Genomic DNA, 72,089 nt, shown 5'->3' with positions numbered 1-72,089 from the left:
CGGGAGATCCGCAACAATATATTTAAATGAAGCATTTGCATTCTATAATTCGTGGAGAATGACATGTTTTTGTCGTTCATGGAACATCCCCCGAAGCATTTTCATTGTGTAAGATCTCTGATGCTTTACCGTAAATTGCAAACTGTAATCAATTTAATGAAGCGTTTGCATTCTATAATTCACGGAGTTGACTTGTTTACACATCTGGTGGGATATCCCGCGAAGCTCGCTTATAGTGCGGCTAAAATTCGCGTCCGTGAAAGCCATGGAAATGCAAATCACACAGCAGTGAATGTACGGTACTGTACTGTATAAGCAGGTCATGCTCGCGGCTCGTATCGTATAAGATGTTTTTTGCGTACGTATGTCCAGCTGCTTTATGGCCAGTGAAAGATGGGTTTTATAAATGTGTCAAGAAAGCGGCTCGTGAATTTTTTTGTGCCCCTAAAAACTGGAAATTCGCAGAACATGGCCGCGAATAGAAAAAAAACCGCGAATTCGCGGGACATTTTTCCGAGAATAGAGAAACATGTCGCATTTTATCAACCGTGAATACGCGGATTTCGTGAATAGCAGAACTGCAAATAGGGGGGTCTGGCTGTGTATATGTATATATATATATAGGAGTCGCGGAAGGCGAGAGAACGAGGCCATTCGTAGGGTTCGAAGATGGTTTATTGTAACAGCAAGATCCAGCACACTAAAAGCGAACGGAAGTCGGCACGCTTATATAAAGCCAAAAGCCCTCTTCGGAGGGCGTGGCTCCGGCAACCGCGCGTGCGTCACGTCCGCACAACCACAAGTCCAACAGGCCCGTGCACGTGTATTATGCCCAAATAAGGTAATCACATAAGGTAACCGCCACATATATATATATATATATATATATATATATATATATATATATATATATATATATATATGTATGTATGTATATATATATATATATATATATATATGTGTGTGTGTGTGTGTGGATTGGATCACTGCGCACGCCTCACAACATGTTGCCACAGAGGCACAGGTTTGTTTTAACTGAGGATAATGACTAAGTGAGTTGCTGTGATGTCATGATTTGACAATAACCAAACACGTATAAATAGGGTGGTGTAATAGACGCTGGGTAAAACGGCAGTAAAACACAGAATTAATTTATTTATATACCTTTAAACCTTTTCAAGCTATATTTAAATTGAGTTATCTACTTGAACACAAGAACACAAATCACCTTCATCATACTTCCAATAACCTCCAGTTTTGCAGGAGTGTGTTCAGTTACCAAGTTTATTGTAGAGTGCTCGTCAAGTAGTTTCAGCACTCAAGCAAGACCTACATTTAAAACCGTGGATAGGGAATGGCTGGCTAGCTGTTTGGTATTGATTACACCCCAGTGCTTGGGCAATTAAATAGGGTGATGTAAGAGATACTCCGTCAACGGTTGAAAAATGGCAGTAAACCTCCGGAGTTAATTGATTTTTACGACATTAAAAAAAAAAAAATTCAATTGAGTTATATACTTGAATACTGTAGAACACACAATTATCGCCTTTAACCACTTTTTAAAAACCCTTCCGTTTAGCAGTACATCGAAAAATATTCATGCTCTGAGGGCAGAGTAAACATCACTATTAGGATTAATGCTGTCATGCCCTGCCCTGAGGGCAGCATAACTCTTTGAGATTCTTTATTCTGACAAATATGGCAACACCGAGCTGTGCATCTTTTTCTCAAAAATTGTTCCAAAATCGTCATTTTTTAAAGAGGAGCTGGGATAAAGTTTGTAATTGCACAAATTGCAAAATGCATGAATGCACATCTATGGCGGCGAAAAAACATCGCAGTGGGGCATTGTCAGCTCTGGACTGTCCCGTTTGACCCATCAGCTCTGTATGGTTACCATCATGCCTGTTATGCAAGGTTCACAAACAAAACGCACATGGACTGTGCTTGGAAACGCAAGGCAACACTTGAAAAAGAGAACAGACGGCAATTTGCCCAAACCCAGACAGTGATATGCCCAGACACACGCAGCCAAGCAGCTGTTGGAGTCCCACTAGGAAAAAGAGGAAAAGAGGCGGCGAGATCCGCAGGCACATGCAGCCAAACAGCTGTTGGAGTCCCACTAGGAAAAAGAGGAAAAGAGACGGCGAGATCCGCAGGCACATGCAGCCAAACAGCTGGGAGAGTCACACCAGGAAAAAGAGGAAAAGAGGCGGCGAGATCCGCAGGCACATGCAGCCAAACAGCTGGGAGATTCACACCAGGAAAAAGAGGAAAAGAGACGGCGAGATCCGCAGGCACATGCAGCCAAACAGCGGGGAGAGTCACACCAGGAAAAAGAGGAAAAGAGGCGTCGAGATCCGCAGGCACACGCAGCCAAACAGCGGTGAGAGTCACACCAGGAAAAAGGAGAGGAGACGCTCTGGTACAGAACAGAAAGTACAACGCATGTGTCTGACGTTTTTACCCCACGCACACCAAGCGGAAAGCAGGGTTAAGCAATTGGTTCATGTCTGTCCGTCTGTCTGTCTGCAAACATGAGTTTCTGATTGAGAAACAACTTATTTAAATTGGATGTTATATTTTGAACAAGAATCGGAGAAACCCTGCCCTTTTACAGCGCTTTGTCTCTGAATTTGTTCCAATTGGACATGCACAGAGAGGAGTGAGATAATCTTTTTACTTTGTTTGTCTGGCAGTCAAACAAAATTGAAAAATAATTCCAAACGGCAAACTTACTGTTTTTAAGGACGTCAGAAAGGACTCAAACACCAGGCACGAATAGCTATTGCAGCATGCCTAATAAGATGGTGTAAAAGCCGCTGCATCGACGGCGGTAAACTTCCCAAAAATTTTTTTCTTCTACATCCTTTAAAATCGATATATTGTTTCAATTGAATTACTTGAACACTGTAGTACAAAAATTGCCTTTCTGGCAGTTTAAAAAAAAAAAACCGTTTGGCAGTGGACGTACCGTACTTGGAAAAATATGCATGCCCTGAGGGCAAAGTAACAATGAGAAAATCTATGAGAATCAGCATTCGCATCATCATGCCCTGAGGGCAGAATAACTTTGTTTGAAATTCTGCATTCTGACAAATATGGCTACGTATGGTTACCATCTGTGCGGTGTGTAAGCACTGTGTGGTTACCATCATGCATGTTATGCAAGGTCCACGAACAAAACAGATGTAGATCGTGCTTGGGAACACAAAACAAGAGTGTAAAAGATTCTTCCCATGTTCTTTTTCTCAAGACTGGGCAGGGTAAGGTGTTCTATGAACTCTCTAGTTACCGATGCCACTGGAGGTGGGCAGAGTTACGTTTTCACCTCTGTCTGTTTTCCTGTTTGTCTGTTTGTGAACAGGATATCTCAAAAAGTTGTGGACGGATTTGGACGAAATTTGGTGCAGAGGTTGGGTTTGTTACAAGGACAAAATGGTTAGATTTTCGTGAGGATTCGGATCCGGATCCAGATACTACAATTTGTAAAGTGATTCTTCACCATTGAGAGATAGGACCAAAAACGATATTACATGTTGTGACAAAAAGTTGTGGATGGATTATGACTAAACTAGGTAGAGGAGTTGTTTAGGCGACAAGAACAAGACTATTAGATTTTGGTTCAGGTCCAAATCCAGATCTAGCCCATCAGTAGGATACAAAACGTAAACTGTTCAGCCTGGCGGAGGTATACGCTCTACCAAGTGTCGTTCTAGTTGTATATGTCATGAAAGGAATGAGCTGCCCTTCTACCAGCCACACTGTGTATATATGGCCTTTGTTCATTTATTACGAACTATCCAAAATTACCCGTCCCCCAGTGAGGGCGCTCTACCAAGTGTCGTTCTACTTGTATATGTCATGAAAGGAATGAGCTGCCCTTCTACCAGCCACACTGTGTATATATGGCCTTTGTTCATTTATTACGAACTAGCCAAAATTACCCGTCCCCCAGTGAGGATAAAAGCAAGCAAAAGTTCCCGTCCTCAGTGCCGGGAAAAGTTTAAGTTAATCTTTCAGTTCTTCTCCTCCTCTTCCCTTTATAAGGGGTGAGGTCCGATGGTCATCAAGCTTCTGGCCTGCCTTGATCACGATACTCCTCCACTTCCCTCTGTCCTCAGCCAACTCTCTCCACTCTCCAACCACCATTACCTTACTGATATCCCACTTCACACAATCCTCCCATCTCAACCACTGTCTACCCCTTTTCCTCCTACCTTGTTCCCTCAACCTATCTGCTCTCTTTGCCATTCTCTCTTTCCCCATCCGAACCAAATGTCCAGCCCCTCTAAGCCGGCATTTAACCAATCTCCCCGTCAACTCCTACCTCAGTTCATCCATTCTCCTTCCAATCACCCTCTTTAACCCCACAAACCTCCTGGCCCAGTTATTCCCACAAACCTGCATGCAGCCTCTGTTGTTGTCGCTGTCAGTGCCACCGTCTCCAGACCATAAAGATAGGCCGGCGTTACACAAGACATCAGAACCTTTCCTTTAAATCACTTTGAAAACTTTCAGTCTGCCATTACTCCCTCCACCCTCCTCCAAGCATTTGCACCCACATGAATCCTCCTCTGCACCTCTGCCTCTGACTTACCATCCCCGGTCACTGTTCCACCCAGATACTCAAAGCTACACTACATGACCAAAAGTATGTGGACATCGAACATATTCCAAAATCATGGGCATTAATATGGAGTTGGTCCCCCCTTTGCTGATATAACAACCTCCACTTTTCTGGGAAGGATTTCCACTAGATGTTGGAACATTGCTGTGGGGATTTGCTTCCATTCAGCCACAAGAGCATAAGTGAGGTTGGGCACTGATGTTGGGCGATTAGGCCTGGCTCGCAGTCGGCGTTCCAATTCATCCCAAAGGTGTTTGATGGGGTTGAGGTCAGGGCTCTGTGCAGTCAAGTGAAGTTCTTCCACATCGATCTCGACAAACCATTTCTGTATGGACCTCGCTTTGTGCACGGGGGCAATGTCATGCTGAAACAGCAAAGGGCCTTCCCCAAATTATTGCCACAAAGTTGGAAGCACACAATTATCTAGATTGTCATTGTATGCTGTAGCGGTAAGATTTCCCTTCACTGGAACTAAGGGGCCTAGCCCGAACCATGAAAAACAGCCCCAGACCATTATTCCTCCTCCACCAAACTTTACAGTTGGCACTATGCATTTGGGCAGGTAGCGTTCTCCTGGTATCCGCCAAACCCAGATTTGTCCGTCGGACTTCCAGATGGTGAAGCATGATTCATCAATCCAGAGAACCCGTTTACACTGTTCCAGAGTCCAATGGCGGAGAGCTTTACACCACTCCAACCAACGCTTGGCATTGCGCATGGTGATCTTGGGCTTGTGTGCGGCTGCTCGGCCATGGAAACCCATCTCATGAAGCTCCCGACGAACAGCTGTTGTGCTGATGTTGCTTCCAGACGCACTTTAGAACTTGGTAGTGACTGTTGCAATCGAGGACAGATGGTTTTTACGTGCCTCAGCACTCGGCAGTCCCGTTCTGTGAGCTTGAGTGGCCTACCACTTCGCGGCTGAGCCGTTGTTACTCCTCGACGTTTCCACTTCGCAATAATAACACTTACAGTTGACCGGGGCAGTTCCAGCAGGGCAGAAATTTCACGAACTGACTAATTGGAAAGGTGACATCCTATGATGGTGCCAAGTTTACAGTCACTGAGCTCTTCAGTACGGCCCATTCTATTGCCAATGTTTGTCTGTGGAGATTTCATGGCTGTTTGCTTGACTATATATACCTGTCAGCAATGGGTGTGGCTGGAACAGCCGAATCCACTAATTAGAAGGGGTGTCCGCATATTTTTGGTCATGTAGTGTATTTCCTTGTCTGATCTCCTTCCCCTCTAACTAACCTGAAATTCATTTATTTTCTCTGCTGCTCAACCCACATCACCTCTATCTTCTCCATGCTCATTTTCATCCCATGTTTCTCAAATGCTGACTTTCACTCCCCCTGTACTTCCTGCATCTCCTGCCCACTCTCCACCACAATAGCCAGATCATCCACATGCAATATCCTCCACAGAATACCTTTCATGTTTACCTTCCTGCTTACCAGCTCCATCACCATGATAAACATGAGTGGGCTGAGAGTGCTTCCCTGCCCCCAAAACAATGTTCACACTGAACTCCTCCAACATCCGAAGATCAACCAAAACTTTTCCCTTCATTCCTTTGTACATTCCATCCACCAACCTAACTTCTGTCTCCAGCACCCCCATCCATCTCAGTGTCACCATCACCATCTCTCTCCGGACAGCGTCGTAGGCCTTCTCCAGATCCACAAATCCCAATGCCATTTCACTTTTCACCTCCAACCTCTTCTCCACCAGCTGTCTCAATCCAAACATCCCATCTTTCTAAACCCCTGCTGCTCTTCTCCGATCTCCTTCTCCAAGATCTTCCGAATCCTCCCATCCAGAACACTCTCCATCACCTTCAGGGCATGACTAAGGAATGTAATGCCCTGGTAGTTCCCCGGATCTTGGACATCCTCCTTCCCTTCCATATCGGCATAATTAACCCTGTCTTCGATCCTCTGGAATTGACTCATCTCTCATACATACATTCAACAACTTCTTCGTCCAACTGACTCAGACTTCTCCTGCTGCAAATATCATCTCTGTACACACCCCATCAATGTCTAGCGCCCTTCCCTTTTTCACCCTCTTCAACTTCCCCTTCCATGATCTCCACCAACTCCACTTTCCCCTCCACATAACTTGGTAGCTCCAGATCGCCGTTGCTTCCTTCCCGGTTCAACAGCTGTTTGAAATATCCTTCCCACAACTTCAATACTGCACCCTTATCTGTCACTAACCTCTCACCTTCATCCTTAATCACCTCTTCCCCTCCACCCCTTCATGTGCTTACTATCCTCATCTTGTCCTGAGTCAATTTATAGATCATTTTCCTCCCACCATCCTCTTCCAACTTGTTGTACACCTTCCCTTCCATATAATTCTTCACCTTATCCACAGCTCTCCTTGCTGCTTTCTTCTTCTACCCATACAGGTGCAGAAACCCAACATCCCGCTGCCTCCCTCTATCCTTGATCTTCTCTAGCCTCTTCCAAGCCTTCTTTTCACGAACTGCCTTCACTACTTCCTCTGTCCCCCATCCATGGTTTCTATTCCTTGATGATGCACCCTTTCCTGACATCCTTCCACTCAACACTTCTGCAATTCCCTTAAATGCCTCTACTCACTTCTTCCGCTCCTTCTCCAAACCTTCCACTTCTACGCTAAGTTGCTTCACCCTCTGACCTCTGAATAATATCTGACTCCTCTCTGAGCATGTGCGATCAGGACAAATTCAAATATATAAATTATCGAAATATATCATTCGATATAAATAGGCTGTTCCTCGATCATAAACTAACAATCATAAACTGATAAGACAGACAAACGGACGGATGGACAGACGGGCATGGACCAATTGCTTAACCCCGCATCACATGCACAGGGTAACTACTCTCTGAATGGAAGATCCCTGCCTTTACTGCTGTCACAGCTCTGGTCTTCTTCACTCACAGGCTGTGGCCCCTGGTCTTGTCACTGTCTGTTCTGCTGAAAAACTCCTCGGTGCTTGTACTGTTTATACCCTTCATTTTGGTACACCGTTCCTTTCCTATTCCATCTCCAGGCGCTGCATGACGTCATCGCCGGGCACCGAAGGGGACCCGGAGATGATGCACGCCGAAAGGGAGTACTCTGTTTTCACCCCGTTTGTTTGTTTGTTTTCTTTCTTGTTTGTTTGTTTGTTTTTCTGAGCGATATCTCAGCCATCCTTTGAGCTAGGTAGCTGAACTTTGGGCACAATAGTGAGCAAGTACTTTGGCAAAAATGGTATTTTCTACTTTTGATTAATCAATTAATTGATTAAATATTTAATTATTATCAATTTATTAAGTACTTATTTATTTTCTTTCTCATCTGGGCAATATCTCAGGCACCTTTTGAGTTAGGAAGCTGATATGTGGACACGACAATGACTGACTGACTGTAAAGGCTAGTTTTGATTTATTCATTAATCAATTAATCAATTAGTTATTTAATTTTTCGTTTAATTAATTTTGAAAACTTTACAAATTCGGATGAAGCAGTAGTGGTTTAGGTATGCCATGAGTCAATCGGTGAAGAAATTATTTATTTTACCATTATTATTTATTTATTTTAATTACACAATTCATCAATCATTATTGCACACCGCTTCCTCCCAATTCCATCTCTCCATGCCTTCGGCGCCCCGGCAATGTCGCACGCTGGAGGATAAGTTATGAATTTATTTATTTGGCATGGGGGCGGTGTACTTTAAATGCTAAATCTCTACTTGTCTTCATCTCTACTGGAGCCTCTCGTCTATCGTCTCGTCGTTTATCTCATCTATTGAATCACCTCCTTAATAATGTATGAAGTCCTGTCTCCTTCAGCCACTCCTCATAGCTGAGACTAGCCAGCCCTGAAATCAATCAGGTAGCCCTACACTGAGCCCTCTCTAAGGCACCTGTATCCTTCCTCAGATGTGACCAAAACTGTGGGCAATGGTGGAAGGGAGGACTCCCTAAATTCCTTTAGTGTGTTAACACTACCTCTTGATTTATCGTTTCATCCCCTTGCAAATGCGGAGAATATTATCCACCTGACTTGACTTGTTATAACGTAAGGTAATGCTGGAATTAAAGAAACAATGCATATCTGACTGGTTTTGCAATGGAAGCATTAGGAAGTGAAATAACCTCATTGTGGCAAATTTATGAATTCACTTCCCATAAATCCAGGCGGTTTCCCCTGAGGTCATTTTGATATCATTGTTTCCAAAGCCACAACATCCTCAGTCAATACAGGTAAAAGGTAATGGCGGCATGAAAAATCATCAATGTTTCAGTGATCAGAATTAGAGCTTAAAAACATAATGTATCAGTAAATAATTTAAACTGCATGTCAAGTTGGAAATATATATATATATAATTTAACCAAGAGGAACTTTGATTTGTGAAAGGAGAACTCAAATCAAAGAGCATTAGCTTCACAATCAAAAGGTGCCAACTGACAACATGAAGACCACACTGAACGCTTTGTCATCTTGAAATTGGCTGGGTTTGTGGGAAGCGGATTGGCGGCTGGTTTTGGAAATATATTTATTTTTAGCTCACCTGAAAGGTAGTTCCGGGGAGCTTATGGGATGGCGCATCGTCAGTCCGTAAACCCTTGCAGGTTCTCCTCCAAAACTACTGATGGGATTGTAATCAAACATGGCTAAAATAATATTTGGTATGTTGCAACTCAAGTGTGTTCAAGGCATTAAAAAGTCGGGATCGAAGGGGGTCTACCTGGGGTCAAAGTGGACCCTGGTTTGACCCTCCCTCCCCTCCCCCCCCCCCCTGCCCCATCCGTATTTATTTTCTTCTCTGAAACGACACACACAATTCGGATGAAACTTGACCAGAACGTTTGTTCCCTGCATTAAAAAATCGGGGTCTAAGGCAGTCTATGGGGGTGGGGGGAGGGGGGAGGACGTTGCCCCACAAAATAGGTATTTGCTCTCTTCTCAGAAACTACACAAGCAATTCTAATGAAATTTGACCACAACCTTAATCTCCCCCTGTTGTGCCAAAGGTTGTTCACGGCATTAAAAAAAATCTTGCCCTAAAGGGGTCTACAGTGGAGTGGGAGGGGGTGCCCCCCAAAGTAGGTATTTGCTCTTTTCTTTGAAACAACACACAATTCCGATGAAACTTGACCACAACCTTCAGAAACCGTGATGTACCATTGTTTGTTCAAGGCATTATAAAAATTGGGGTCTGAAGAGGTATGGGGTGGGGGTTGCCCCCCAAAATAAGTATTTTTTGTTTGTTTAAAGTCTTATGATTACGTTAGTATGATTCTACATGCTGCCCTGTCTTCTAGCAACCATTGAAATTGGTTGAAAATACCTCTAGTCAGTGTAGCATACAGCTTTATTCTACCAGGTGAGCGCCAGGGGTATTGCCTCTACTTTTTTTATTTGCACCAGTGTAGCAGATTATCACCAGCATGGCAGATTTTCACCAGCGCGGCAGATTTATACCAGCATGGCAGATTTGCACCAGCGTGGCAGATTTGCACCAGCGTGGCAGATTTGCACCAGCGCGGCAGATTTGCACCAGAGTGGCAGATTTGCACTAGCGTGGCAGATTTGCACCAGTGTGGCAGATTTGCCCCAGCGTGGCAGATTTGCACCACCGTGGCAGATTTGCACCGGCGCGGCAGATTTGCACTAGCGTGGCAGATTTGCACCAGCGCGGCAGATTTGCACCAGCGTGGCAGATTTGCACCAGCGTGGCAGATTTGCACCAGCGCGGCAGATTTGCACCAGCGCGGCAGATTTGTACCAGCGTGGCAGATTTGCACTAGCATGGCAGATTTGCACCAGCGTGGCAGATTTGCCCCAGCGTGGCAGATTTGCACCACCGTGGCAGATTTGCACCGGCGCGGCAGATTTGCACCGGCGTGGCAGATTTGCCCCAGCGTGGCAGATTTGCACCACCGTGGCAGATTTGCACCGGCGCGGCAGATTTGCACCGGCGTGGCAGATTTGCACCGGCGCGGCAGATTTGCACCGGCGCGGCAGATTTGCACCGGCGCGGCAGATTTGCACCGGCGTGGCAGATTTGCACCGGCGCGGCAGATTTGCACCAGCGCGGCAGATTTGCACCGGCGTGGCAGATTTGCACCGGCGCGGCAGATTTGCACCGGCGCGGCAGATTTGCACCGGCGCGGCAGATTTGCACCGGCGCGGCAGATTTGCACCGGCGCGGCAGATTTGCACCGGCGCGGCAGATTTGCACCGGCGCGGCAGATTTGCACCGGCGCGGCAGATTTGCACCAGCATGGCAGATTTGCACCAGCGCGGCAGATTTGCACCAGCGCGGCAGATTTGCCCCAGCGTGGCAGATTTGCACCAGTGTGGCAGATTTGCACCAGCGTGGCAGATTTGCACCAGCGTGGCAGATTTGGAGACCAGGTAAGGACAATGAATGGTGAGGTGAGGGAGCGCACCAGGAAGAAGTACAGCAAGCTGGTCTTGTTTTCTCATCAGTAAAGAATAACAGGTATCATCAATAGTTTATGGTGGCTCACAATCAAGTGGCTATAATGGCTGTATTGCTCACGTAAATACTCACTTGTAACCATGTTGTTGTTTTTCTGTGTTCTATGGGATGTAATCGCCCCTTTTGTAGTATTTTCAGGACTCTCCTTCAATCAAGTTGTTTATTAAAGACGATACTGAAGGAGCTGTGCTCCAACTCGAATCGAAAGAATGGACGCGACAAAAAGCTGGAATTCGTCCGAGTTTCTTTATTGCATCAAATCAACTCGGGTACTCTGAAAAGCCCGTTTATCGGGCAGCATTATATAAAAGCACTCGAATATCTCATGCCGGAGCGTTTGCCCTTAAAAGGCGCGACTGGGCGTGTCCGGGAGACCTGGGCGAGTCTGGACATGCCCGGGAACGGCGAGACTGGGTGTCGCCGGACGGGCCGGGCGTGCCTGGACATGCCCGGGAACGGCGAGACTGGGTGTCGCCGGACGGGCCGGGCGAGCCCGGGAAAGGCGAGTCCGGGCATGCCCGGGAAAGGTGCGACTGAGCGTCTCCGGGCGGTCTGGGCGAGCCCGGCACAGCGATCGCTCCGTGGTTGCGTCCTCGGCAGGTGTAAGGCGATTGTGTATGTTCAGCGGCAACCGCGACACACGCCCCCCCAGAATCGACTTGCACCGGCAGGGTCAATTTAAGGGGGGTCCTGATGACCTGGCCAAAGCGACCCCTGAAGGGTCGTGGGGGGGGGGGGTCCGGTGTGGGGGTGGGTGGTCGAGCGGGAGGCACCGTGGACGGGGGGCGGCCTCGCCACGGAGGAAGGGCCAACCGAGGTGGTTGGTCGATGTCCACGTGCACCGGCTTGAGGCGGTCCACCGAAATCCGGTCCGACCTGCCGCCGACGTCGATGACGAAGGACTTGTCGTCCCGTCGCAGGACCCGGAAGGGTCCGTCGTACGGCGGCCTGAGTGGCCCCCGGTGTGCGTCATGACACACGAAAACGTACTCCGCTGTGCGAAGCGCTGGGGGGACGTACGCCTGGGGGTCACCGTGGTGGGACGTTGGCACGGGGGCAAACCGTCAGGCGGTCTCCTGGAGGTCCGAGCGCTGGCGAGCTGCGGACCAGGGACTGGTGGCGTCGGGCACGAATTCGCCCGGGACGCGTAGCAGCTGGCCGTAGACCAGCTCGGCGGTGGATGCCCGGAGGTCCTCCTTGGGGACCGTGCGGAAGCCCAAAAGGACCCACGGTAGCCGGTCGGTCCAGCCGCCGTCCTGAAGGCCGGCCATGAGCGCGGCCTTCTTGGAACGGTGGAACCGCTCACACAACCCGTTGGCTTGGGGGTGGTAGGCCATGGTACGGTGGAGCCTGACCCCCAGGTTGCGGGCGACTGCGCCCCACAGCTCGGAGGTGAACTGCGGCCCGCGGTCCGAAGAGATGTCTGCCGGTGCGCCGAAACGGGTGACCCAGGTGGCGATGAAAGCCTGCGCCACGTCGGCGGTGGTGGTGGAGACGAGGGGAACAGCCTCCGGCCACCTGGTGGTCCTGTCCACCATGGTGAGCAGGTGTGTGAAACCCCGTGATGGGGGTAGGTGGCCCACCAGGTCCATGTTGACGTGGTCGAAACACCGTTCGGGCATGGTGAAAGGTGCCAGCGGGGCCTGGGTGTGTCGGTGGACCTTGGCCTGTTGGCAGGCCATGCAGGTGCTGGTCCAATCGCGGACATCCCGTCGAAGGCCGTGCCAGACGAATCGCGCCGACACCAGCTTCTGGGAAGCTTTCCGGCCCGCTTGGGAAAGGCCGTGGAGGGAGGCGAAGATGCAGCGTTGCCAGGTAATGGGCATGATGGGGCGAGACTGGCCTTGGGAGACGTCGCAGAGCAGGACAGTGTCCACGAAGGGGACGTCGGCCAGGCGGAGGCCCGTGTCCGCCGCCCGGAGGGCTTGCACCGTGGTGTCGGTGGTCTGGTCAGCCGCCATAAGCGCGAAGTCCACGCCGAGGTGGACCGAGTTCGCGCTGGCCCGAGAAAGACAGTCGGCCACGGCGTTGTCTTTGCCGGCGACGTGCCGGATGTCCGTGGAAAACTCCGACACGGCGGAGAGGTGGCGCTGCTGGCGGGCCGACCACGGCTCCGTGACTTTGGCCATTGCGCAAACCAACGGCTTCTGGTCGACGAAAGCCGTGAAGGGTCAGCCCTCCAGGAGGTGGCGGAAATGGCGAACGGCCAGGTGTAGACCGAGGAGCTCACGGTCAAACGTGCTATATTTGAGCTTGTTCGGCCAGAGTTGCCGGCTGAAAAAAGCGAGTGGCTGCCAAACCCCGTTCACCCATTGCTCATGTACGGTGCCCACCGCGTAGTCGGAGGCATCCGTGGTGAGGGCGATGGAAGCGTTGAGCACCGGGTGAGCGAGCAGTGTTGAGTCGGTGAGGGCCGCTTTGAGCTTGTAAATGCCGCGTCCATGGCTGCGGACCAGACGACGTCGTGTTTGGCCGGCTTGCCCCGGAGGGCTTCGTAGAGGGGCCGCATGAGCTGAGCAGCGCAGGGCACGAAGCGGTGATAGAAATTCACCATGCCGAGGAACTCCTGCAGGGCCTTGATGGAGCGGGGACGCGGAAACGCGGTGATGGCCTCGACCTTGGTAGGCAGCGGCACGGCCCCGTTCTTGGTGATGTGGTGGCCCAAAAAAGCAACAGCCGTCGTGCCGAAGTGGCATTTGGCCGGGTTGACGATTAGGCCGTGCTCGCTGAGGCGCCCGAACAGTGTTCGGAGGTGGAGGAGGTGCTCGGCCCGGGACGCGCTGGCGACGAGGATGTCGTCCAGGTAGACGAAGAGGAATGGCAGGACGCGCAGCACGCCGTCCATCAAGCGCTGGAACGCCTGAGCCGCGTTCTTGAGGCCAAATGGCATTCGAAGGAATTCGAATAAGCCGAACGGCGTGATGACGGCCGTTTTTGGGACGTCGGCCGGCCTGACAGGTACCTGGTGGTATCCCCGTATCAAATCAATCTTCGAAAAAATGACCCATCCTGCCAAACGGGTGGAGAAGTCTTGAATGTGCGGGATCGGATACCTGTCGGGGGTGGTAATGTCGTTAAGGCGGCGGTAGTCGCCACATGGGCACCAGCTGCCCCCCGGCTTCGGTACGATATGTAGTGGCAAAGCCCACGCGCTATCGGAGCGCCGCACGATGCCGAGGTGTTCCAAAGCGTCGAACTCGGCTTTGGCCACGGCGAGCTTGGCTGGGTCGAGGCGGCGGGCTCTGGCGTAGACCGGCGGGCCCGTAGTTGGTATGTGGTGCTCGATACAATGTCGTACCGTGCCGGCCGAAAATGTCGTACCGTGACGGCCGAAAACGTCGGCTGCGTGAGGGCCGGGAACTCCGCGAGCAGGCGAGCAAACTCGTTCGCCGCCGGGAGGGCGCATGCTAGCTCGGTCGGCGCGGAGCTGCTCAACGTGCATGCCAGGGAGCTGAAGATCTCGGCGTTGACAAGGCGACGCCGTTTGACGTCAACCAGCAGCCCGTATGCGCAGAGGAAGTCGCCGCCCAGCAGAGCCATGGGCACGCTTGCGGTCACAAAAGTCCAATGAAAGCGCTGGCTGTCGAAGCAGAGGGTGACGTTGCGCGGGCCGAAGGTGCGGAAGGCCGATCCGTTGGCCGCCATCAAGGAGGGGCCGCCAACCGCGGACTGCCTGTCCTGATCGGAGGCGGGTATGACGCTCAGTTGGGCGCCGGTGTCACACAGAAAGCGCCGTCCGGACGCTTTGTCCCTGATAAAAAGTAAGTTGCCCGTGTGGCCGGCGCTCATGGCTGGTAATGAACGCCGGCCCGGCCATTTCCCGACGTGCCGAAAGTGCACGGGGGTCGGCATGTCCGGGCCTTTTGTCCGAACCTGGCATGGTAGTAACACCATGCCTGGTCAGGTGTAGGCCCCGGTCGTTGTGTTGGAGGCGGTCGGCGTGGCGTAGCGGCCGCCAATTGCGCCGGCAGTTCGGCCGCCGACCGTGCCGGGTGCTCGGGCGCCATGGGCGTTGCTTCGGACGGCGGCGGGCTCCAGGTCGCTGCCCCGATGCGTTGGCCTGCCGAGGAGATCTTGTCGGCTTCCCTGGCGAGGGCGCGGGGATCCGTGATCTGCGTGCTTGCAAGGGCGAGGCGTACCTGGCTAGGCAGCTGACGGAGGAACAGCTCTTGAAAAATAAAATCCGGGGTGTGCTCCCCGACAACGAGAGCATGTAATCCATTCGCTCGGATGGGCGCGTGTCGCCGAGCTTGGGCAGGTCGAGCAGGCGCCGTGCGCGTTCCGCCGATGAGAGGGTGAAAGCGTCGAGGAGGAGCTTCTTGATCGCGCCGTACTTGTCAGCGGCTGGCGGGTGCTGGAGGAGGCTGAGGGCGCGGGCCGCGGTGGCTGAGCCGAGTGCTGCTACCACATGATGGAAGCGGGTGTCGTCGGCGGTGATGCCTCGCAGGGCGAACTGGGAGTCCGTCTGGGCGAACCAAACCGCCGCGTGAGCCTCCCAGAAGGTAGGCAGTTTGAGGGCAACTGCCGTGTCCATGTCGGTAGGTCACCAATGAAGGAGCTGTGCTCCAACTCGAATCGAAAGAATGGACGCGACAAAAGCTGGAATTCGTCCGAGTTTCTTTATTGCATAAAATCAACTCGGGTACTCTGAAAAGCCCGTTTATCGGGCAGCATTATATACAAGCACTCGAATATCTCATGCCGGAGCGTTTGCCCTTAAAAGGCGTGACTGGGCGTGTCCGGGAGACCTGGGCGAGTCTGGACATGCCCGGGAACGGTGAGACTGGGTGTCGCCGGACGGGTCGGGCGTGCCTGGACATGCCCGGGAACGGCGAGACTGGGTGTCGCCCGACGGGCCGGGCGAGCCCGGGAATGGCGAGTCCGGGCATGTCCGGGAAAGGCGAGACTGAGTGTCGCCGGGCGTGCCTGGACATGCCCGGGAACGGCGAGACTGGGTGTCGCCGGACGGGCCGGGCGAGCCCGGGAAAGGCGAGTCCGGGCATGCCCGGGAAAGGCGAGACTGAGCGTCTCCGGGCGGTCTGGGCGAGCCCGGCACAGCGATCGCTCCGTGGTTGCGTCCTCGGCAGGTGTAAGGCGATTGTGTATGTTCAGCGGCAACCGCTACAATACCAAGCTCTCAAATAACAGAGCGCCATCATGACGAGCAGCAAGCAACCACCAAAGCCACTCCCCCAGACGTCACTACGCAGTACGTATTACAAATCACAACACCTTTAACTGCACCTCTACCTGGTCCCAAATCCAAGCATCTTGATGCTAGATGAGTCCCACTCTGTCTCTCACAATTCGGGAGCAAATAAGTCAAAGAGTCCACAAGTTTCACGAAAATAATATTGAGAGAAATCAGTTTCTACTCCTCCCATAGTTTGATTACAAATTTATCGGCATACCAATATGGTCGCCGGAACACTTCCGTTTGCTTCACTTTCCGAGCCTAATTGCTCGTCCAGGTATATTTTAAGCACTGATTTTAATACCTCCGTGCAAAGTAATCAATGATCCGACCACGCTGGTACGTGATCACGTGATCTTCAAAAATGAAAATTTGAAAGTATCGAATACCAAGTTGTCAAATAGTAAATACATAATAAACGATATGTCATGACAAAAATTAACAAGAAATATGGATTAAAAAAAAATACTTTGTAACAGAAAAATAATTGAAAAGCGACCGAAACACTGAATTAGCATTTAATTTATATGCACCTCAAACACATGTGGGGTGTATGCACAGGTGAAGTACTTTAAATGTGCAGCAATGAAGTGTTAATGTTGAACAAGATAAACAGGAAAAGAGAAATAGTGGCCATAAGTAAAAGCTTGTCTTCGACTGTTTCTAAACTCTGTGTCCTCAAAGACGGACGGACATCGGAAGGATCATCGGAGCCGCCCTGTGACGTCACAGGGTAAAACTGTATACGGAAGCAACATGGACGGTGAGCTTTGCCCGTCAGTTTTTGTTTTTGCGCCTTATTAGGAAGGTGTGGGTGAGAGATGGGAGGATGGTTTGGAGTGCAGGAAGCTGACGTTGATATGCATGGTAAGAAGGAAAACTGAGAGGAAAAGCGAGGCTCGTAGAGGGCGAAACGGTAAAGACAGTTGCAGTGCGGTAGTTTTTATCATTAAATGAAGTTCCGCAGACCTTTTAGGATAATGGGTACACCCATTCCGCACGGGAGCAGCAGGAAGGCTCGTGTTATTAATATTATCCTCTGATATATATTTATATGTTATATATATATATATATATATATATATTTATAATTATATGTTATATATATATATTTATATGTTATATATATATTTATATGTTATATATATATATATATTTGTTATATATGTTATATATTTATATATATTATATATTTATATGTTATATATTTATATGTTATATATTTATATATGTTATATGTTATATATATTTATATATGTTATTGTGGCGGACACAAAAGCACACTGGCGTGGTGACATCATTCCACGCACCAAGTGGGCGGTGGCCACGCCCGAGGGGTAGGCGTGGCCTCATGAGATACACCGGGCGACCAGCCCGGAGGAGTTCAGTGTTACAGTGTAGTCTTACAATAAAGACGTTTATATGTTACCGCTTGTCCGCTTCCTCCTTGCTCACAAGCATCGCGCGTAACGCCGCGCTTTACTGGTGACCCTCGACGTTGGATCTGCCGGAGCGATCCTTCCACACGCGACGCCATCGCCATGGCCGACTTCGTCAAACTTCCGGAATTTTGGGAGGCTCAGGCCGAAGTCTGGTTCGTCCAGGCCGAAGCCCAATTTCAGCTTCGGCACCTCACCGGCGATGACACGCGCTATTGCCACGTCGTCGCCTCCCTCGGGCCCGGCACGGCCGCTCGAGTTGTGTCCGTCCTTCGCCACCCACCGGACGGCCACAAGTACGAGGCACTCAAGCGGCTACTCCTAGCCACGTTCAGCCTCACGGACGACGCACGGGCCGACCGCCTCCTGGATCTCCCCGAGCTCGGTGAGACGTGCCCGTCGGTCCGAATGGACCATATGCTGTCACTGTTGGGCGACGAAGCCCCCGGTTCGCTATTCCGGGCGCTTTTCCGTCGCCAACTTCCAGCGCAGGTTCGCCTCGCGTTGGCCGGGACCGGGCTAACGGAACCCCGAGCATTGGCGGCCGAGGCGGACAAGTACTTCGCCGCTTCGGACACGCGGGCGAGCGTTGGCGTGGCTGTCACGGCCTTCGACGCGGATGTTCCACAGCATCATCCTCTACAGCACGCTGAGGTTCAGCAGCATGCTGATACGCACCTCGTGAACGCCGCCACGCCCCGCCCACCGCCGCGGCGAAAACCGCCACCGCGGGGAAACCCGTCGACTCCACCGGCCTGGCGGAGCCAGCCGCGCTCCTCCAGCTCCACCACCTGGTGCTGGTTCCACGCCAAGTTCGGCCACGAAGCTCGGCGGTGTCATCCGCCGTGCTCCTTCAACGGGTCGGGAAACGCCCGGGCCGGCGCTCAATTGTGGCGATGAGCGCCGGCCGTTCGAGCAGCCTGCTGTTCATAACGGACACCTTCTCCGGGCGCCGTTACCTGTGCGACACGGGAGCACAGGTGAGTGTCATTCCCGCCGGCACGTCAGACAAGCACGCCGCGGGTGGGGGCCCCGCGCTGCTTGCCGCGAACGGGACGCCCATCCGTACGTACGGAAAACGCTGCCTCTCTCTGCGGTTTGGAGGGCAGGTTTTCCGATGGACGTTCGTCACCGCCGACGTGCCCATGGCACTGCTTGGCGCGGACTTCCTGTGCGCTAATGGGCTCCTGGTCGACGTCAAGCGCAGACGGCTTGTCCAGGCCGAGACGTTCAGCTCGCTCGCATGTGCGTTGCCCAGCTCAACGAGCGGCTTGCCAAGCGGCTTGCCGAACGATTCGGTTCCGGCCACGTTGGTCTGTACGCTTCCGGCAGCGGACGCATTCACCCGCCTCCTCGCCGGCTTCCCGGCCCTCACGCGGCCCACCTTCTCGGCGGGGGCCGTCAAGCACGGGGTGGCCCATCACATCCCCACCGTCGGGCCACCGGTCTACGCCCGGGCACGCCGCCTCGAGCCGACGAAGCTGGCGGTGGCAAAAGCGGAGTTCGCTACCCTGGAGCGACTCGGCATCGTTCGGCGCTCAGAGAGCGCTTGGGCGTCGCCGCTGCACATCGTGCCGAAGCCCGGCGGGGGATGGCGACCGTGCGGGGACTATCGCCGTCTCAATGACGCCACGACTCCCGACCGCTACCCCGTCCCCCACATTCAGGACTTTTCCGCCCGTTTGGCGGGCAGGTCCTTCTTCTCGAAGGTGGACCTCATACGCGGCTACCATCAGGTCCCCGTCAGGCCGGAGGACGTCCCGAAGACGGCGGTCATCACGCCATTCGGACTCTTCGAGTTCCTGCGCATGCCCTTCGGTCTGAAGAATGCGGCTCAGGCGTTCCAGCGACTGATGGACAGCGTCCTGCGCGACTTGGATTTTGTCTACGTCTACCTGGACGATATCCTCGTCGCCAGCGCGTCCCGCGAAGAGCACCTACGCCACCTCCGCATGCTCTTCGAACGCCTGGGCCAGCATGGCCTGATTGTGAACCCCGCAAAGTGCCGGTTCGGCGCCGCCACAATCGATTTTCTGGGGCACCGTGTCACCAGGCACGGAGCCGTCCCCCTGCCGGCCAAGGTGGAGGCGGTGAAGGGGTTTCCGCGCCCCCGCACGATCAGAGGGCTGCAGGAGTTCCTGGGCATGGTGAACTTTTACCATCGGTTCCTGCCCCGTATCGCCCAGCTCCTGCGCCCCCTGCACGAAGCTCTCCGAGGTAAGCCGGGCAAAGGCGACGTTACCTGGACCGAGCAGATGGACACGGCGTTCACGGGCGCGAAGCTCGCCTTGGCTAACGCCACCATGCTCGCGCACCCGGCGCCCGATGCACCGATCGCCCTCACCACCGATGCCTCGGACTACGCGGTGGGCGCAGTGCACGAGCAATGGGTGCGTGGAGCTTGGCAACCGCTGGCGTTCTTTAGCCGGCAGCTTCGCCCGCCCGAACGCCGTTACAGTACCTTCGACCGCGAGTTGCTCGGACTTCACTTGGCGGTCAGGCACTTCCGCCATCTGCTCGAGGGCCGGGCGTTCACTGCCTTCGTCGACCACAAGCCGCTGATCTTCGCGATGGGCAAGGTCACCGAGCCGTGGTCGGCCCGGCAGCAGCGTCACCTCTCGGCCGTGTCCGAGTACACGACGGACATCCAGCACGTCGCGGGGAAGGACAACCCGGTGGCGGATTGCCTTTCCCGGGCCGTCGCCCACGCAGTCCACCTCGGCATCGACTATGCCCGGATGGCAGCGGACCAGGCCGCTGACCCCGACGTCCAGGCCTTGCGGACCGCCGTCACGGGCCTCCGCGTCACCGAGGTGCCGTTCGACGGCGCGGGCGCGGCCCTCTTGTGCGACGTCTCCCTCGGGCGTCCTCGCCCCATTGTGCCCGCGGGCTGGCAGCGCCAGGTGTTTGACGCCATCCACGGCCTGTCCCACCCGGGCGCGAGGGCCTCCCAAAGGCTGATCGCCGACAAGTTCGTCTGGCATGGCCTCCGGAAGGCCGTCCGCGGCTGGGCCAGGACATGCCTCGCGTGCCAGCGCGCCAAGGTGCACCGGCACACCCAGGCCCCGTTGGCCCCGTTCACGGTGCCGGAACGCCGGTTTGACCACGTCCACGTGGACCTGGTGGGACCTCTGCCCCCCTCGCGGGGTTTCACCCACGTCCTCACCATGGTGGACCGCACCACCCGGTGGCCGGAGGCCGTGCCCTTGGCGTCGACAACGGCGGCCGATGTCGCGCAGGCTTTCATCGCCACCTGGGTCGCCCGGTTCGGCGCCCCCTCAGACATCTCATCCGACCGCGGCCCCCAGTTCACCTCGGAGCTCTGGGGGGCGGTTGCGCAGGGGCTCGGGGTCCGGCTGCACCGAACCACGGCCTACCACTCCCAGGCTAACGGCCTGTGTGAGCGATTTCACCGCTCATTGAAGGCCGCGCTCCGGGCCACCCTCCGCGACGGCGGCTGGGTCGACAGGCTCCCCTGGGTCCTGCTGGGCCTCCGGACGGCGCCCAAGGAGGACCTGCGCGCATCCGCGGCGGAGTTGGTCTTCGGGCAACCGCTGCGGGTGCCGGGCGAGTTCCTCCCCGACTCCACGGCACCATGGTCCGCGGCACAGCAGCGCTCCGCTCTGCAAGAGACCGCCCAGAGGTTCGCCCCGGTGCCAACGGCATGCCACGGGCACCCACCGACGCACGTCGCCCCGGAGCTTCGCACGGCGGAGTACGTCTTCGTCCGCCACGATGCCCATCGGACACCACTGCGGCCCCCGTACGACGGGCCTTTCCGCGTGCTGGAGACCGGGGCGAAGCACTTCACCCTGGACATCGGCGGTACTCCTGACCGCGTTTCGGTAGACCGCCTCAAGCCGGCCCACCTCGATGTGGACCATCCACCGCCAGTGGCCCGACCCCCACGTCGGGGCCGCCCTCCTGCGGGCGGACCCCCAGCCCCGCCGCCACGGCGCCCCCCGGTCCTGCACCCATCCCAGGGGCAGCCAGGGGCATCCCACCTGGTATCCCTGCACCCCGGACGCCGCCGATCGCCAGGGGGCGCTTCGGCCGGGTCATTCGTCTGCCCCACAAACTGGCCCTCGAGGTGCGCGGGAATTCTGGGGGGGCGCGTGTGGCGGACACAAAAGCACACTGGCGTGGTGACATCATTCCACGCACCAAGTGGGCGGTGGCCACGCCCGAGGGGTAGGCGTGGCCTCATGAGATACACCGGGCGACCAGCCCGGAGGAGTTCAGTGTTACAGTGTAGTCTTACAATAAAGACGTTTATATGTTACCGCTTGTCCGCTTCCTCCTTGCTCACAAGCAGCGCGCGTAACGCCGCGCTTTATTATATATATATATATATATATATATGTTATATATGTTATATATATATATATATATATGTTATATATGTTATATATATGTTATATATGTTATATATATTTATATATGTTATATATGTTATATATGTTATATATATATGTTATATATGTTATATATATTTATATGTTTATATATGTATATATGTATATGTTTATATATGTTTATATATGTATATGTTTATATATGTATATGTTTATATATGTATATGTTTATATATGTATATGTTTATATATGTATATGTTTATATATGTATATGTTTATATATGATATATTTATATATGTTATATATATATATTTATATATCTTATATATATACTGCATATATACTAGTGGGGTCACCCGTGGGAATCCCACGGGCGTGTGACATTTCGACATATTGAGTTAGATGCTGCACCTGCACATTCAGTTTCACAAAATGGTTACTGGCAATTTATCAGATGCACAAATGATGTAATCTACACAATGTATTTACTTCTGATAACATGTGAATGCATGTGCGTGCACACACACACACACACACAAACACACAAACATGTATACGTACACCTACACATGTCCCACGGCACATGTATATATCCCACATCCCACATGTATATACATGTTTAAAGTGTACGTGCCCCTCCGTCCTCCCTCCTTCCTCCTCCCTCCTTCCTCCTCCCTCCCCCCTCCTCCCTCCTCCCTCCTCCCCTCTCCCCACTCCCTCCCCCCTCCTTCCCCCCTCCCTCCTCCCTCCCTCCCTCCCTCCCTCCCCCCCTCCCTCCCCTCTCCCTCCCTCCTCCCTCCCCCCGCATTAAATTTTTAAAAATGGTGTAATGAAAACAATTAATTTATTTCACATAATATGTGACCCCTCACTCCTCTCCACCCTCACGCCTCTCCAATGCCTCTCCACCCTCACGCCTCTCCAATGCCACTCCTCCTCACACTCCTCTCCAATACCTCCTCACACTCCTCTCCAATACCACCTCACACTCCTCTCCAATACCTCCTCACACTCCTCTCCAATACCTCCTCACACTCCTCTCCAATACCTCCTCACACTCCTCTCCAATACCTCCTCACACTCCTCTCCAATACCTCCTCACACTCCTCTCCAATACCTCCTCACACTCCTCTCCAATACCTCCTCACACTCCTCCAATACCTCCTCACACTCCTCTCCAATACCTCCTCGCACTCCTCTCCAATACCTCCTCGCACTCCTCTCCAATACCTCCTCGCACTCCTCTCCAATACCTCCTCGCACTCCTCTCCAATACCTCCTCGCACTCCTCTCCAATACCCCCTCACACTCCTCTCCAATCCCTCACACTCCTCTCCAATACCTCACGCTCCTCTCCAATCCCTCACGCTCCTCTCCAATCCCTCACGCTCCTCTCCAATCCCTCACACTCCTCTCCAATCCCTCACGCTCCTCTCCAATCCCTCACGCTCCTCTCCAATCCCTCACGCTCCTCTCCAATCCCTCACACTCCTCTCCAATCCCTCACACTCCTCTCCAATCCCTCACACTCCTCTCCAATCCCTCACACTCCTCTCCAATCCCTCACACTCCTCTCCAATCCCTCACACTCCTCTCCAATCCCTCACACTCCTCTCCAATCCCTCACACTCCTCTCCAATCCCTCACACTCCTCTCAAATCCCTCACACTCGTCTTCAATTCCTCATACTCCCCTCCAATCGCGCCTCACTCGCCTCTCCAATCGCGCCTCACTCTCCTCTCCAATCGCTCCTCACTCTCCTCTCCAATCGCTCCTCACTCTCCAACCCCTCGCTCCTCTCCAACACCTCCTCACACTCCTCTCGAATACCTCCTCACACTCCTATCCAATACCTCCTCACACTCCTCTCCAATACCTCCTCACACTCCTCCAACACCACCTCACACTCCAATACCTCCTCACACTCCTCTCCAATACCTCCTCACACTCCTCTCCAATACCTCCTCACACTCCTCTCCAATACCTCCTCACACTCCTCTCCAATACCTCCTCACACTCCTCTCCGCTCCAATCGGCCCTCACTCTCCACTCCAATCGGCCCTCACTCTCCAACTCCTTGCTCCTCGCTCTCCAACCCCTCGCTCCTCGCTCTCCAACCCCTCGCTCCTCACTCTCCAACCCCTCGCTCCTCACTCTCAAACCCCTAGCACCTCGCTCTCCAACCCCTCGCTCCTCTCCAACCCCTCGCTCCTCTCCAACCCCTCGCTCCTCTCCAACCCCTCGCTCCTCTCCAACCCTCCTCCTCATCGTTGTTGCAGCAGCATTCTGTGCGGTTCTCCCATCTCGTGCGGTCTCTGTGCGGTTCTTGCTACATCCTGTTCAAGTCTGCATTGACGTTCGTCGACGGACTCGTTCGCCCGTCTTATTCGTTTTCTTGCTACATCCTGTTCAAGTCTGCGTTCTTCATCGACCGTCGCATTCATTTTGGAAATGGAAGTTTCCAGGCAACGCATGAATTGTCGTGATCCTCAAGAGGAAGTGTCTCGTAATTATCAAATGACAAATGGCAAGTAAATTACATTGTGAAAATTAAAGATTTCAAATAAACCTATTTAAAGTGTATGCGCACATAACTAATATAAAAAAAACGAAGAAATATCTCTCGGTAATTTCCTGAAACATATTTTACTTCCGGATAATAATGTTGAATGAAATAAGAAAGAACGAAGATATACATGTCGTTTTTGTGCCGACTCTCATAAAACGTAAAAGTAATAAATTTTAACGGAAAAGAAAAAGCGAATTTTTAATATATGTCGACATTTTCCCCGAATGTTATTTTAGGCGGTGTGTTTTCGTGTATCATCGTGGCGCGATTTTTATAAATATATCTCGGCAATTTCCCGTGTGTGCGTGAATGTTCTCAATTATTTCTGACACCGAGTCTAAAACCATCGATAAAAATTAAATCGGATGGTGAATTCGAGATAAAATCGTGAGGGTGACCCTCAATGAATGGGCTTTAGTTCACAGGCCTTTGACAAATCATTTCGTTCTATAAACGGAAACTTTCTTGGGATTCTCTTCCCGTTTTTTTTCAACCGAGTCTAACACTATGTTAGCGACTGTTAAAAATGAAATGATATATCGAATTAGAATTGAAATAAACCTGTGTGAGAAAGAAAGACAGCATGGGCCTAACTAAACAGGCCTCAAAGCCATTCGAGGTAATAAAATGGTGGATATTTGTTTACATGAAGCCTCTCCAAGAATGGGTGGAGCTATGGGTGGAGCTACTCTGCAAACGGACTAAGCCACACCCCCGGACAGACGGGCAGAATCACCTTCACCTATTCTAATATAGATATTTATATATGTTGTATATATATATATATATATATATATATATATATATATATATATATATATATATATATATATATATATATATATATATATATATATATATATAGTGTGTACCCTGGATAAGAATAGGTACGCCGTATCCCTGCGTGTCGTAAGAGGCGACTAAGAGGGTTGGCGTCAGGAAGGGCATCCGGCCATAAAAACATTGCCTCAAAAAGAGAACCATGACAATTACAACTACATGTGGGCAGGGTACAGCCCGAAGTGGAGATCGGTTTCTGAGGTTTGGGACATGGAATGTAGGGACAATGACAGGGAGATCAGGAGAAGTGGTGGAAGTATTGGTCAGAAGAAGAGTGGACATATGTTGTGTGCAAGAGACGAGATGGAAGGGAAGTGGTGTGAGAATGGTGAAGGGTAGGCAGGGACAGAAATACAAGTTTGTGTGGCAAGGGTGCCTGGAGGGCGTGAATGGTGTTGGTGTCCTGTTTTCTGAGGAGTTTGTAGACAGTGTGGTGAGTGTGACTAGAGTGAGTGATAGGTTGATGATAGTGAAAATGATGATTGGAAAGCTCTTGGTGAACGTCATCTCGGGATATGCTCCGCAGGTTGGTCGAAGCGATGAAGAGAAGGACAAGTTCTGGTGTGCGATAGAGAAGCTGATGGAAAACGTGAAAGATGAGGAAGTTGTTGTGGTAGGAGGAGACGTAAATGGACATGTGGGAAGGAGTATGGATGGTTTTGACGGAGTTCATGGGGGTTACGGATATGGTGTGAGAAATGGAGAAGGTGAAAGGATTTTGGAGTTTGCTGATGGAGCTGATTTGTTGATTTGTAATACTCAGTTCCAGAAAGAGGATAATAAACTTGTTACATACACGTCAGGTGGGTCGACGACAACCGTTGACTACCTGATGGTGCGTAGGCGAGATAGGGGGCACCTCCGGGACACAAAGGTGATCCCGGGGGAGGAGGCTGTTTCACAGCACCACTTGGTTGTCTGCGACGTAAGGGTGAAAGGTGCGAGGAGAGCTCGGCGGGTGAAGTCCCAACCGAGAATGAAGGTGTGGAGGTTGAAAGAGGTGACAGTAAGGGAGGCATTAAAAGAGAGGCTGAGTAGGGTTGAGGCTGATGTGGTTGAGCTTGAAAGTGGTTGGATGTCAATGAAAGCCAGTCTGTTGGGAGCCGTTGGTGAGGTATGTGGATGGACAAAAGGACCACCGAGGCACTCGGAAACATGGTGGTGGGATGATGAAGTTGGAAAGAGGATTGACGAGAAGAGGAAGAAGTTCAAGGAGTGGCAGAAGGCGAAGGGTACAGGAGCAGAAACAGCAGAGCATGAAAGTTATAAGGCAGCCAGGAAGGCTGCAAAGAAAGAGGTAGCAAAGGCGCAGGAGGCATGTAGGAAAATGTTCGGAGAACGCTTGGATTCGGAAGAGGGTCAGAAAGCAGTATTCAGGATTGCAAAGCAGATAGCGAAAGAGAGGTGTGATGTGATGGGGGTGAGTTGCTTGAAGGATGAAGTGGGACAAATCGTTGTCGACCCAGATGGAATTAAAGGAAGATGGAAAAGATATATGGAAATGCTGTTGAATACAGAGAATGAATGGGATGGCAACATAAAGAGTAACCCAGTTTTAGGACCGGCAGAGAAGATAACTGAGAAGGAAGTTGAGGAAGCGATAAAAGCAATGAAGAGTGGAAAAGCAGGAGGGCCGACGGGAGTTGTGGGAGATATGTTGAAGGCAGCAGGAAGTTGGGGTGTGAAGAGAATGACAGAGATCTGTAATCTGGTGGTGAAAGAAGGCCGCATTCCAGTGGTTTGGGAACTGAGTACCCTCGTCCCTCTATACAAGGGGAAAGGTGACCCTCTGGAGTGTGGCTTGTACCGAGCGATAAAGTTATTGGAGCATGGAATGAAGGTATTGGAAAGGGTGTTGGAGAGGAGGATAAGGAAGAAAGTGAAGATCGATGAAAAGCAGTTTGGATTCATGCCAGGAAGAGGAACGACACGTGCTTTTCATTGTGAGGCAGTTGCAGGAGAAGTACATGGAGAAGAGGAAGAAGTTGTTTCTTGGGTTTGTTGATCTGGAGAAAGCATTCGATCGGGTTCCACGCAAAGTATTGACATGGGCATTGAGGAAGTTAGGAGTGGAGGAATGGTTGATCAGAGTAGTGATGGCAATGTACAAAAGAGCGCGCACAGCTGTAAGGACAAAGGACGGGAACAGTGGTGAGTTTGAGGTGAAGGTGGGAGTGCATCAGGGGTCGGTACTAAGTCCACTACTATTTGTAGCTGTGATGGAGGTGCTGGCTCAGAACGTAAAGGAGGGTTTACCCTGGGAGTTGTTGTATGCAGATGATCTGGTGTTGATTGCGGAAAGTATGGATGGACTGAAGGAAACGATGAACACGTGGAAGGAATGTATGGAGACAAAAGGTCTGAAGGTGAATATCGGAAAGACGAAGGTGATGGCAAGTGGTAAAGCATGTGGTGAGGTGGAAAGAACTAGGAAGTGGCCCTGTGCTGTGTGTAGGAAGGGTGTCGGAGTGAACTCCATTCGGTGTACAATGTGCGCTCAGTGGGTTCATCAAAAATGTAGTGGTCTGAGAGGGTCATTAACCAGTTTGGCAGCTACATTCAAATGTAAGGTGTGCACAGAGGGAGCTGCAGATGGAGGAAATGTTGAGTTGGATCTTGGAGACAGTGTGAAGCTGGAAGGTGTGAAAACATTTTGCTACCTCGGAGACATGCTGAATGGAGAAGGTGGATCAGACTCAGCAACGGTTGCTCGAGTGAGATGTGCATGGAAGAAGTTTCGGGAATTGAGTGGCGTGCTGATGATGAGGGGAGTGTCGTTGAAGCTGAAGGGAAAGGTGTATGCTGCATGTGTGAGAAGTGTTATGATTTATGGGAGCGAGACATGGGTAATGAACGTAGAGCAGCAACGAAGGCTGGAAAGGGTGGAAATGCGAATGGTTCGACGGATGTGCAGAGTATCGTTGAGAGAGAGGAAGACAAATGATGAATTGCGAAAGATGATGGGAATAGAGCCTGTTTATTGATGCTGTGAAGAGGAACAGGTTGAGATGGTTTGGTCATGTGCTGAGGAAGGATGAAAGTGACTGGTTGAGAAGAGTGATGGAAATTAATGTAGAAGGAAGTAGAAGACGGGGAAGACCGAGAAAGACTTGGCTAAAGATGGTGGAAGAAGAAATGCGGGCAAGGGGGTTAGGTTAACAAGGAGAGATGCAGAAAATAGGGCAAAATGGAGAAGATTGTCATGGGGACCGCAAAGCTAACCCCCGCTCTAGCAGGGAAAATGGCCTTTTAAAATGCATGTTGTTGTTGTTGTGTATATATATTGTTGCGGAAATGAGGATTGTCTTTTTTTATTGTGTTGTATTGTATGGTAAATTGTTGTGTAATAATGCTTGATTCTGGCCCCTCCTGCCTCCAGTGTTGTGTAAAGATCAAAGGGCGTTCCGGTAGTTAATTCCATAAAGCATACACGTCAGCCAATCATAGAATACCCCTGTTCGATAGTTATATCTTTATTATGTGTATCAGGGGTAAGGCCTTGTCTTCCATTAAAATGACACTCCATTGCACCAAGTGAAATAGATAGATCCCCTTTCATTCCCATTCCCAAAAACCGCAATTGCCAACTGTTCCCTCCGCGACTCCATTCGCCACGAGGTAGGCTGGGAGAAGAAGGGCGTGTCTCCACCTCGTCATAGAGGGGAGGAGTGAGCCAGCCCCGAACAACCAACCAAGCACGAGGGGTTTGGTTTGAGAGGGCGGAGGAAGAGCGATCGAGGAGGTTCGCGAAGGTTGAGGGGCGGGGCCTATATAACCCGCCGCGGGACGCTCCCCAAGGAGATGAGTTCTGAGTTCTGCAAAGAGACGAGCTTCAGAGAGAAGTGCGCAAGGAGGGAAGAGAAGCGAGAAGGAAGCCTTTAACACAAGTGCGCGAGAGAAGCACGGGGAAGCCTTGAGAGAAGTGCACGATGTCACCCTGCTCGCTCCCAGCCTGACGAGGCCGGGTTTGCTGTGCGCCCTGCAAAGCCTTCCAGCTTGTGGTCCGAGCTGAACCTTCCTCCCGGTCCAGCCAATCGTTCCTGCCTCCATTCCCCATTCGCGTGAGTTTGTTCTGTTTGTTCTGTCCTGGGTATTTAATTAAGTTTGTATGAGCTAGTAATTTTCACTGTCACCTGCTTTTTCCATGTTCCCTGTAAATAACTTTGACTGCTCCTTTTGCTTGTGTGTGTAAATAATAAATCCCGTTACGCTTCTGTACGTCTTCTTTTTCCTCTTTACATTCGGTCGCTTTAGAGGTTTCCAAATTGAATATCTGTGGCGCGATCCGGCCAACGTTCAGGGGATCGGGTGAATCGGGGAAACTGTTCGGCCGCGGTGCCTCCACTCGGCAAACAACATCCTTATCCGCGGACCGTAACAATTGGTGTCTGGGAGTGAGATACGAGGCCCGAACCAAATTTTAAAAACATCTAGATAAAATTTGGTCAAAATTTGGAGCGGCCGAAATTTTTGTTTTACAAAACCCGAATTTTGAAATCGCGCCATGGCTGGTCAAGGCGATGGGATGCCGGTGGGAGAGATAGACGGGGTAGAATCGACCCAGGACCTCGGGGAAATGTATGTGGATGAAAGAGAGGAGGAGAACATTGGCAATGTGGTTGAGGAGGTTTCAGGCGCGCAAAATGGCGCTCTCGCGCACGAGGTTACGGGCGCGCAAAATGGCGCCTCACACATGGCTACGGCGACCGCGCCCGCGACCGTAGCAGCGCCACCGGTGGATTTGAACCTTTTTATGATGCAAATGAAAGCCCTTATGGACAAGAATAGTGAGCAATTGGGAGACCAAATAGGAGGTTTGAAAAACAGTATGGGAGAAATGAGTGAGCGATTGGAGGGCCAAATGGGGGCAATGAGGGACGAAGCGAGGGGTACCGGTGAGGGGTTAGACAAGAAATTTGAGGGGTTAGACAATGGGATAGAAGGGGTGAAACATGGGTTAACGGGGGTGGAAAATAGAATGGCTGCCCAGGAGAATCAGATAGAAGGGGTGAAAAATGGGTTAAGGGGGCTAGAAGATAGAATGGAAGGCAAATTGCGGGAAATAGGGGAGCAATCCGCCCGAGAAATTAAACAAATGGGAGAGCAGATAGAGGAGGTGAAAATCGGGGTAGAAACCAAATTGGATGCTCAGAGGGATGAATTGGGACAGATGAGGGTGGCATCTACAAAAGAGAGGGAGGAGATGAAGGAGGAGATATGACGAGGTGTAAGTGAGGAGGTCTCGGGGGTACGCGAGGAGGTAAAGCGAGGTGAAAAGCGTATGGAGAAAGGTGAGGAATAATACGGCTAGGATACAGGGGGGCATAGAGGGTCTGACGAGGGGAGTAGAACAGCTGACAGTGGGACAAAAGGAACTCGTAGACCAAGTGGAAAAGAACACTGCAATAATCGGGGGGTTAAAAGCGACACAAAAAGACATTAAAAATGAATTAATAGCGACACAGAAGGAATGTCAGATGGTACATGAGGGGTTGATGAAGAAGTTGGAAGAGGTGACAGAAGTAATGGAGACGAAGGACCGAGAGGTGAGGACGCACATAGAAACGGTTAAAGTGGCGTTAGAGGAAGAGATAGAGGGGGCGCACCGGGAGATGAAGGAGGTAAAGGAAAAATTAGAGGAGGTGGAAGAAGGGGTGAGTGAAATTAAGAAGAGACGGAGGGAAACTAAAAAGGAGATAAGGGAGGAAGTGATGGAGTATGTGCAAGGTCTGTGTTCAAATCATGATGATGTGCTCGCTAACCAAATAAAGAGTTTGCAGGTGGTGAAGGAGGTGCGGAGACGAGGTGCCAAGGAGAGTGGCGATATACGTGGAAATGTATATGATGTGAGGGGAGCTTCAGTCGGCTTGGGGGTTGACTTGGATCCGGGTGTTCGTGAGAGGCCGTTGGTGAAGTATGCGACAGGTACGGTGTGCGAAGGAGGAGGTGTGCGAGAATGTCCGACTCTGGGGTGTGTGAGGAAAAAGTGCGCGCCGAGGAGTGAGTGTGCTGTCGAGAGTGAGTTGGTCGTAGCGCGTGTGCGAGGGGGCACATGGAAGCGCGGTGTGGTGAGTGTTACGGAGGAAGTAACGAGAGAGTGTGCGCAAGAGGATGCGCGAGAAAGGTGTGTAACGGACGGGTGCATGAGGAAAGAGTGCGCTGTCAAAAGTAAGGGAGAGTGCACACCTGTGGTGAGTGTTACGGAGGAAGTAACGAGAGAGTGGGCGCAAGAGTGTGCGCGAGAAAGGTGTGTAACGGACGGGTGCATGAGGAAAGAGTGCGCTGTCAAAAGTAAGGGTGAGTGCGTGACCAAGAGTGGTGGTGAGAGTAGTGAGAGTGACACGGAGCGGGAGTTGGTTGTGGCAGGTGAGCGAGGATGTACACCTGGAATGGAAGGATGCACACCTGGAATGGTAGAGCGTGTGTGGGAATGCACACTGGAATTGGTAGTGAGGCATGTAGTTAGGTGTGCGAGTGAGAGCACACCTGTGATTGTCACAGAGGAGGTGACAGAGAAGGGGGCGCGAAGAGGTGTGTTGGTGAGGTGTGCGAACAACGAGTGTGTGCAAAGGTGTGCGGTGGTCAGGTGTGACCAAGTCTGTGAGCGGAATGAGTGTACCTGGGGGTGTAAGAGAAGGTGCAATGATAAGGAGCAAGGAACGGGCTGCGGGGTGTGAGCATACAAGTGGAGCATCGACGGTAACCGGGTTAGCGGTTAGAGCGACGTATAGCCGAATCGGGCCCTCGGTGCGCGCCGGGCAGCTTCGCGTGCCGCGAGGACCAGCGGGGATCCGAACCACGGCGGTTTCGAAAGAACCGCCGTACGCGATCCACGCTGGACCTCGCTCGGAACGGCCGCGGCCGTGCTCCACTAGGCGGAGCGGGCAGCCCAATAGGAAGGGTCGTCATGGTGACCCCTTTTTGTTGAGGCGTTCCGGCAGGACACGGATGTCGGATGCGAGCCAGGAACCCTGGACACGGATGCGAGCCAGGAAGGATTGGGCGCAGTTTTGTCTCAGACACAGGAGGGCGTGGAGAGAGTGATTGGTTACTATAGTCGGGCCTTAAGTAGGCCCGAGCGAAATTATTGCGTCACTCGCAAAGAGTTATTGGCTATGCTGGCTGCCATGAACCATTTCCACCCGTACCTGTACGGGCGGAAATTTTTGGTTAGAACTGACCATTCCTCCTTGCAATGGCTCCTTCTGTTCAAGGAACCGGAGGGCCAAATTGCAAGGTGGTTGGAAAAGTTGCAGCAGTACGATTTTAATGTGGCCCATAGGGCCGGGAAGGCCCATGGTAATGCGGACGCACTCTCTCGGCATCCTTGTCTGGGGGAAAACTGTCAATTTTGTGCGAGACACGAGGAGAGGGAGCAATTGGGCGATTCTGCCCCGATTCTCGTCGTCCGGGCAACCCGGGTGAGAGGGCCAATTTTGCCACTAACCGCGGACGAGGAATTTGGAGATTTGGCATGGAGCACGGCCCAGCAGGAGGATCCTGTCCTGGGGCCAGTGTTCAATTGGGTCAAATTGGGGCAAAGACCAAAGGGGGAAGAGGTCACCCCCCTCGGGGCGCAAACAAAGGCGTATTGGGCTCAGTGGCAGACCCTGGAATTGAAAGGCAACATCTTGTATCGCAAGTGGGTGGAGGTTCCCTCTGATAGAACTTCCTGGCTGGTGATAGTCCCTGACAAATTCAAGAACGTCATATTGCAACAGGTGCATGGTACCCGCTCCGGCGGCCATTTGGGCAGGACAAAGACAATATCTCGGGTCCGCCGGAGGTTCTATTGGGTGAATATGGGGCGCGACATACAGGACTGGTGTCGGAGATGCGACGCCTGTTCTGCCAAAAAGGGACCAGCACGGAGGATGAGGGCCCCCCTTCAATTACATCAGGTGGGGGCCCCCCTTGAGCGGGTGGCTATGGATATTCTAGGACCGCTGCCCCGCACCCGCCAAGGTAATAAGTATATCCTCGTTGTAATGGACTATTTCACCAAGTGGCCGGAGGCCTATGCCCTCCCCAACCAAGAAGCAGGGGTGGTAGCACAGGCCTTCGTAGAAGGATTTGTATGTCGGCACGGGATTCCACAGGAGCTGCACACCGATCAGGGTCGAAATTTTGAAAGTCAATTGCTAAAAGATGTGTGCAGACTCCTGTCAATTCGGAAAACCAGGACCACGCCCTTGCGGCCACAATCTGACGGGATGGTGGAAAGGTTCAATCGAACATTGATCCAACAACTGGCATTGTTCACCACCACCCGTCAGGATGACTGGGACGAACATCTCCCGTACCTGTTGATGGCCTACCGAACTAGACAGCACGGGGCCACCGCATGCAGTCCAGCGTTGCTTATGTATGGGCGGGAGTTACGGGCTCCCGCCGACTTGCTATGCGGTCCCGTGCCAGACACCACGGACACACCGCCGAGGGAGGGTTACGCACGTCACCTGGAGGAAGGCATGGAGCGGGTCCATGCCTTCGCCCGCCGCCAGCTCCATCTGGCGGGGGCCAAGATGAAGCGCAGGTACGACGACCGGAGCCAGGGGAGTCAATATGCTCCGGGGATGAAGATTTGGTTCTTTAATCCCCGGAGGCGGAAGGGAAGGTGCCCAAAACTCACCTCCCCCTGGCAAGGCCCAGGAGTCGTCCTGTCGCAAATCTGTGACGTGGTCATTAAGATCAAAATGGGGCCACGGACCCCCCCTCGGATCGTCCATGCCGACCGGATAAGACCTTATGCCGGCGAGCAGGCGCCCTCATGGATCGCCTCGGCTCTAGATGCCGAGGCAGGACCCAGTACCTCTTGCGACGGGGGCTCGTAGCGTCAGAGGACTGGGGGGATGGTCGTGAGAGAGGCCCCGCTGTGGTGGGATGGCAACGCTGTCATCCCTCACAGAAGAGTGGGGCAAATGCGCTATAGTTTATGGGGTTGATGGCCGTGAAAACTAGCCCGGGTGGGTTAGGATATATCGTGTGTAGGGATCTAGCGAAGATGACATTAGGTAACGTTAAGGATTAGTTAGTGACTGATACCTGTAGTGGGGACGCAGGTAGATTAGCGTGGATGATAATGACGTGGGAGCGCAATAGTTTAAAGGGGCGACTGGGAAGCGCAAGTTTCAGAGGGGAGTAGTTAGCTGAGATGATGCCGTGTGTTTGAAGATTGAACAGGTGTGATTGCACAGGTGTGCAACTGAACAGGTGTGTGGAGCAGTGTATGAGTGAGTGAAGGTGATTGCGTGTTGTGTTGACCAAATGGTCCAGGAAGAGAAGGAGGGTGCAGGTGGCACCGGGTATGATTGCACAGGTGTGCAACGACAGGTGAATGGAGAACAGGTGTATGGAATAAATGGTATGGAGTATTGGAATGGATGGTCGTGGAGTGAGTATGGTGGAAATTGTGGAGTGGAGTGGATGGTGCGAAGGTGTGAATGGGGGAAGAGTGGACCCCCATCACGGATACCCGGGGCGGGTAGTGTAAGTGTTAGGTAGAGGGTATAGGTAAATTGTGGTTGGATATTGGCATCTGTGGTGCGGGTGAAAGAATGGTCTTTGGATGGGTGCATTAGTGTTGTGGAAATGGCTGGGCGTGTAGCCTGTTAGTGTGTGTAGTTGGTTGGGCGCTCCACCACTGTGAGGATGTCGGCCAGGTGAGGCCGCAGGTGGGCTCTGGGAGCTGGTAGTTGTGGATGGGGCCCGAGGATCCGGAGGACGGACCCGGGTAGCCCAGTGCCAGAGGGCACCAAGGGGTGACAGAGCCAGGAGAGGGCCTTCCCCAGTTAGTTAGGTTAGGGTGAGGAGCTAGGTAAGCTCGGGTGGCAACTGCAGTGGTGGAGGTGTGCAGGTGGGTAGACCTGCTGGGAGAGCTACACGTCGCAGCCCAGAAATTGTGCGAGGGCACCGGGAGATGAATCGGGGGAGTGAGACCCCAAATTGAGAAGCACCACAGTTTGGTCAATGGGAATTGGTTTTTAGAACCCATAGTGTAAGTTGGCCAATGGATTGGCAGGGAGAGACCCTGGGTAGTGTAAAGTTTGTTAATGTCATTTAGAAAGTAGTTAAGATGAAGTCTCCTCGCACCATCTGCATCCACTCACCTGAGGTGACAGGTACTCCGCACCATGCCATGTTTAATTATTTTTACTGTGCAAATGTTTGGATTGTGAGACGCATCATGACGTGGGTGTGACATTGTGCTTTGATGTTCCATCTCTGCCTCCTTATGAGGATTGATGATGAATTTGGTGATGGCAAATTTTGAAGTAGAGGGATTGTGGCGACGAATTTGGTATAGGGGAAATAAGGGGAAGACGTGACGGTAGCGACGGATTGGTAATGTGTAGATTTTTGTACATATGGGGTAAGGGCATGGGTAGTGTAGGTGACAGGGGGGTGACGTACGGTAGGGACGAGCTTTCTCATTTCGCTCTCCGTACGCATTTCGCCTTGCATTGCCTTATTGATGTGTACCCTTGTGACCTTACCCCTCGCTCATTTGTCTTTCCCCTTTTGTCTCCCACATGACCTGTGCGCCATTGGGTGCCGAGGGGAGCGTGCATGAGTCCTCCATTGTGCGCCCGAAATTCCCAGAACCAGCTGTCTGCATCGATGCACCACATTATGGACCACATGCCTGTGGCCGAGCACCACTTATGGACCCCATGGGTTGGGGCATGGCCCCTCTGCTGGAACCGGCCATGAGGGCCCGAAATCTTGCTGGCGGACCTTGGCCACAGGGCACTGATGCCCCACAGGTGAACCACACTAGTCGGCCCTGTGGGCCATAAATAAAATAAATAAAAAGGACACATTGGGTGCAAGTTTTAATACAAATAGGCCGCCAGTAAGCAAAGCAAAAGAATGACAACATCTGGAAGACCAAATAATAATAACCAGCAGAGGGAGCCGAAGAGCAAGAGACCACCTGCAGGGTTAGGGGTTGTTGAATTTATTTTATTGTTGAACATTGATGAACAATGGTGACTGCACCGATTGGTGCTTGGGTGTGTATTGGTGCGGTTTTGGGTGCTTTCATGGTGCATTGATGCAGAGCAGACTGTCTCTCCCCCAGAAAGAACAATCACAGGTCCTGGGTTAGTTTTGTAAATAAAAATAGCGTCATTGTAAATAATGCTTCCCACCATCAGTGTATAGTTTGAAGACCATTCCGCAATTCGGTTAACTGTGGGCGTAAGTCTGTTAGGCAGGGTGCAATGGAGCAGCGGGACACATTTATTTATGTTTTAAAACTGTCGCACTCAGGGTCAGGTTAAAAGTAGAGGGAACTACACCTACGTGTTACACTAAAAATAAAAGTTGTAGGCCCGGGACGTGCCTAAGAGGAGGAGGGTGCAGTGTTGCGGAGATGAGGACTGTATTTTTTTGATTGTGTGCTGTATTATTATTATTATTGTTTATTCTGCGCCCCCCTACCTCCGGAGCTGTGTAAAGGTGAAAGGGCATCCCATAATTAGTCCACAAGCATACACATCAGCCAAATAATAGAATACCCCTGTTTAATAGTTATCTCTTATTCTGTGTTTTAGAGTAAGGCTGTGTCTCCCATTAATTGAAGTACTCCATTGCACCAGTGAAAGAGAATAGATCCCCTTTCCTTCCCATCCCCAAAATCTCCATTTCCTTTTACACCCCCTTCCGTCATTGCCGGGCCTCGATTGCCGAATTACCTCCCCTCCAATAACCGCCATTGAACATGTGCTCGAATCGGAGAAGAAAGGCGTGCCCGCCCGTCGTCATCAAGGGCGGAGCCAGAGGGTCGCGCGACCAACCAGGGCCGAGGTGAGCACCCCGATGGACGTGTCCAAAAGGTCGGCGGCTTAATCGCCGGAGGCGCTATAAAAGGCGCGCACGCAAGAAGCAAGTGAGTTGGTCGTGGAGAGAGTCGTGAGGAGTCAGTCAGTGGAGTCGGTGGTCAGTTGGTTGCGTTGGTTGCGGTGAGGAGTCGGTGGTGGTGGTCAGTTGGTTGCGGTGAGGAGTCGGTGGTAAAGAGTGAGTGGACCAAGAACGAGTTGAGGGTTTGGACCAGACGAGTCGGACAAGGCCTGGCAAAGCACGCGACGTCCACAGCAGCCACAACAGCAGCTTGGGGGCCTGAACGGCGGTTTGGAGCAGGACCGTAAAGGAACGGCGGCTGCTAAACGCGCCGGTTGAGCTGCAGGACCCCTTTGGACCTCCCTCTCCCTCCAGCCATCCACCTCCTGCCTTTCCACCCTTCTTGTGTACGTGAGTTTGTTCTGTTTGTTCTGTCCTGGGAATAAGTTAAGTCTGTATAACTATAAGCTAGTATTTGCACTGTGTCACCTGCGTCTTATGTGTTGTAAATAAACCTTGATTGCTCCTTTTTGCTTGTGTAAATAATAAATCCCATTACTCGTCTGTACGTCTTCTCGTTTTATTCCTTTTCCTCTTTGCATTGCGTCGTTTTAGTCTTTTCCCTCATTGAGCAGCTGCGGTGCGATCCGGCCAACGTTTGGGCGGGATCGGGTTCTAATCGGGGAGTAACTGTTCGGACGCGGTAATACCAACCGCTCGGTAAAATAACATCTTTAATCCGCGTCTGTAACAATTATATATATATATATATATATATATATATATATATATATATATATATATATATATATATATATATATATATATATATATATATATATATATATATATATATATATATATATATATATATTGTTACATATTTATGTGAATGTATGGGAATTACCATTCAGGTCTTTGCTTATCCGTGTGTATTATATTAAGGGTTGTTGTGATTGGAGGGTCAGGAGCCCTTCTGAACCAGTGGCCGGAAACGGAAGTGACCGGAAACGGAAGAGGAAAAGACACGAGGAAAACAGGACGAGTATTCTTCTGGATCTTCCTCGCCCCGCTCGGACGAAAGGTGGCATCGACCTTGAGCGGCGTGACAAAGCGGCGTTCCGAAGCCCGTCTGGCGAGAGGAATTACCGGGACGTGTACCGACCCGGTGGAGGCGTCAAGTTGACGTGGGGCCGTGCATCGACCCCGCGTCTGGTACCGTTCGCGGCCCCGTCTAAAAAGACGCGTACGAGTCGCAGGTTGGGGCCTAGCACGCCTGGCAAGTGGCGTGGGGCTCTTGGCTTGCTTTACCGCACCTGCTTCGCGTAGCCACGAGAGGCTGCAGCCGCGGGGCCTGGTACGATACCTGCCCGGTGGAGACGTCCACCCGGGGTTCGTTCAACCGCCCGAGTGCGGCGACGCCGACTATCATCTTGGTCAGGAGGGGCCCAGAGACATTGTGCGGGACCGAAACCAAGAGGGTGTCGTGAGTACTCACCGGGACACACGTATATAAGATGGCCATCTTATTCATAGGGAATTGATTGTCATTGAAATATGGTTGATGGTTGTGTATTGTTGATTGCTCGGGGAAAATCTCCGTGGTTGTGTCATTGAAATTGTAAGGTATCATTACCATTGGGAAATATATTCTTGAACATCAGTGTCTCTTGGGGTGGAATTCATAGGGATTGCGTTGCGAAAGCGCATCTATATAATACTACTTTCTGGCGAAGGTCCTCTCACGGTCCGGGGGTCACCGAGACCAGGTAGTCACCGAGGGGACCACGTAACAGAATTGGGGGCCCGTCCGGGATCTAAAATTGTATAAAATAATAAAATAATATTTTTATTAATTAAAATTTATTAATTAAGTATTAATTGGTAATTTTGGGGGAAATTGGGGTAAAGTCTTGGGTGAAGGTTAACAGGTGTTAACGATAGTCACCATGGCGTTTGTGGCACAGAACTTTGCGGTAACACCGAGTGAGGCACAGTTCCGAGCGTTACTAAAGTCGGACCTCTTGAAATTGGCCAAACATTTTAACTTGGAGGTCCGAACTAATTTGAGGAAGGCAGAGTTGCAGACCACGGTGATACAGTCTATGGTGGGATTAGGAACATGGGACGAGTTAGCCTGGGAGTGGCTACCCGAGGAACCAGAAGACGTGGAGCTCCGGAAACTGGAGTTGCAATTACGGAGCCAGGAACGGATTAAAGAAGAAGAAAGGAAAGCAGAAAAGGAAAGAGCAGAAGAATAAAGGAAAGCAGAAAAGGAAAGAGCAGAAGAAGAAAGGAGAGGGGAACGAGAACTCGAGGAAAGGTTAGAAAGGATGAAAACAAGGGAACTCGAAGCAGAGGAGAGAAAAGCAGAAAGGGAATTAAAGGAACGTGACATGGAGCTTCAACAAGAAATTAAATTCAAGGAGCTGGAGTTAATGAGAGAACGGGGAGAGGCACCACCCTTGCTGACGGGGTCGACACCTTACCAGAGAACCTGGGATGTGGGCAGACATGTGAGGCTGGTTCCACCGTTCAGTGAAAAGGAAGTCGCGAGATTTTTTCCACACTTTGAGAAAGTGGCTCGACAATTAAACTGGCCGGAGGAGGCCTGGACCATACTCGTGCAAAGTGTGCTGGTGGGAAAAGCTCAGGAAATTTATTCGGCGCTACCAATGGACCAATGTGCAGATTATGAGGTACTGAAGAAGCACATCCTCAAGGCCTATGAGTTGGTGCCGGAAGCTTACAGGCAAAAATTCAGGAATGCCAGGAAGAGGGAGAGTGAGACCCATGTGGAGTTTGCCAGAGTGAAAGAAAACATGTTTGATCGGTGGTGTGAGTCAAAAGGAGTCGGGAAAGACTTCGAAACATTGCGGGACTTGATCCTGGTGGAGGAATTCCAGCAGTGTGTCCACGAGGACATCAAAGTGTACCTGCAGGAAAAGAAAGTACCAAAGTTGTGGGACGCAGCCCCCATGGCAGATGATTATGCCTTAACCCACCGAATAGGGGTCCACGAACCTAACTCCTCGCCTAGATCTCCGCAGGGGAGGTGGGGAACAGCAGGTGCGGAGAACGACCATACATGGCGGCGGCCTCGAGATGATTATGGGGACAACTATGATACCCCACCTGTTCGAAATCGGAGGGATGAGGGCCCAAGACAAACTTATAGTTCGGGGGGCCCGAGGCAGACCACGAGTTTTTCCTCCGGGCCTACTTGCGCTTTTTGCAAGAAACCTGGGCACTTGATGTCCAGTTGTTACCGCATGAAAAGCGAAGACCCAGAGCGGAGTCCGACTACTACGACTCCAAACGCAATGACCATTGTGAGAAATCGCCATCAAAAGGGTTACCAACCATTTATTTCAGAGGGGTTTGTGTCACGGGATGGAGCCTCGACTAACCGGAAACCGGTTAGGATATTGAGGGACACAGGGGCACATCAATCTTTAATGCTTGAAGGCATTTTGCCATGGTCCGAGGAGACGGCAACGGGGGATAGTGTTCGGTTACAGGGGATCGGGGGCGGTGTTAGTGCTCCCCTTCATGTCATCCATTTGGAGTCCGATTTGGTGTCCGGACCGGTCACCGTCGGTTTACAAGCCACGCTTCCTGTAGAGGGTGTATCTGTGGTTATCGGGAATGATTTGGCCGGGGGTCAAGTTTATGGTAACCTGAGGGTTGGTAAAGAGCCCAGCAGGGAAAATAACACCACACCAGCTCGGGATGGCGACAAAAGTGCCAAGTTATTTGTAGGGGGACTGAACTTCAAAACGGAGGAAGAAGTTCTGACCTCTGTCTTCAACAGATATGGGCCGCTGGTGGAAGTGCGGTTGGTAAGAGACTGGGAAACGCAACAGTCAAGAGGGTTCGGCTTTGTCACGTTTGCCAGCACAAAAGACGCCAGAGAGGCAGAGAAGAATTGGAATGGCAAGGATTTGGAGGGTCGGACCATAACAGTAGGGAAGGCATTTCGTAGGCGTCGAGAGGTCTACAGGAGAGGACAACTGGGCGGTAGTTTTGGTGGTGGCCGCAATCAATATTATTATGGAGGCTCCCTGAGTTACGGCAGCTCCCGAAGGAAGGATTGGCAAAGTAGTGGCCGAGAAGGAGACCGCTATTCATGGGACTACAGGGACAAGGGGTCCCACCATAATTATTAGGGAAGTTCTGAGAAGTTGAAGCACTGAATGCGGCGGAGCCGCCGAGCCAAGATTCCTACACGGATTAACCGTGATCGCCGTTCCTAAAGGCGTCCCTGTAGGGAACTTTCATACACGGACTAACCGTGAACTCCACGTTCCTCAAGGCGCCCATGTAGAGAACTTTCCTGCATGGACTAACCGTGAACTCCACGGTCCTAAAGGCATCCCTGTAGTGAATACTCAGCTTGGCCTCCCGGAAAAAGTGCTATCAAGTTGCTTAACTTTGGATCTTTGATCAACCCCTTAACCTTCATTCACAAGAAACTGACAGTCAAAGTCAGAGGGTCAGGAGATGGAGTTTGGCTTGGCAGGAATCCAACGGGAAATTGAACATGTAAAGGGCAGGGACAAGGTCGCGGCTGGTGCTTTGTCCAGAGTGAATTACCTTGGAAAATCTCTGGGGGGTTTTGTGAAATATTGTTGCTTTATTTTTGAGTTGTGATAATTGTTGCCCAGGGGAACTGATGATTTGGGGGGTTGAGTTATCTGGTTTGTTTCTCCAAATTGGCCGGCAAAGAAAGTTTTCGCTGGGTTCACACTTTCTTTCTTGAAGGGGGGGAGTGTTACATATTTATGTGAATGTATGGGAATTACCATTCAGGTCTTTGCTTATCCGTGTGTATTATATTAAGGGTTGTTGTGATTGGAGGGTCAGGAGCCCTTCTGAACCAGTGGCCGGAAACGGAAGTGACCGGAAACGGAAGAGGAAAAGACACGAGGAAAACAGGACGAGTATTCTTCTGGATCTTCCTCGCCCCGCTCGGACGAAAGGTGGCATCGACCTTGAGCGGCGTGACAAAGCGGCGTTCCGAAGCCCGTCTGGCGAGAGGAATTACCGGGACGTGTACCGACCCGGTGGAGGCGTCAAGTTGACGTGGGGCCGTGCATCGACCCCGCGTCTGGTACCGTTCGCGGCCCCGTCTAAAAAGACGCGTACGAGTTGCAGGTTGGGGCCTAGCACGCCTGGCAAGTGGCGTGGGGCTTTTGGCTTGCTTTACCGCACCCGCTTCGCGTAGCCACGAGAGGCTGCAGCCGCGGGGCCTGGTACGATACCTGCCCGGTGGAGACGTCCACCCGGGGTTCGTTCAACCGCCCGAGTGCGGCGACGCCGACTATCATCTTGGTCAGGAGGGGCCCAGAGACATTGTGCGGGACCGAGACCAAGAGGGTGTCGTGAGTACTCACCGGGACACACGTATATAAGATGGCCATCTTATTCATAGGGAATTGATTGTCATTGAAATATGGTTGATGGTTGTGTATTGTTGATTGCTCGGGGAAAATCTCCGTGGTTGTGTCATTGAAATTGTAAGGTATCATTACCATTGGGAAATATATTCTTGAACATCAGTGTCTCTTGGGGTGGAATTCATAGGGATTGCGTTGCGAAAGCGCATCTATATAATACTACTTTCTGGCGAAGGTCCTCTCACGGTCCGGGGGTCACCGAGACCAGGTAGTCACCGAGGGGACCACGTAACAATATATATATATATATATATATATATATATATATATATATATATATATATATATATATATATATATATATATGTATATGTATATATATATATGTATATGTATATATATATATTGTTGCGGATTTGAGAATCCTGCACGTTGGTAATTGTTGTAAATATCACCCTCTGTAAATAATGTAATGATTCCTGTAAATACCTCCATTTGTGTAAAGGTCAAAGGTCGTCCCATTAGCTAGTCCATCGCATACATGTAGAAAATCATAGGCCCTTCTAAATAGTTATTTCTTTATTATGTGTTCCAGTTTAAGGCACTGTTTTCCATTAGTTGACTCTGCATTGCACCAAATCAAATAAGATGGACCCCCTTTCAATTGCCCAAAACCTCCATTGCCGATTGTATTGCCAACTGCATTAGTGCCAACTGCATTTGCCTCCATTACGGCGTGGTCAACTCGGAGAAGAAGGGTGTGGCCCCACCTCGTCATCAGAAGGAGGGGTGAGCCAGCCCCCGATCAACCAACCAAGCATGAGGGGTTTGGCCTGAGAGGGCGGAGGAAAGAAACTTCGAGGAGGTTCAAGAAGATTCTAGGGTGTGGCCTATAAAACCCGTTGCCTCAGCCCCCACCGAGAGAGATGCGTAAGAGTTCAGTTGAGGAGGAGTTGAGTTGCGCTGAACCAAGTCAGGCTTGCGGTTCTGCCGAGAGAGAGACGACGCTGTCCAGCCCCTGCGCACGCGCAGCTTTGACGCGCTGCTACGCGGGAACCAGTTTGCGGTGGAATCGGTGGCCGTCCACTTCCAGCCCCGACGTCCCATGCGGGATCAAGCTCCAGCCTGCGTCCAGCTGAACCTTCCTCTCCTTCCAACCATCGATCCCTGGCATCCATCTTCCCCAGTCGTGTGAGTCTGCTCGTCGTCTGTCCTCTGTGTTGTCTGGGGTTTTAAGTAAGTTTGTATAAGTATAAGTTGCTCTGTGTCCATATTTCCCTGTAAATTACATTTCTTATCTTTTCTTCTCTTTGATTGTTGTTGTGTAAATAATTAATAAATATCTGTTCTTCCTTCCTTCGTCTTCTTCTTCATGCTCGTCCGATCGTCCCTGTCTTTTACCCATTGAACACCTGTGGCATGATTTGGCCAATGCTCAGAATCGGGTTAGTCCTTGATAAATGGCTCGAACTTCGGGTTGCTAAAACCGCTCGGCAATTAGTCCATCTAAAACCGTGGTTCGAGCAGAAGTTATTCCCTCGTTCCCGGCTGGCGGTAGTAATTAGGTACGTAGCGAACCCCTAGGCCTAACAAACCCTACCTATCGTCGGTCCGGGAAGGACGTTGTAGCTTCAGGATCGGAGACGGCCAGTGCAAATAGAAGGGGGATTAACCCCCCCCCCCCCCTCGCTAAGGGGAGCGCCGTACTCCGTTTCCGTAACAATATATATATATATATATATATATTTATATATGTTATATATGTTATATATATTTATATATGTTATATATATTTATATATAGCCTGGTGTTGGCTTAGTGGTTAGGGTGCTGGCTTGGGATCCTAGGATCCTGGAGTTCGAATCCCGGTCGATCGCTGAATTAATGCCAAGGGGGTTGACTCAGCCTGTCATCCTTCCGAGGTCGGAAAATTGAGTACCAGCTTGCTGGGATGACTGATCAGTGATCACGGTGTATACCCCGATTTAGAATAGGTACACCGTATCCCTGCGCATCGTAAGAGCGTGACCAACTGACCAAGGGTTGGCGTCAGGAAGGGCATCCGGCCATAAAAACATTGCCTCAAACAGGGAACCATGATTGTCATGGGGCCCGCAAGGCTAACCCCCGCTCTAGCGGGGAAAATGGCCTTAAAACGATCATTCATATATATTTATATATGTTATATATATTTATATGTTATATATATTTATTATTTATGTATGTTATATATATTTATATATGTTATATATTTTTATATATGTTGTATATATTTATGTTATATATATTTATATATGTTACATATATTTATATATGTTACATATATTTATATATGTTATATATTTTTATATATGTTATATATATTGTTATGGATTCGTCACTTCCGCTGTTTTGGTTTTCATCCACTTGACACACTTCTGGTTCTATGTATTATTATTATCATTGTTTAAGTGAAATGGCCATTAGTATAATCAAAATGTAAAAAGGTTTATTGTTCATGAACAGTTTGCAAAGGTTAAAAGCGTTACTGTTAAAAAGAGACAGGAAGCCGGATCGGGAACCGGAAGACGACGAGGGTGAAGAAGAAGAGGTGTGGCGAGCAAAGTCTGACAAGACACGTGACGTCGAGCTCCGTAGCGAGCGTTGTCTAACGAAGGTGGCAAGGGAATTTTGAGTTCCTTGAAAGGACATCCTGCGATAGGTATTATCGCTGGGATTGAGAAATCTGCGTAGTCAGGTTTAGGCTGAGATTCCGACGAATCCTTGCCTGGTCGCATCGACTCAAGTAAGAGCCGTCGGCCATTTTGAACCTCGTGCTTGGTTCACCGACAGGTTTTGCTACGCGTCAGCTCTTCTCAATATCCTATCGTCTGTTGGGGATGTGTGTGCGCGACCGCGTCGTCTCCAATTACGTTGCGGTTTGCTGATTGAGCTGTGAACGTGCTCCTCTGGAGGGCGCCTTTATACAGTTTCGGCTGTGTGACTGCCATTGCCATCTGTACGGGATTCGGGTCTCGACTGGACATCGGTCTAGCGATCGCTGGAGCTAATCAACTTCGCCTTGGAGAAGGTTATAGAGACATTGAGGAGTGTCCTTTTTGCACTCACGTGGAGCGCCGTGAGTTATCTGACTTTCGTTGATGGTACCATCCGAAGATATATAGAGTGCACTCTGGATTGTTATTGGTTGTACCGTTATTCTTATGTGTGATTTTTTAATACAACATTTGTTCGTTTAAAATCATTGGTGTGGTTTCACTATTAATTTCTAACACAGAATAACATATTTTTCTGCCGTGGCTCCTCTCGGGATTCGGAGGTACACCGTGACCAGGGGGTCGGGGAGGAACACGTAACAATATTTATATGTTATATATATTTATGTTATATATATATTTATATATGTTACATATATATATATATATGCAGTATATTTATATATATGTTATATATATTTATATATGTTATATATATTTATATATGTTATATATATTTATATATGTTATATATATTTATATATGTTATATATATTTATATATGTTATATATTTATATATTTATATATGTTATATATATTTATATGTTATATATATTTATATATATATTTATATGTTATATATATTTATATATTTATATATGTTATATATATTTACATATTTATATATGTTATATATATTTATATATGTTATGTTATATATATTTATATATGTTATATATATTTCTATATGTTATATATATTTCTATATGTTATATAAGTCATATATATGTATTTATATTACTGTAGATCTTGGCTGATATACATCCAGAAAGTCGGGCGAAACTGGTGATAAGGAACTGCTGGCTTGGTAAGCGCTAGCTAGCTGCTTGGTAACTGAACAAACTCCGGGTTTACTCCCTTTCAGTTTAGTGTTAAAATAGCAGCAGTGACTGTTTCAAAAGGTAATCAAATGTGCTTGTGGTTTATAATATTTTTACTTCCGGTCGGGGTGTCCCACGAAACGCCACCTGAACACGGATTTCACCCAAGGCGGAAACCCCCTTGGGGAGGGTGGGGCAAATTAAGTCGCTACAACCTCCGCCGTGTGAACTGTAGTCTTGTCAAGTTTGGTTGAGATTGGATAAATTATGACAATGTATCGCGGTCAGACAGACACCAAATTGCATATTTTAATTATGATTATGATTATGATGATCGTAGTGAACAGGTTGAAGTCTGATAGGGAATCGTTGCTGTTTATAGACGTTTGGGCTGTACTACCGTGTTTAATGCCTCTTCGGTGTCCCTCGCCACTGTCCCATGCCACTACGTGCCCCTTGCCACACTGTACCATTCTGCTACAGTGCTACATGCCCCTTGCCACACTGTATCATTCCGCTCCGTGTTCCTTGTCACACTGTACCGTTCCGCTCCGTGTTCCTTGCCACACTGTACCGTTCCGCTCCGTGTTCCTTGCCACACTGTACCGTTCCGCTCCGTGTTCCTTGCCACACTGTACCGTTCCGCTCCGTGTTCCTTGCCACACTGTACCGTTCCGCTCCGTGTTCCTTGCCACACTGTACCGTTCCGCTCCGTGTTCCTTGCCACACTGTACCGTTCCGCTCCGTGTTCCTTGCTACACTGTACCGTTCCGCTCCGTGTTCCTTGCTACACTGTACCGTTCCGTTCCGCTCCGTGTTCCTTGCCACACTGTACCGTTCCGGTCCGTGTTCCTTGCTACACTGTACCGTTCCGCTCCGTGTTCCTTGCTACACTGTACTGTTCCGCTCCGTGTTCCTTGCTACACTGTACCGTTCCGCTCTGTGTCCCTTGCCACACTGTACCGTTCTGCTCTGTGTCCCTTGCCGCACTGTACCGTGCAGCTCGGTGTACCTTGCCACACTGTACCGTGCGGCTCCGTGTTCCATGCCATACTACCGTGCGGCTGCGTGTCCCTTGCCACACTGTACCGTTCCACTACCTGTCCCTTGCCACACTGTACCATTCTGCTTCGTGTCCCGCACCTCTCTGTACCGTTCCGTTCCACCCTATACCATGCCACCCTGTATCGTGCCACCCTGTATTGTACCACCCTGTACTGTGCCGCTCTGACCCGTCCCTTGCCATGTCGTGCTGCTCTTTGGTGATTCCCACCACCTCTTTGAAGCCATGCTGTCACATTCTAGGCTGGCTAGCTCCATGCCATTGCAATTTCATGCCTATTTTATATTGAGGCTGTGTATGCAGAGTCTAGATAGATAAAGAAGGAGAGTGTGTGTGTGTGTGTGTGTGTGTGTGTGTGTGTGTGTGTGTGTGTGTGTGTGTGTGTGTGTGTGTGTGTGTGTGTGTGTGTGTGTGTGTGTGTGTGTGTGTGTGTGTGTGTGTGTGTGTGTGTGTGCACGCGCGCACACATACACATTCATATTGTGAAGTGTCTTTAAAAAGAAGTCATTGAGATTAATTTCTCTCATTACAGCAAATAATAACCATAAGGTGTGCACTTGGGTATGCATGTCATATTCGTGAAACTATTCTCTCATTGACGATGACTACCGATGTCATCAGTGTCATTTGAGTTTATCTATTGTTCTCCTTTGTCTTTTGCAGACTCTCTGTTTCAGTTGAAGGTACAGTCTCACTGCATTACTTTTGAAACATATTACCTGTGCACATCCTGCTCCCTTCCTATACTATAAGGAGTACTAAACAGTAATTTTGATGTGGAGTCGTTTATTCTGACAGAAATTCATTTGTTATGTTATGTCATGTCGCCATGTAATCACCCTCTCTATAGTTCACGGTGAAGCAACTTGAAAGGTTGTCGAAAAAGTCCGAGAAAGAATCCAAAGCAGAACAAGCAAAAGTGAAAAAGGTGAGGTGCCGCCATTGGGCCGCATTGCAAACGGTGATCCTCTTGATCTTATTTCCACATCGTGAACTGACAGAATTCCTCCTTTTACAGCACATAGTCAGTATCAATTGTTTGATTCCAGAATTTAAAAAAGGAAAGAAATCTAGCATCTGATTATAAACCGGACCAAATATTTTCGATGCTGATGCAAATTTCTCAAGTTTCATTAGGATCGGGAATTCCCTTTCCGTTTGGCCTCCAGGTGTAGATTCAGTATGAGTTCCCTTATGAGGAACTTCAATTCAGGAGGCCAGGAGGCCCATCAGGCCTGTACAATGGTTGTCAACCTACGGTTGTCTTTCCATGCTCTATCCTTTTTTAAATGATGAACATTGTCGATTTATCGATTTTGTGAAAAAATGCAAAATTTTCAAATAAATTTGAAAAACCTCTTTTATTGAGCTTTCATTATTCGAGAGCATTTAACTAAAATTATACAATGAACGAGCAAACAAATAAATAAAAATACACACATCAATAACTTAACGGATTCAACATAAAAAAAATAGTAAAACATATTTGCCAATTGAACTTGAGCTATTTTAGTAGTCTGGCAGTGCCATCCATCATAGTGCAGTTCTCTAATACTGCCACTCAGGTAGCGGCAGATCGTAGTGAAGAAAAATAGCTTCTCTACACCCTCACCACTGAAGGAGCTCCTTTTTATTGTCGTAAATGTTCCCAACTGTGCTGAACCCTTGCCATTGGAGAGAGTGCTTTGTAATTATAGAACCATGGAATAAATGCCCTTTATTGTATTAAAACCAAAGAAGTTTTTTTTCTCTCTACAAAGTTGAGGCTAATGGATGAGTATTTGCTCAAAAAAGATGATTCACAGATCGTTTTATTTAGAAGATATACCCACAACTTTGTCAAAAACTTTACACCTTTCCAGTTATCGGATCTGGGAGACCCAGTAAACATAAAGTAAACTTTTGAAAGGAAGTGTTTTTTATTTATTTTTTATTCTTTTGTGTACAACATTGACACTAATGGGGGAGTATTTGCTCAAGAAAGTGATTCATTGATCTTTTTGTTTGAAAGATGTATTCTTTGGAAGATAACCAAACAATACAAAAAATAGAATGGAATTAAATGATATCAATTAAGTCCAACATTTGCAGAACAGTACGCCAAACAACAAAAAGTGATGAGTGTCTCGGTCTCGCCATGCAAGTTCAAAAAAACATACGAACAGCAAGACCCGTAAACTTTCAAAGCTCGTGAAACTCGTAAAATCATGAAAATAAAAAAGAATGACCGCACTGTGGTCACAACCTGTGACAACATCCAGTAACAGGCCGATTGGGAAACGCACATTTATAGCACTCTTAAACGATGAACAGCGCGATTGGGAAACACATTTAATGCGCGATTAAAATATTAACTCGGCACCTCATTCCATATCATCATCCGCACTGTTATATCAGAATGAGCTGATTCGTCACATGGTCACGGATTGTTTAACCCCAACATGGGGCCGTTCAAAAAATTATGTGATGCTATTTGTTTAGTAATTTGCATAATGTAACGCTTGATTACCATGCGTTCTGATGCACTTGTTTAAATCTTACTATTATTCAACAAAGAATTAGATTTTTTCGGGGTACCTCGTCATGAATAGCACTCGACTCGAACAAAGCCAATGGAAAATCTGATGCGACAAACCTAGGCAATGTATAATCAGCAGAGGCATATCGGCCTAATGTGTTAGGCCCACCAGAAAACCAAGATGGCGGACATATAATTTTGTTTCAATGTTATGGTGGGTGGAGTCTAGCGACAGATGTGGGTGTGGTCTGCAGCTGTCTGACCAATGGGTGCACATTGAATAAATCGACCCCCAACAATAACCCCAACAGCAACACCAACAGTAATGCAAAGCTCTTGTAACACAGGTAACAAGAACAAGCTTACCTTTCTCAAAGGAATCAAATCAGTAATCCGATTTCAAAGATGCTATAACAATTAAACAACTAACGAGAAGTCGATGGAACAGGCAAAGCTCACGAGGAAATGAAAACCAGAAACGCTTCTCACATGGCAATGGAATGATCTCTGGGATGATTGAGGATCATCCTTCTTCCTCCGAGTTTAGCAATCTCCATGAAGACCTCGTATCATGCTCGTAAGGTTATTAGCCAACAAAACTACAGTGAAAATAACTCTGGTCTCCGAGGACAGGAAAGGTAGTTTTAAAAATTCCCTTGAACCTGAATGATGATTTTTTCTTTTTCATATTTATACCACTGAATTATTTGTAACTAAATTCTAGGCGCATGCAAAGAAGCTCACACAAAGAAAAAATATATATACATATATACACAAAGAATTAAGTTAAGCACCCCTACACAACGAATTAAGGTAAGCACCCCCTAATATATATTCTTTGTGTATATGTATACATTGGCATATATTCTAAGGTATGTGAGATCAAATAATGATTGGTATGACATTAGCAATTATCCATTGATGAAATTGAGTGAACAAAGTGAAAAAAAGTGATTGGTTGAGTCAGTGATCCGATCACGTGGGTCCTACACACGTTATTGACGCAAAGATCGCTAGAGGTCTTCTCAGAACAATGACTGTACGCTAGAAAACATAAACGTCATCCACACTGTCCGTGATGGACCTATAGCTCCATACTTAAATTGAGGTGAAAATATGCCTAAAATTCCCAAAAAATTTCACCTTAAATTATTCAGAATAAAATATTGAAAACGGCATGATTGTTATGTTTTTATGTGACCATAATATCACTTCTCCAGAAAATATAGCAATATCATGGGTATATTACACTGTTTTGACGACAACAAACTTGTAATGTGCGAGGTTGTAAAAAAACGGGGGGGGTGCTTAACTTAATTCTTTGTGTATATATTATATAAGTTATAGTACAACAAAAATCATGCCACGTAGGTGTCCTAGACCCTAAGGGATAAGCATACACTACTGTTTAGATTCACCAAAATCTGAGCCTGTGTATGGCCGGCCCGGACCTGACCTGCGTGCGCGACGTGTCATGCGACTCATTACCTGTGTGCTTTCGACTGGTATCGACAGATTATAATGCATGCCCATAGCATAAAAACTTGAGTGGGATTGGCTTTTCCGTCAACGCATTAACTGTGGTGTTTTTTTCCGTCAAATTTTCCTGCACATTAACACGAGCGTTCAGTGAAACCCTGTAGCCAAGAATATGAGACATCACGTTATAACAAGAATAATAATAATTGTGTAGATGGTGCATAATACGTGAGTGAGATGTGATTAAGGAAGGTCCACGTTCGGGGATTTTTTTTCTTGCGAATGCACCTGATTAAAACGAATAGACGAATGCTTCTAAAAATGTGGACCTTTGTAACTTGGGGTGTTCGGGTGGTTTGGGCTCTATCTAAAAATCACACATTTGTCCTTCCATCCTGTTATATTTTGTAATGCTTCTTCTCTCACTTCCCATTTATTCCTTCGCTACTTCCCCACCTCCACCCAGGCCCTGCAACAGAAGAACATTGAAGTAGCGCGGATTTATGCGGAGAATGCGATCAGAAAGAAGAATGAAGGTCTCAACTGGTTGAGAATGGCTTCTCGTGTGGACGCGGTTGCCTCAAAAGTGCAAACTGCTGTCACTATGAAGGCTGTATGTTTTGCTTTGTTTTTGTCCAATTTGAGCTGCGGCGAAGCAAAAGGGGGTTATGGTTGTCGCTAATATTGTGTGGGATCAAAATGGGGAGCATTGAAAAAGTGCTAATTTAACCAGAAAAACGCTTCTTTTTCCAAATCTCAAAATCAATACATGTACAAGACAGACATGCACAATGTCAGCAGGTTATAACTACGTGCACGCTAAGTGAAAAGCGGGTTGAAGCAATTGGTTCATGTCTCTCTGTACATCTGTCTTATCAGTTTATGATCGAGGAACAACTTATTTAAATAGAATAGTATACAGTGCATTCAGAAAGTATTCAGACCCCTTCACTTTTTTCACATTTTGTTATGTTGCAGCCTTATGCTGAAATCGTTTAAATTCATTTTTTCCCTCATCAATCTACACTCAATACCCCATAATGGAAAAGAGAAAACAGGATTTTAGAAAGTTTTGCAAATTTATTAAAAAGAAAAAACTGAAATATCACATTGACATCAGTATTCAGACCCTTTGCTATGACACTTGAAATTTAGCTCAGGTGCCTCCCATTTCTCTTGATCATGTTTGAGCTGTTTCTACACCTTGATCGGAGTCCACCTGTGGTAAATTCAATTGATTGGACATATGGAAAGTCACACACCTGTCTATATAAGGTCTCACAGCTGACAATGCATATCAGAGCAAAAACCAAGCGATGAGGTCGAAGGAACTGCCTGCAGAGCTCAGAGACAGGATTGTGTCGAGGCACAGATCTGGGGAAGCCTACAAAAAAAATCTCTGCTGCATTGAAGGTTCCCAAGAGCACAGTGGCCTCCATAATTCTAAAATGGAAGAAGTTTGGAACAACCAGGAGTCTTCCTTGAGCTGGCCGCCCGGCCAAACTGAACAATCGGGGGAGGGAAGGGCCTTGGTAAGAGAGGTGACCAAGAACCCGATGGTCACTCTGGCTGAGCTCCAGAGATCCTGTGTGGAGATGGGAGAAACTTCCAGAAGGACAACCATCACTGCAACACTCCACCGATCTGGGCTTTATGGCAGAGTGGCCAGACGGAAGCCTCTCCTCAGTGAAAGACACATGAAAGCCTGCTTGGAGTTTGCAAAAAAGCACCTAAAGGACTCTCAGACTGTGAGAAACAAGATTCTGTGGACTGATGAAACCAAGATTGAACTGTTTGGCTTCCGTCTGGCCACTCTGCCATAAAGCCCAGATCTGTGGAGTGTTGTTGCAGTGATGGTTGTCCTTCTGGAAGTTTCTCCCATCTCCACACAGGATCTCTGGAGCTCAGCCAGTGACCATCGGATTCTTGGTCACATCTCTTACCAAGGCACTTCTCCCCCGATTGTTCAGTTTGGCTGGGCGGCCAGCTCTAGGAAGAGTCCTGCTTGTTCCAAATTTCTCCCATTTAAGAATTATGGAGGCCACTGTGCTCTTGGGAACCTTCAATGCAGCAGAGATTTTTTTTGTTGTCTTCCCCAGATCTGTGCCTCGACACAATCCTGTCTCTGAGCTCTGCAGGCAGTTCCTTCGACCTCATAGCTTGGTTTTTGCTCTGATATGCATTGTCAGCCATGAGACCTTATATAGACAGGTGTGTGCCTTTCCAAATCATGTCCAATCAATTGAATTTACCACATGTGGACTCAAATCAAGGTGTATAAACACCTCAAAGATGATCAAGAGAAATGGGAGGCACGTGAGCTAAATTTCAAGTGTCGTAGCAAAGGGTATGAATACTTATGTCAATGTGATATTTCAGTTTTTTCTTTTTAATAAATTTGTAAAACTTTCTGAAATCCTGTTTTCTCTTTGTCATTTTGGGGTATTGAGTGTAGATTGATGAGGGAAAAAATGAATTTAAACGATTTCAGCCTGAGGCTGCAACATAACAAAATGTGAAAAAAGTGAAGGGGTCTGAATACTTTTTGAATGCACTGTATTTTGAACATGAATAGGAAGTCTGTCGTTTTAATGTACCTTGGCTCAGAATTTGTCCTGACCGCACATGCACAGAGAAGAGCGAGATAATTTTTAGGTCATCTCATCTCGATTCTCAGAGATGAACTTATAAAATGGGTCGTGATATCCGGATGTCTGTCCGTCCATTACCTTTTTGCTATTTTTGCTACGTCTTCCTTTTCACCCGGTTGATTGTTCTGAAACTTGCACATGAATACAAGACAGTATCTCGCACAATCGCTCAGACTTAGTTATTTTTGATTTCCTCCTTCTTGAATTTTTTTTTTCCGTGAACCGAACCCTGGTGTTGGGCTTGCGGCTAGGGTGCCGGCTTAGGATCCTAGGATCCTGGGTTCGAATCCCGGTCGATCGCTGAATTAACGCCAGGGGGGTTGACTCAGCCTGTCATCCTTCCGAGGTCGGCTAATTGAGTACCAGTTCACTGGTAATTCCCTGCTTGTCGTTAAAGGCGGCAAAAAGGGTTGGCGTCAGGAAGGGCATCCGGCCGTAAAACATTGCTTCAAAAAGGGGACCGAAAAACAACAACAACCACGGTTCCCGAAAAAGGCCAACCCCCGCTTGCGGGGAAAAATGGCCTCTACAGGTGGTTACGTGGTTACGGTGAACCCCCAAACTTTGGATCCTTACTTGTCGCTTCTTCAACAACCGATTGCTCTGAAACCCGACACAGCCCTTCTACTCATGGTCCGCAGGATCGCTCGGTCTTACATTTTCCGATTTCCTATCTTTGAATTTGGATCATGGTGGCTCCAATGGGGGGGTTACCCCTTCAAACTTTGGATCCCTATTCATCCCTTATTTACCAACCGATTGCTCTGACACCCGATACAACCCTTCACCTCGGTCTGCAGGATCCCTCGGTCTTAGCTTTTACGATTCTTTTAACCTCTTTTTAAATTGAATTATAAACTTGTACTTGAAGAGTCTAGAACACAAATCGCCTTCATAATACTTCCAATGACCTTGCAATATATCGATATATAGCATTAGAGGGCGTGAAGAAGAGGCCACCATAATGGCTATGTACAGATCAATAAAGCCTCCATCTCTTAAATTGTGACAACGTCGACTTATTACAGTATATGTCATTGGTGCTAAACTTCTGGATTTTTAAAAATCATTATTACATTAAAATTGAAGAACAGCAAGGGTCTTGCTGTGTATGGGTTTCCTCTTTGTGGATTCACTCTATTGTGATGAATTTATTGAGGCAAGGTTTGCGGAGTGCGGTCAATGCGCTCAAATAATCGTGGGTTGATGAACTATTTTGCACATTTATTCACCTAATTCACTATTCACTATTTTGCACATTTATTCACCTAATTCAAATGGGCCATCAACACAATAACCCCATAAAACCCTGCAATGTCATCATTGCCATCAACTCGTCTTTATCGTCGCCATCATCATCGCATTATTGGATCACGTTTAACATTATTATTAAAGGTACGTTTCATGATCTATATAACTTAAGAAAATAAACTTTATTGTATGTTCTTGACACAGGAAAAGAAACTTTATTTTATGCTCTTGATACAGGAAAATAAACTTTATTTTATATATTTCATGACTTTTATTCATGAAAATAAATAGCACAAAACAATGCACAAACATGTTAATTAAGGGTACAGTTTGGATCATTTTAAAGCTGAAAACCCTATTTTCCCCATTTCCCCTAAGTTTGTCGATTTGCAGTTCACGGGAATTTTCAAGAATGAAACACCTGCGAACGACGAGGCCCTCCTGTATATACTTGAACACTGTGTGGTGTGTCGTGTTCTATGAATTCTCTAGTTATAAAGGTCTTTGTCCAAGGAGTTCTGGTTATACTTTATTTTTCCATTAGTCTAGTAGGAAGACTAGGTCCCCCTGCACCCCCCGGAGATATACTTCTAATCAGTGTTTCTAGATTGGAAAAAATGTGTAGAAAATGACTAGCTATGGCCCCAAGCTGAAAAAATGTCCCACATACCATTTTTATGCAAATTACTGCTGCAAATTTTATGCAAAATTATGCAAATTTTATGCAAATTTTTGATGAGGAGTAGAGTTGAGGGGTCTTTGAGGGCTTCATCGAGGTGCTCTCGGTTGCAAGACTGGGTCATTCTGAGAAGCACAGCAGGGTCAGAGATCATGATGTTCTCCTCCTCAGTGAATCTCTCCATCAACAGCCTCTCCATTGCCTCACACACTGTTTTGAGGCAAAAGAGGGACTTTGCGTAGGCCTTTCCACTGAGAACACCTTTGAGAGATCCACTTGTTACTAGTTGTGCCTCAAAGAGAATCTCTGCATATCCAGAACCACGCATCTTGTGTCCAGTGAGCATCCCGATGTAGTTCATGGATGTGTGGAAGGGTCCAATCGTTACTACATGACTAGCAAATTCATTTGGCCAGCGCCAGATGATGGGAAGGGCTTTCATGCAGACACCCAGATCAAATGTATTCAGGACCCATCTCTGACCCACCTCAGCAGTTGCTGCCTCGGAACGCTTCAGTAGCTCACGAACAACTGCGTTGTCTGTGATCGGTTGGTGGATAGGCGTGCAGTAGTCGACTGTTGATTTGCTGGGTGGGGGAGAACCAGTTGCAGAGGTGAAACCCCCTAGCCCAGGCACAGGCTGCAGGCCATTGCCATGCCATGCAGGCACCAGGCACAGACCGATCACAGACAACGCAGATGTTCGTGAGCTACTGAAGCGTTCCGAGGCAGCAACTGCTGAGGTGGGTCAGAGATGGGTCCTGAATACATTTGATCTGGGTGTCTGCATGAAAGCCCTTCCCATCATCTGGCGCTGGCCAAATGAATTTGCTAGTCATGTAGTAACGATTGGACCCTTCCACACATCCATGAACTACATCGGGATGCTCACTGGACACAAGATGCGTGGTTCTGGATATGCAGAGATTCTCTTTGAGGCACAACTAGTAACAAGTGGATCTCTCAAAGGTGTTCTCAGTGGAAAGGCCTACGCAAAGTCCCTCTTTTGCCTCAAAACAGTGTGTGAGGCAATGGAGAGGCTGTTGATGGAGAGATTCACTGAGGAGGAGAACATCATGATCTCTGACCCTGCTGTGCTTCTCAGAATGACCCAGTCTTGCAACCGAGAGCACCTCGATGAAGCCCTCAAAGACCCCTCAACTCTACTCCTCATCAAAAATTTGCATAAAATTTGCATAATTTTGCATAAAATTTGCAGCAGTAATTTGCATAAAAATGGTATGTGGGACATTTTTTCAGCTTGGGGCCATAGCTAGTCATTTTCTACACATTTTTTCCAATCTAGAAACACTGATTAGAAGTATATCTCCGGGGGGTGCAGGGGGACCTAGTCTTCCTACTAGACTACATTACCAATGACCTTATGGGTTGTTTTTTTTTTTTGTTAATCATTTAGCTTACCTCGTCACTCTTTTTACTGAAGAATTGTGAGATACCATCATCTTGCAAGATTGTGAATATGTTTTTTATTTACTTTTGACATTGTTCTTAAAGAATGGGAATGTTGGAAATTGAGGGGAGGCGGGGAATAGGGAAGAGATTGAATTTAATTTCCATCATTTACTTTTAACATTGTTGTTAACAAACTTCTCAAGCACCTTAAATAGTAGTCTTCCATTTGTTAATGTCCAATCCTCTGGCACATGTCCTGACTACAATGAGCTGGTAAAGATATTGGGTAACATCATGCTTATCTGCTCCACCACCTCCCTTGATACTCTTGGATGCACATCCGTCTGGCAGCCCTTCTACAAATCCCCTCAACCTCTTGACAAATCCTGCAAAGTTGTCTCTTTCCTCAACTCTTCCACCAAAGAGCTTCGACTAACATCATTTTAAAAACGGTTTTATTTTGACTCTCCTACCCCTCCCCTTCGCACCCCACAAATAGTCACCACCAGGACACCACCCACATAAAACACCCAATGCACTTTTTATAATGGCTCATGCATTTGTGTGTGGCCTTGCAATTCTCCAGTGACTGCTTTGGCTTGTCTTTTTCTTCTTCCTTAAGCTCCTAAGGCTTGGTCCTTAAGCTCCATAATCAAAAAATGTTGGCAAATGTTCATGTTTATTTTATTTTTTTAACACCCCATGCCTCTATATTTCAGCAGTATTGGTGTTTCTGTTAAGAATTTTCACAATTATTCACAATGCCACCCATAGTTAGTTGTTGTTTAGCCCCGGACAGTTGTCTCGAACAAGCCCGTGGCATGGAGACAGCCGGACGATCTCGCAGGAGCGACCCAAAGTTCCCCCACATCCAGGATCGTGTACCTCCACCTTCACGAAGTCAGGGCCATGACAGAGTTAGATAGAGAGACAGGAGGGAAAGGGCCAGTCCATGGGGACCCATCGGCACTCTGACCATGACCGTGCTGGCATGACGAATCCGGTCAGCAGGGATGCACAAAGGTTTCTTTGGTTTTGAAGATGCACAAAGTTTGATCAGAACCAACAACCATCTTCTGCAAATTACTGATGCACAAAGGTTTCTCTGCCTTTTGTAAACAAAAGACAAGTTTAATTTTAAGCACCTTTATATTGTTCCATTGTTGAAAATTGTTGACCTTTTCACCTCCTGTATTGACATTACTTTGTAGCTTGAGAGCTAAGGCTGATCAGTTAAAACGAATACCAACAGTGAGATGGTCTTTTCCCTTTTTCACCTTTAGGTAACCAAGAGCATGGGCCAGGCAACAAAATCTCTGGACAAGGCTCTAAAATCGATGGATCTGCAAAAAGTTTCTATTGTAATGGACAAGTTTGAGCAGCAATTCCAGAACCTTGATGTTCATACTGCGGTTTGTCATCTACTTACGCTTTCTTCAACTGTAATAGTCACACAAAGCTTCTTCTGTGATAGCTCGAATATCTTTAAATTGAAATTGTAGAGTACAATGCCTTGATGTCGTGATAGTTATCTCTGAAATTTCAAATTTTATTTTCTCAAACCCCTCTTATTGCCATTAACCATTATAAAGTGCACAGCAACATTGCCTGCATGCTTTGTAAGTGCTTTTCATGATAAAATTGCAAACGTCTTAAATTATTACTGTATTTAGTCCTTGTTTTTTTTTGGGGGGGGGGGGGGCAAGGAAACAATGTGCCAGGAATGAGAGGAATTTGCTTTGTGTTGGCAGTTTGGACTTTTTGCCATAAACAGACGCCTCGTGTTATGACCCATGGGCAACTTCATAAACCCGGAAGCCGAGTCTAACCCGGTGACTTGTGTGACGGGCAGGTAATGGAAGACAGCATGAGCACAGCAACCACCTTGACAACCCCCTTAAATCAAGTGGATCAACTGATCCAGCAGGTAGCAGATGAGAACGGGATGGAGATCATGGATCAGTTGAACGATCTTCCGGCTGGGGCCACTTCTGTTGGTGAAGCGTCGAGCCGAGCTGCCAACGAGGCCGATCAGCTGAGCCGCAGGTCTGTAGTAATCAAATTTCCTCAACTACTTGTAAATCTCCTTGGAAACCCAACCTTCAATGTCAGTAACTGGTTTTACCTTAAGATTTTTTGCCCTATATTGCCTGCACAGTGTTGTATAAAAGTATGAATTTTTGGATGGAATTTATCTAAAGTGGAACATCAGCCGAAGCTGTCTAGTGAAAGCCTTGCTTGAACCTGTTCAAAAACGAATTATTGACAAGTACAGCACTTTCCTGGGATAAATGATTCAGCTGGTTCTGAGTAGAGTTAAAGTTCAGCTGCCTGCAACAGCTCATTCAGTTGTGTGGGAACTGGCAGGATAGCCTAGAGGTACGAACATTCACCTCAAAGCGGTCAAGCCTGGGTATGAATCTCGGCGCAGCTCCAAACTATCATCCTGGTGTTTCACAGGCAGTGTGATTCATCTGTGTGCCATTTATGGACATTAAACTAAGCATTACATCTGCTGGCATTGGATGTTGGACATTAAAGATCCCAGTTGCATTCGCAAAGAGTAGGCGAGCCATTGCCGACACCCTGAACAAATTACAAATATCTGCCCTAAAATCCAGAAGGTATCTGCCCCAATCAATAACACAGCCACACACTCTGGTGATGATGCTACCCAACAACCTTGTGCTACAAATGAAAGAAGACTTGTCATTACTGATTTAAGAGTCACACTTGTGTCATTACTGCTGGTTTCCTCTACAAAATTAAAGCAGCATGGTCACTGCTTTTGGGATTAACCATGTCATTTTTATTCTAACATGCCATGTTCAATGTTTTACAGACTTGCTGCTCTGCGACAGTGAGCTTGTGAACCAACTTACGCCTTTCCATTTAAACAGAACAAGCTGTGTATTATGTCACAAACTATGTATGTATGTATGTATGTATGGCACCAGTTTATCAGAGTTAGAATTTGTAGATACCTTAATCTCTGCCAAACAACCTTTTCCAACAAACATTTACGTTTTGATCAACTTGAAGGAAGCTGACATTCTTTCAAGTATTTTACTGTCATAAAAAGGCTATTTAGAAATGGTGGATGAATAAAATACAAAAAAAAAACTAGAACGGCACTCTTGACCGATATGCCTCCCCTCCTCCCACATTATTACCTCATTGAATGAATGAATGAATGATCGTTTTAAGGCCATTAAAGATCCATATGTTTTATACCTCTCCCACCGCCCCCTTCCCACGCCCCCCCTCCCCCCCCTAAAGCCCTCGCCCTCTCTCAGATCTCTCGATGTCTCCATGTCTCTCGGTCCCTGCTCTCAAATGTTGTGTTTGTGTCCTTCCCCCTCTCTCCCCATCTTGTCTACCGCTCCCTATGTTATATGTTTTATGTGTCGGTTTGTCTTTCTGTGTGATTAATGTTCGCTCTTTCACGAGCCTCGACCTTGTATACAAAAAAAAAAAAAAAAAAAAAAAAAAAAGCCATTCTTTCCCGCTAGAGTGGGGGTTGGCCTTGCGGGCCCCATGACAATCATGGTTCCCTGTTTGAGGCAATGTTGTTATGGCCGGATGCCCTTCCTGACGCCAACCCTTGGTCACGCTCTTACGATGCGCAGGGATACGGTGTACCTATTCTAAATCGGGGTACACACTGATCATTCATCCCAGCAAGCTGGTACTCAATTTGCCGACCTCGGAAGGATGACAGGCTGAGTCAACCCCCCTGGCGTTAATTCAGCGATCAACTGGGATTCGAACCCAGGATCCCAAGCCGGCACCCTAACCGCTAAGCCAACACCACACCTCATTGTACATATTTTTTCCCAAGTTTGATTTAAATCCATTCAGCTGTTCTCAAGTATCAGTTTTACCTCACAAAATCACAGCATTCCTCACCTTTGATGCCAAAATATAGTCCATTTATCTTTGAATCATAATATATAATTATACCAAGTTTGATGAAAATCCCATGACTCGTGCACAAGTTAGCTCGGTAACAGAATTTTTACAGAAGGGACATCTGACATTTGACTTATTGACCCTAAAATCCAATCAGCTAATCGTTATATCGTTATATCATTATACATGCCTGTACCAAGTTTGAATTGGATCCCTTCAGCCGTTCTCAAGTTATAGACCTATTACAGACTGACTTTTGATCTCTTGACACCAAAATCAAATACATTCATCTTTGCATCGTAATACATACTTGTACCAACTTTGGTCAGAATTCCATCAATGGTTCATAAGTTATTGCGGTGACAGGATTTTTACCCAACTTGACCTCTGACCTCGTGATCCCAAAATATAATCATTTCATCTTTGCCTCATTATACATAGCTGCACCAAGTTTGACTAAGATCCCTTGAGCCATTCTCAAGTTATCGTGGTAATGAAAACCTACCACGGACGGACGGACAAGCTGAAAACATGTTTCTGGTGACTTTGTCGGTGGAGGCATAATGAGAACGGCACTCTTCAACGTCGCAACGTTGACCAATATGCCTCCGCCCACATTATCACATCATTTTACACATATACACAAAGAATTAAGTTAAGCACCCCCCCCGTTTTTTTACAACCTCGCACATTACAAGTTTGTTGTCGTCAAAACAGTGTAATATACCCATGATATTGCTATATTTTCTGGAGAAGTGATATTATGGTCACATAAAAACATAACAATCATGCCGTTTTCAATATTTTATTCTGAATAATTTAAGGTGAAATTTTTTGGGAATTTTAGGCATATTTTCACCTCAATTTAAGTATGGAGCTATAGGTCCATCATGGACAGTGTGGATGACGTTTATGTTTTCTAACGTACAGTCATTGTTCTGAGAAGACCTCTAGCGATCTTTGCGTCAATAACGTGTGTAGGACCCACGTGATCGGATCACTGACTCAACCAATCACTTTTTTTCACTTTGATCACTCAATTTCATCAATGGATAATTGCTAATGTCATACCAATCATTATTTGATCTCACATACCTTAGAATATATGCCAATGTATACATATACACAAAGAATATATATTAGGGGGTGCTTACCTTAATTCGTTGTGTAGGGGTGCTTAACTTAATTCTTTGTGTATACATGTACCAAGTTTGATTTAAATCCCTTCAACCGTTCTCAAGTATCAGTTTTACCTGACATGACCTGACATCTTTGACACTGAAATCTAATCAATTCATCTCTGCATTAGAATATATACTTGTACCAAGTTTGGTCAAAATCCAATCACTGGTTCACAAGTTAGTGCAGTAACAGAATTATTACAGAAAGGGACCTCTCACTTTTGACCTCTTGACCCCAAAATCTAATCCGTTTATTTTTACATCATTATACATATTTGTACCAAGTTTAACTTGGTGCCTTTCAGCCTTTAAGTTATCGCAGTAATGAAAACTTATTACAGACTCTGACCTTTGACCTTTTAATTCTAAAATCGAATCGGTTCATCTTCACATCATAATACTGGATATACTGTTATGTTTGTGGGGGTAGGTGATGATATACCATAGTGGAGATAGGATTGTATAAATTAGCATGGACCTCATGTGAGTAGGAAGCCCATCTCGATGTATGTAAGTAAAAAAACTGAGCTTAAGGTTGTTTATGTGTTCTTCACACATGTTTTTACATTCTAACCCTAACAACTCAGGCCAGCCATACAAAACGTCCATTAAATCACCATTGTCCATTAACCAACAACCATCACCGCAGAGTGCCGAACATTCCCGATCGGGCCAAACCCCGCCCCACCACTGCCAACAGGATCCGAACATTTACGATCGGCAAATAAACCCCGCCTCTGAAAGATCGTAACAGGCAACTAAGCCCCGCCTACAGGACCGAGTAGGGAAAAAGGCCATGCCCCGAGCTTTTGCGATTGGTCCTATGATGTCAGAGAGCGAAGGTTCAAGAAGGAGTGAAGAGGAGGAAGGCGTCTTTGTCCCTCTCGCTCTCGTTATGATTTTTGGTCACAGGCGGTCGCTTTTGTCTCGGGTGGCTCGTGAGGAGAATTTTGCGGAGCTTTGGGAACTTTCGCAACGTTGGAGGAAGGGGTGTTATGAGCTGTGGTGCTCTTGGGGGAGCTGGAGCCACGTTGCATTTTGGAGGGAGTGGAGAGCGAAGCAGGACCGGCCGCACAAATTGCCTCACGTTCGTGGCACAGTGGAGAGCGACTCGGGCCATTGTTGGCGTGCTTCCCGCTTGAGCGGTGTCGGGCCACCTGGCACTGCTGACTTCATTCAAAAGCCTCGTAGACAGACCAGAGCTGAGTACCGGCTGACGAACACTTAATTTTATTCTCTTTATTTTTTCCCTTGTCTGTTTTTGTGTCTGCTGGAGGGATAATCAAGTAGGAATTTAAACTATTTTACTCCAACCTTTATTTCGTTTTTGATTTATTTTCATTCAATTCATTGTGTTGCATTTTCATTTGTGTGTGGTGTTTCTCTGTTCGTGGGTCCGAGGATAACCCGTGTGGCGGCCGTCGAAGGTAAGCACTTTGGTTCCGTCCGCGCTCGCCAAAAAGGTACCCGCCAATTCCCGGCTTGTCTGCCTCAGTTAAAACTGTTCGGCTATCTGCCGCCCGTGATCTTAATCACTGGCGACAACAATACTTGTACCAAGTTTGGTCAAAATCCCATTCACAAGTTACAAGGTTCACAAATTAGCTTGGCAACAGGTTTTTTTTGGGGGGGGTTTTTTATACACAACGGGAGCTCTGACCTCATGACCCCAAAATCTAATAAGTTCATCTTTGCATCACTACACATACCAGTACCAAGTTTGATTTGTATCCCCTCAGCCATTCTTAAGTTATCGTGGTAACAAAAACCTATCGTGGACAGACAGGCTGCGGGATGGATAACCTGACAATATAATGCTTTGGCAACTTGAAGTAAATGAGGAATGAAACGGCTAAATTGTGAAGAACTTTCCTGTAACCATTCACCCAAATGCTAAACTAGAATGATGTAATAACACAACTGCCTTATCAAATAGGTGGCACTCTCATACCTCCAAACTAGATTTGTAATCACACATAGCACATTGGAAAGCAAAGCAGGTCCTGAAAGGGACTAAAGAAGTCTCATCCACCCTCACCCTCCAAGACCAAGGTCGACACAACCAGGAATATAAATTACCAGCAGGGCCTGTTACTTTCATTCCTGGCCATCATCACTGCCTTCAGAGCATTGTTTCACCCTTTTTTCAGGCCCACTGTTTTTAGTCTACCTTCGACTCTGCATCTCCCTGGTCCATCATGAAGACCAGAGTCCAAGCATTCTCGTATCCCCTTCATCTTGGTCTTCAGGCAGTAAATATCTCAGTCATCCGCAAAGAGTCGGTGAGCTATTGCCGGCATCCTGAACAAATTACAAATCCCTGCCATAACCTCCAGAGGAACAGCCACACCCTCTGCTAATGTTACCCCACAGACCTGTGCTACAAATGAGAGACTTGTCATTATTGATGTAATAGTAACACTCGTAGCATCACTGCTGGTTTCCTCAACAAAGTTAGTAAAAGCAGCATGGCCCACTGCTTTTGGGATTAAACATGTTTTTATTCTATCCCTTGTTCAATATCTTAGACTTACTGCTCTGACAACCTGTAAAACCAACTTACACCTTTATATTTAAACAGAACAAGCTGTGTATTATGTCACAAACTGTGTATCAATGTATGGCACTGGTTTAACAGAGTTAATTTGAAGATAGCTTAACCTCTGCCAAACAACCTTTTCCGACAAACTTTTACGTTTTGATCAACTTGAAGGAAGCCGACATTCTTTCAAGTATTTTACTGTCATAAAAAGGGTATTTAGAAATGGTGGATGAATAAATACAAAAAAAGCAATGTAATTCTGTATGTTGTGCAAATGTTAATCAGGGTTGGTACAAGAGGAACCTGAGTTGGCTTTGCATCTGTGCTAATGCAGCAAGCACGTGCATCAAAACACAAAAATGCCATAATCATGCGAGTCACGTCAAGTTGGCTGCTATTTCCAATGCAGTGGCCCAACAGTTACTTGGAGAACACTTTGGCAACTTGAAGTAAATGAGGAATGAAACGGCTAAATTGTGAAGAACTTTCCTGTAACCATTCACCCAAATGCTAAACTAGAATGATGTAATAACACAACTGCCTTATCGAATAGGTGGCACTCTTATACCTCCAAACTAGATTTGTAATCACACATAGCACATTGGAAAGCAAAGCAGGTCCTGAAAGGGACTAAGGAAAAGTCTCATCCACCCTCACACTCCGAGGACAAGGTCCACACAACCAGGAATATAAATTACCAGCAGGGCCTATTACTTTCAATCCTGGCCAGCATCATTGCCTTTAGAGCATTGTTTACACCCTCTGTTCAGGCCCACTGTATTTAGTCAACCTTCCCATCTGCATCCCCATGGTCCATCATGAAGCCCACAGTCCAAGCGCTCTCAAATCTTCGTCTTCGTCTTCCTGCTTAGCTGAGGTGCAACGGGAAGGAAAAAAAAAAAAAAGTTGCTTGGTTAACGTTACATGACACAGGTAAGCAGCACTATACAACATCCTTCTTCCCACCCCCCTCCCCTCCCCTCCACCGGAACCAAAAATAAAAAGAAATCCACGTATATAAGGGATGGGGCCACTACAATTCAGACCATTAGTACCTGGCTCTACTGCAGGGATGGTAGTTGATGGGACACTGGGCAACTCAGGTTCCCCAACAGCCAGGAGTTCTTTATCAAGGTCTTCTTGTTCCATCTCCGCCAGCTCAGCCAGAAGTTCATCCTAGTAATACACAACACTTCAATCAAAGGCCTGCTTCCCTCCGGGAGCAAGACGAGTTTTCAGAATTTGAATCATCAATATGCTACATACATACGAAAATCATAAGTCCTCTCCACACTCTCATGGGGTGGTATTTTGTGCTCATTACCTGACCCTAGGTACCACGAAGCATGTATGCAAAACTTGTCGATTTTCCCAGCCATTTAAAATTCCATAGTTATCAGACGTAGAGAGAATCGTCTTATTTTGCATTAGCGTGCATCAGCTCGCTATGCTTGCCTCATCACACATCGCCGCAGAGGCACGGGCTTGTTTAAACTGAGGATAATGACCTGACTGAACTTGAGTTATTGTGTTGTCAAGATTTACACCTATCATAATACAATCATTTCTTTTGTACAAATTTATTTCTAATATTGGTGATATTTATTTGTACTCTAAAAAGGTCAGTGGTATAACGCTCAAAATGGTCAAGTGTCCAAGCTGTCTTGTGTCTGAAGGTGTAAGGGATCTAAATGGTAAGATCAAAGGGGTCAAAACGGACCTAAAGGGTATAAAAGGTCGGAAAAGTGAAGGGATCCTAAAGGTGTCTAAAGTATTGAAAGTGTCTTAAAGGTAAAAGTGCTCTTCAGGATATTGGTGTATAAAGGGTCGTTATGGGACTTCAGGCTCTAAGGATATTCAGGGCCTTCTGGGTCTTTTGAGGGGGTGGGAAGGGTCTTCAGAGTCTTCTAGGTATTCTGTCACACACCCAAACCGTTCCACCAAGTTTCATCCGAATCTGTCAAAAACTTTGAGATATCCAGCTAGATGTCATTTTCGGCCCAATCTCTCAATGGTGAAGAATCACTTGAAAAATTCTAGTATCCAGCTCCGGAATCAGATCTTCACCAATATCTAGTCATTTTGTTCTTGCGTCATACCCAACCCCTCCACCAAATTTTGTCCAAATTTCTCCACAACTTTTGAGATATCCTGTTCAGAAAGATGGACAAACAGACAGACGGGGTGAAAACAAAACTTCCATCCATCTTTGGCGGCGGAGGTACGCAGTATCATTTGAGAATAATAATAACATGTATAATCGCCCCCTACCGCTGCACCCCCACCCCCCATCTGGGTTTGGTGAAAGGCAAGCTCATGTTCAAGCATTAGAGCAGGCAGGTATGATAAGAGTCTGTGAAGACCAATGAAAATTTGGTCCAATGATGAAAGCTGCCAGCAAGGCGACTGGTAAAAGTTCCTAGTTTTAAATATTTTAACGACTGAAGGCAGACTTATTAATAGAACGGCACTCAGTAGAAAGCACACCTCTGCCAGGTGAACAGTTTATGTTTTGTATCCCAGAGTAGACCAGAATTGCAAAAGATGATGGGAATAGAGCCTGTGATTGATGCTGTGAAGAGGAACAGGTTGAGATGGTTTGGTCATGTGCTGAGGAAGGATGAAAGTGACTGGTTGAGAAGAGTGATGGAAATTAATGTAGAAGGAAGTAGAGGATGGGGAAGACCGAGAAAGACTTGGCTAAAGATGGTGGAAGAAGAAATGCGGGCAAGGGGGTTAACAAGGGGAGATGCAGAAAATAGGGCAAAATGGAGAAGATTGTCATGGGGACCGCAAGGCTAACCCCCGCTCTGGCAGGGAAAATGGCCTTAAAATGCATGTTGTTGTTGTTGTTGTTGTATCCCAGAGTAGACCAGAAAATCACAATACAGAATCGCATTTCATCAAAATCATCCGTCCACAATTTTTGAGATATCCTGCTTGGTATCTTTTTTGGCCCGATCTCCCAATGGTGAAGAATCACTTAAATTCTACTGGCCGGATCCGGATCCGGGTCTTCACCAAAATAATCATTTTGTCCTCGTCACATATGCTGCCTCGCTGCCAAATTTCGTCCACAACTTTTTGAGATATATGGTTTGCAAACAGATAGACAGACAGGGGTGACAGACCTTTGGTGGTGGAGGTAATTATTACCGTTCAATAGAATTGCCTTTAGAGGCCATTTTTTTCCCCGCAGGGTGGGGGTTGGCCTTTTTTTGGGCACCGTGGTCCACTTTTTGAAGCAAAGTTTTACGGCCGGACGCCCTTCCTGCCACCAACCCTGTTAGTCGCCTCTTGCGACACACAGGGGAATTTCCATTCAATTAATATTATTCAATGCTCCACATAATTTTCGATTAGTCAATGTGGCGTTTCCATCTCAGCATCAGAGCTCTGAGCATCCATCATGCTGGGAATCAGAGGTTCAAATATCATAATGGCATACATTTGTCCATTATATACTGGTGTTGGCCTAATGGTTAGGGCGGCTGGCTTGGGATCCGAAGGTCCTGAGTTTGAATCCTGTTCAGCTGTTGAATTAATACCAGGTGGGGTTGACTCACTCAGCCTGTCCTTCCGAGGTCGGCAAAATGAGTACCAGGGTACTGGGTGTTTGTCCATTATCTCAAGAAAGTTGGTGGCAGGATTTGCACTCTGGCCGCCGTAAAAAACGCATCATTCCATAGCACACACAGTGGTGTGTGTCGGGATGGTGCTGAGGAGTCATCCAAGGACGCAGTGGCGTGCTGATCCAGCATACGCTCCCGTGTATATATATATATATATATATATATATATATATATATATATATATATATATATATATATATATATATATATATATATATATGTCCATTATCTACCAACATCCTTCTAATTTGTGCAACATCACACCAATCTTGCCTAAATTTTCAAAGCATACATTTCATATATGCAGCTATTCTACGAGCTTAAGATAGTTTAAAAAATAATAATAAAAAACGGTTCATGGAACCTTACTCCACACAGTCTTGAGAAACAAGGACATGGGCAGGGTCTGCGAGCAGCAAATTTTATTGGACATGATGGGGTTGGTAATAAGCAGTAATATTTTTTGCAAGTATTGCTAAATGGAAAGGTTTTGAAAGTGCCAAAAGGCGATTTTTGTTCTGCAGTGTTCAAGTGCGTAATTAAACAAAGATTTTAAATAGAGAATTCTTTTTTCAGAATTTTAACATCATTGATGCAGCGTCTTTTACACCACCTTATCTAACATTAAACGAGTCATTTGTGCCTGTTGTTTGTGTCCTTTTATGACGTCTTTAAAAACTAAGTTTTTTTTTCTGAAGGAAAAACTGTTCAACTGAAGGAAAAACAGTAAAATGGAATCATTTTCAATTTTGTTTGATTGCTCGAGAAGCCAAAAGACGAAAATAATTATCTCACTTCTCTGCGCATGCGCGATCGGGACAAATTCAGTCAAAGTACTGCTAAACTACAGTTTAATTTTCTGTTACATGTCATGTTCAAAAGATAACTTTTTTTTTTCTTTTTTTTTGTATACAAGATCGAGGCTCGTGAAAGAGCGAACATTTATCACACAGAAAGACAAACCGACAAACTGACACATAACCGACAAACCGACACATAAAACAAATAACATCGGGAGCGGTAGACAAGATGGGGAGAGAGGGGGAAGGACACAAACACAACATTTGAGAGCAGGAACCGAGAGACATGGAGACATCGAGAGATCTGTGGGAGGGAGAGGGCTTTGGGGGGGAGGCGTGGGAGAGGCATAAAACATATGGACACTGCCAGGACTACCAGGAAAGAAGTTGGAATTACAAACAAGGTGGATCTGGGGTGAATTAGTGGGGGTAGAAAAGATCAAGGTTTTGGATGGGGGAAGATAAGAGATGGTGGTGAACAGCTGTTTTAAAGACCTGGAGGGAGGAGTGGGATTGAAGGGAGTGTGGGAGTTTGTTCCAGAGGCGGGAGAAAAGAGGAATGAAGGAGTGAAGGTGAGCAGAGAGCCGAGATTTCGGCAGTTTAACCATCAGAGGCTTGCTGGCAGATCTTGTGCGACCTGTAGGAATATTTGGGGGACAGAGCACAGAGAGAGCTGGGGGAGCAAGGCCGGAGAGGAGTCGGTAGAAGACAGAAAGACCACCTACCTGCCTGCGGTGAGTGAGTGAAAGGCCCTCAGAGATAGCTTCATCGCGGGAGATTCCAATGATTCTGAAAGCTTTGGTTTCAACAGCGTGAAGCCGAGCTAGGTGTGAGGCAGGAGCACCAGCACAGAGGGGAGAACAGTATTCCATTGAGCTGCGGATGAAAGCCTTGTATGTGGTGAGGAGCTCAGGTGTGCCTAGGAAGGACTTCGCACGACGGAGGATGCCCAGTCGGCGACTGGCTTTGCAGGCCAGCTTGGAAATGTGGTTTTCCCAAGAAAGATCATGGCAGATAGTGAGACCCAAAAGCTTGAGCGACAGAACTTCTTGGAGAGGAGTCCCCATGCTCCTCCCTTCCCCTTCTATCCAACCATTCAATTTGAAATTTAGTTGTTCTTAAATTAGAAACTGACGTTTGTAGACAGACAAAGTGAACCAATTAACCCCGCGTTTCGCTTCACGCACGCGAGGTAATAAAACATGTCAGAATTAATACACAAAAGGTGAAAGTTGGACACTGCCATACCTCATCAATCTCTTGTGCAAAGCCAACTGGCCGAGAGATGGCATCAGAGACTTCCTGCGCCAAGTCCTGCTGTTCCTGTATATCAGCCATCAGATCATCGACTTTATCAATGTCCCTGCATGAGAGAGCAAAAAGATTTTAAAAAATCCAAAATAAGTATGGGAAAGCATCACAGGTAACAAAATCTCCCTCCTAAACATTTATCTTCTACAATAATAAAAGGGTGTGTGTGTGTGTGTGTGTGTGTGTGTGTGTGTGTGTGTGTGTGTGTGTGTGTGTGTGTGTGTGTGTATTTCCTCCATAACTCCAAAACTATGAAGCGGAGCAGCCCCAAACTTTGCATGCATACTTTTCAACCTCCAAATGATTGCATGAATGAAAACGGTGTGTTTTTGAAAATAATTTACACAAACAGGCTTACGTTTGGTCAGCCTGCATTCCGGTCACTCAGCTTGGGGCCTTAATTCCACCATTTTGTCTGCTCAATTCAGTATGCCTTGCATTAGAACATGTCGGTTTCTGTACAATAAAGCCTCCCCATGCTCCTCCCTTCCCATTCTATCCAACCTCCTCCCCCCTTCCCCTTCTATCCAATCTCCTCCCCCCTTCCCCTCCTCCCTTCCCCTTCTATCCAACCTCTTCCCCCTTCCCCTCCTATCCAACCTCCTCCTCTCTTCCCCTTCTATCCAACGCCCTCCTCCCTTCCCCTTCTATCCAACCTCCTCCTCCCTTCCCCTTCTATCCAACCTCCTCCTCCCTTCCCCTTCTATCCAACCTCATATCCAACCCCCTCCTCCCTTCCCCTTCTATCCAACCTCCTCCCCCCTTCCCCTCCTATCCAACCCCCTCCCCCCTTCCCCTTCTATCCAACCTCCTCCCCCCTTCCCCTTCCATCCCTCACCCTCAACCCCCCCTTTCCCCCTCTCCATATTCACAACACAAAGCGACACTGCGTTGCCTGGCAACGCTGGGTACTTTTGCAGGTAAATAATTAAATATGCACTCCACATAACAACACAAAGCAAAAGCTTGCGTCAGTAATTTGTTGTTTTTCTTCTTACGGTTCCAAAGTTTAAGTTTGCTTATCAAGTA

General features: G+C 47.9%; 2 protein-coding genes across 6 annotated transcripts in view; one reads left to right on the top strand and one right to left on the bottom strand.

Moving 5' to 3' along the window:
* Positions 1–16,821: 16,821 nt before the first annotated feature.
* Positions 16,822–61,995, top strand: CHMP1A (charged multivesicular body protein 1A). Of its 4 annotated transcripts, XR_013624722.1 has the most exons (8): positions 16,822–17,084; positions 48,353–48,372; positions 48,540–48,617; positions 52,153–52,299; positions 58,964–59,092; positions 59,533–59,726; positions 60,523–60,887; positions 61,176–61,995. XR_013624722.1 is itself a non-coding variant. In XM_068127613.2 (7 exons), the coding sequence occupies exons 1-7, from the start codon at positions 17,078–17,080 to the stop codon at positions 60,542–60,544; spliced, it is 597 nt and encodes a 198-aa protein (XP_067983714.2). In that variant the 5' UTR covers positions 16,822–17,077; the 3' UTR covers positions 60,545–61,146. The 4 variants fall into 4 exon arrangements, 3 of the variants coding, with proteins under 3 accessions (XP_067983714.2, XP_067983713.2, XP_067983712.2); XM_068127613.2 differs by lacking the exon at positions 61,176–61,995 and having other exon boundaries at positions 60,523–61,146; XM_068127612.2 differs by lacking the exon at positions 61,176–61,995 and having other exon boundaries at positions 17,049–17,188; positions 60,523–60,783.
* Positions 61,996–65,496: 3,501 nt separating this feature from the next.
* Positions 65,497–72,089, bottom strand: part of LOC137434514 (charged multivesicular body protein 4c) — a 12,612-nt gene continuing 6,019 nt past the window's right edge. For both annotated transcript variants that reach the window (XM_068127610.2, XM_078785625.1), the window contains 3 exons: positions 70,998–71,112; positions 66,371–66,491; positions 65,497–66,187 (listed from right to left, as the gene is read on the bottom strand). In XM_068127610.2, coding sequence (XP_067983711.2) covers positions 66,132–66,187; positions 66,371–66,491; positions 70,998–71,112 — 292 coding nt within the window. In that variant the 3' untranslated portion in view covers positions 65,497–66,131. The remainder of the gene's footprint in view (positions 66,188–66,370; positions 66,492–70,997; positions 71,113–72,089) is intronic.

The sequence above is a fragment of the Myxine glutinosa genome, chromosome 10, assembly GCF_964187855.1.
Source record: "Myxine glutinosa chromosome 10, kmMyxGlut1.1, whole genome shotgun sequence".
Lineage (NCBI taxonomy): Eukaryota > Metazoa > Chordata > Myxini > Myxiniformes > Myxinidae > Myxine > Myxine glutinosa.
The sequence above is the reverse complement of the archived record's forward strand: the minus strand, read 5'-3'. Positions and strand labels throughout refer to the sequence as shown.

Coding starts and splice junctions, on each gene's coding strand:
- CHMP1A (XM_068127611.2), top strand. CDS start 17,186: ATGGTAAGAAGGAAAACTGAGAGGAAAAGCGAGGCTCGTAGAGGGCGA. Junction 59,093..59,532: donor ACCTTGATGTTCATACTGCG/GTTTGTCATCTA, acceptor TGTGACGGGCAG/GTAATGGAAGACAGCATGAG. Junction 59,727..60,522: donor GCCGATCAGCTGAGCCGCAG/GTCTGTAGTAAT, acceptor AATGTTTTACAG/ACTTGCTGCTCTGCGACAGT.